At 33.5% G+C, this 72,089-nt stretch overlaps 4 protein-coding genes, 1 long non-coding RNA gene and 2 other non-coding genes across 13 annotated transcripts; 4 read left to right on the top strand and 3 right to left on the bottom strand.

Annotated features, from left to right (window-relative positions):
• Positions 1–1,831: 1,831 nt before the first annotated feature.
• LOC138348968 (protein FAR1-RELATED SEQUENCE 8-like) lies at positions 1,832–3,979 on the top strand. Its single transcript, XM_069298585.1, has 2 exons — positions 1,832–2,147; positions 2,235–3,979. Exons 1-2 carry the CDS (start codon positions 1,877–1,879, stop codon positions 3,977–3,979), a joined length of 2,016 nt encoding a protein of 671 aa, XP_069154686.1. The 5' UTR covers positions 1,832–1,876.
• Positions 3,980–4,454: 475 nt separating this feature from the next.
• On the bottom strand, positions 4,455–7,440 carry LOC138337002 (uncharacterized). Of its 6 annotated transcripts, none has more exons than XM_069298135.1 (6): positions 7,310–7,440; positions 7,085–7,180; positions 6,167–6,289; positions 5,567–5,992; positions 4,958–5,485; positions 4,455–4,855 (listed from the first exon to the last, which is right to left on the bottom strand). In XM_069298135.1, exons 2-6 carry the CDS (start codon positions 7,085–7,087, stop codon positions 4,646–4,648), a joined length of 1,290 nt encoding a protein of 429 aa, XP_069154236.1. In that variant the 5' UTR covers positions 7,088–7,180; positions 7,310–7,440; the 3' UTR covers positions 4,455–4,645. The 6 variants fall into 6 exon arrangements, with proteins under 6 accessions (XP_069154236.1, XP_069154241.1, XP_069154239.1 ...); XM_069298140.1 differs by having other exon boundaries at positions 6,898–7,180; XM_069298138.1 differs by having other exon boundaries at positions 6,387–7,180.
• Positions 7,441–16,980: 9,540 nt separating this feature from the next.
• Positions 16,981–19,806, top strand: ACS4 (1-aminocyclopropane-1-carboxylate synthase). The gene is given in 3 exon segments (NM_001246946.1): positions 16,981–17,346; positions 17,824–17,984; positions 18,718–19,806. Coding segments are annotated over 3 exon segments (1,431 nt in total). The 5' UTR covers positions 16,981–17,028; the 3' UTR covers positions 19,670–19,806.
• A 455-nt stretch (positions 19,807–20,261) lies between these two features.
• Positions 20,262–22,689, bottom strand: LOC104647596 (uncharacterized). Its single transcript, XR_003246990.2, has 3 exons — positions 22,459–22,689; positions 21,772–21,828; positions 20,262–20,962 (listed from the first exon to the last, which is right to left on the bottom strand). It is a non-coding gene; the product is annotated as an uncharacterized lncRNA (long non-coding RNA).
• A 10,764-nt stretch (positions 22,690–33,453) lies between these two features.
• Positions 33,454–39,880, bottom strand: LOC101254901 (uncharacterized). 2 transcript variants are annotated; one of them, XM_004240046.5, is made up of 9 exons: positions 39,573–39,880; positions 38,043–38,310; positions 36,874–36,975; positions 36,667–36,749; positions 36,465–36,581; positions 35,538–35,640; positions 34,806–35,463; positions 34,329–34,537; positions 33,454–33,887 (listed from the first exon to the last, which is right to left on the bottom strand). In XM_004240046.5, the coding sequence occupies exons 1-8, from the start codon at positions 39,689–39,691 to the stop codon at positions 34,458–34,460; spliced, it is 1,530 nt and encodes a 509-aa protein (XP_004240094.2). In that variant the 5' UTR covers positions 39,692–39,880; the 3' UTR covers positions 33,454–33,887; positions 34,329–34,457. The 2 variants fall into 2 exon arrangements, with proteins under 2 accessions (XP_004240094.2, XP_010321525.2); XM_010323223.4 differs by lacking the exon at positions 36,465–36,581.
• A 14,248-nt stretch (positions 39,881–54,128) lies between these two features.
• On the top strand, positions 54,129–54,199 carry TRNAG-GCC (transfer RNA glycine (anticodon GCC)). The gene has a single exon. It is a non-coding gene; the product is annotated as a tRNA-Gly (tRNA).
• Positions 54,200–54,290: 91 nt separating this feature from the next.
• TRNAL-CAA (transfer RNA leucine (anticodon CAA)) lies at positions 54,291–54,374 on the top strand. The gene has a single exon. It is a non-coding gene; the product is annotated as a tRNA-Leu (tRNA).
• Positions 54,375–72,089: the final 17,715 nt, after the last annotated feature.

A 72,089-nucleotide genomic window follows, 5' to 3' on the forward strand; every position in this document is an offset into this window, starting at 1 on the left:
TGATTGTTAATTTAAATTTACCATTTTGTTCCTATTAATTGCTAAGTCTCAAACATATTTATTCATTATATTTTTCAAGATATTAACTCAATATTAATAAATAAAGAGTATAATAGGAAAAAAACTCTCGTTCTTCGATTTTGTCAAAAATGACCAGCAAAAGGAGAAATCAAATTATAAAATATTTGACAAGTAAATAGGGATATAAATAATACTTTAACTTGTCATTGATATGAAAAGTCAAAATTATATTTATTGGCTACTTAATGAAATGTTGAACCAATCCATTTTGAATTAATCAAATTGGTATGGAAATTGTAACACAAGAAAACAACGTTATTAATTTAAAAAAACAAACTCTAAACAATAAGATAAAACAAAAATATACTACGTTATATATGTACAAAATGATATAATATAAATATTTGTAACAAATAAAGCTAAAAGCGAGAGATTACATTAGTCGACATCAAATATCATAATTTGTCTTTGAAAATCAAGTCGAGAATCAAACTACCAATTGATTTCTTCATACACCATAATTGTGGCTAAAGTTTAACCGTAAATTATATTCATTATTAGGTGTTTTTTATAAATATGTTTCTGAAAGATGCATAACTATCGCCTCAATCTATGTTTGAAATTTTTGAAACACACTTATACTATATTAAAGTCCTATTACTGTTAAAACTTATTTCATAATAATTTTCTATCCCTTTTTCAACCTATGTGACACTAGCTTGAATAGAATTTCAACACGCACGGTGCGTAGAAGATAGTGTCACGTCATAAGTTGAAAAAAAATACATATGTACCCCATCAACCTATGCCCGAAATCTTAAAGACAGACTCATACTATACTAAGATATTATTATCCTCCAAATCTCAAGCATAGGTTGAAGGATACTTATGCATTTTTCCAAAAAAAATTTTTTTAATAAAAAAATGAAATCGCTGCTCAAGCAGCGATTTCAAAATGTTTCTTCTTACAAATCGCTGCCAGGGCAGCGATTTAACATTATTTTCTAATTTTCTTTTTTTTTAAAAAAAAGGTATATCGCTGCTCTGGCAGCGATTTATGAAGAAATTTTTTTTAAATATCGCTGCTAGTGCAGCGATTTATAAAAAAAAATATTTTTTAATATAAATCGCTGCCTAGGCAGCGATTTATTTAAAAAAAAAATTTTTTTGTTATTAAATCGCTGAGCAATTTTTTAAATAAAAAAAAAAATTTAAAATGTTAACTTATGTTTATAATTTATAAGAAAATATACATTATTTTTAAAAAATTAAAAATAAGTAAATATATTTTCTTTCTAAAAAAAAGATATTATATTAAATTTAAATTTAAATAATATTTGAATTCAAATAATTAATTTTTTTAAATAAAAAATTAAATGAGAAAAATTATTTAATTTTTTTAAAAACAAAATTATATACTTTTATATTTATATATATATATATATATATATATATATATATATATATATATATAAAGTGAAAAGGATCACATGACAATAGTAAAATTTGTTTTTTTTTATCGTAAATAGTTGAAGAAGTTCACATGTAAATAGTACATGAGACTTTCAATTCTATAAATTGGAACTTATTCTTCATATTCATATTACTTTCAATCTTCCAATCTACCAACAATTTTAGGTAAAAACATTTGAATATTATGGGAGAGTCTAGCCAAAATTTCAGTCATTTGAATTGTTTCTCATCGGATTCAACTAATAGGTAAATAAAGTAATGTTTTCTTATTTCTTAAAAATTATTTTTCTTATATGTAATATATTTATATTATTATTTTTATAGGTATGATCAAATTCAAAATGCAGTGAGTTATTGTACAAAAATTGTAAATAATAATGTTATGGGTGATGAACGAGTTGGTGAGTTGCACAATGATGAACCTTCCGAGCATGAATTAACAGACAATGATGATATGTATGACGGCGATGATGATAATGTGGATAATGCACCTAATGCATCCATTGAAGATCAAAGTGTTAATTATCATTCTACAGCGATTCCATACTTAGATCACACTGACGAAAATGCAGAAGATTTTATGTACACGAGAGATGACGGTTCCATTCGAACGGCACTTTGGAATTCAAACAATCCTAAACATATCCAGTCAGGTTCGATTGTTGAAAACTAAATATTTTATAGTTGTTTATTTATTTATTTATTGCATGTTGATTAATTTAATTTGTATATGCAACTAGGTATGTTATTTATGAATAAGATGCAAATGAAATCTGCAGTAAGAGCATATAGTCTTGCTATTAAAAAAGAATTTCTTTGTGATCAATCCAAAAGTAAAAGTTGGAAAGTTATTTGCAAGCGTCATGAGTTAGGGTGTGATTGGATGATTCGGTTTAGAGAGATTTCAAGTTGTATGTGGAAGACAGGAAAAATGATTGAACCGCATACTTGTCTTACAGATAACTATAAGGAGGATCATTTCAATTTGAATGATAATATGATTGCCACTTCATTAATACCATATGTTATGCAGAATCCGGACATAAATATTAAGATGATCCGTGAAATTATCAAAGGAAAACATCACTATACTCCTAGTTACAGAAAAGCACAAAAAGGTCGAAGAAAAGCATTTCGAATGGTTTATGGTGATTTTGAAAGTTCATTTAAGGCATTACCTCGATACATGGTTGCACTACAATTATTCAATCCAGGCACTATTATTGAGTGGGAGCATCATTCTACAACAATGCAAGGTGAGCAAATTTTTAAATTTCTTTTTTGGGCTTTTAAACAGAGCATTGATGGTTTCAAAAGTTGTAGGCCGGTCATTTCTATCGACGGCACACATCTTTATGGTTTGTATGATATCAAATTGTTAATTGCGGTTGGAATTGATGCGAATGGAAATATTTTTCCACTTGCATATGCTTTAGTTGCACGTGAGAGTTTTGAGTCTTGGTCATCGTTTCTCAAGTTATTATGGACACATGTAGTTTGTGAACGACAAGGAATTAGTCTTATTTCTGACCGTCATCAAGGAATCTTGCAGTGCGTTCAATCTTATGATTGGTTGAGTCCACCCAACACATATCATAGATTTTGTGTTCGACACTTAAAAGCAAATTTTAATAAAAAATTTGTAAATAGTGAACTCGAAAATCTAATGTGGTTGGCTGCTACTGAGCATCAGGAGAAAAAGTTTATGCAACGGATGCAACAAATCAAAACATTGTCTCCTGCAGCATATGAATGGTTAAATGAATTTCCTTTGAAAAAATGGACGATGTATAAGGATGGTGGTCGTAGATGGGGTGCCATGACGACAAATGTGTCTGAGTCATATAATGGTTTATTGAAAAAAGCTCGGGGGCTTCCTGTGACTGCCATGGTTCGAATGACGTTCAAAGCTCTCGTTGATCGTTTTGTCGAAAGAAACAATCTTGCAATTGCATTACTTCAAAGTTATATGCCATGGCCACTTGCGATAGATAAAAAATTTAATGATTATTATCAAAGAGCTCAAGGGCACACAAATATGATGACTTACAACACAGGTGATGGAGTTTTTGAAATTCTTACTTTTGCTCATGATGGTAAAGGTGGAAATGTCCACAAGGTTACTGTAAAAGGTAAGAAATGTTCTTGTGGAAAATGGAGAAACTATCATATGCCTTGTTCGCATGCCATCAAATTTTGTGGACTTCGCGGAATCGAGCCAAAATCTTATGTAAGTAAATTCTACAGTGCAAAATATTACAAACGAACATACAGTGAGACATTTAATCCAGTGGGTGATGAAATATATTGGCCACCAGCTCCTTTTAATTTAATTGCAAATACTGAATATTTGCGGACAAGTGGTACGCAAGGAAGAAGCCGACTTAAGAATGATATGGATATAGCTCCGGCTCGCATGACTAGAAAATGTAGTGTTTGTAAGGAGACAGGTCACATAAAGGCACGATGTCCTACTCGATTTTAAATATTTTGTATATGTTTTTAAGGTTAATGTGTTTTTATTATCTTGTTATTAATATTATGATATATCTTTTATATTTATTTGTTGACATGAATTTAATTTGTCTTGTGCATTTTAAATATTGTACGTAAAAAATAATGATTTTACCTAATATAAAAAGTATTGATTTGACCTAACATAAAAAGTATTGATTTGACTTATGATAAAAAAAAAAGTAAATCCTGCAAACTTGTTCAAACATACAAAAATGTTGACAAAAAGTATTGATTTGAGATAAAAAAAAGTAAATCCTGCAAACTTGTTCAAACATACAAAAATGTTGACAAAAAGTATTGATTTGACATATGATATATCTTTTATATTTATTTGTTAACATGAATTTAATTTGACTTGTGGATTTTAAATATTGTACGTATAATATCTTTACATTATTATTATATTACTGATTTGAACTCTATTAAAAAATAATGATTTGACCTAATATAAAAAGTATTGATTTGACATAACATAAAAAGTATTGATTTGACCTATTACAAAAAGAAAAGTAAATCCTTCAAACTTGTTCAAACATAATCTCATTACTTTGTTCAAACTTGCACGAAACAACAAAATTTACATATTTCAAAATTCGAATCTTTAGCCTTTTAGAATAAAGGTGCATAAAAAAAATTATTCTTCTGAATCCGAATCTTCTACATCTTCATTCTCATCTTCATTTTCATCTTCATTTTCAAAATCTTCCTCATTTTGATAGTGACTGCCTGTTCCACATCTAGTTGATTTGTGTAGCCTAGATGTTCTCCGAGGTGGATTTTGTCTATTAAGAACTAAATTTTGTGAAGCCCCAACATTAAATCTTGAATCATCAAACGCAGTTACCTATAATATCAATATAACATAATATAATCAAATAAACATGCAATAAAAATAAAAAAAAATTATAAAAAGTTAAAAAAATTGTATGAAAATAATTATACTTACATTCGAAAAATTCAATCTTCCACCAAATGGAGAATTATGTATCGGAAATTCACGCATACCATGTTGAAAACCATATTGAGAACCACTAAATTGTGCAAACCCAGATATTGGAACCTGCGGAGTTACAAAACCAACTGTTTGCTGACTAGAAAAATTTGGATTAGTGTTAGAGGGCCCTACAGAAAAATCAAATGTGGGATAATAAGGCTCGGGAGTCGCCACATTAGTGTTAGAGGGCCCTGCAGAAAAATCAGCTGTTTCACTAGTGGTCCTTCTACCTCGACGAGCACCCTCTCTCGGTGTTGTTTGTCGTGATCGGCGAGATACTTGTACTGGTGGTGGTTCATCGTATTGAGTGGGAGGATTGTAATCATGATCAAAGCTCAATCGCGTTCCTTGAAAGGCTGCATTCATTGACTCCATTGAAATACGAGCGACTTCCGCTGCATATTGTCTCATTTCATTAGATTGATTTTCATCATTTTCAATCATCCGAGCTCGACGATACTGCATTTCATGACCCCTAGCCTATAATGAATAAACAAATATTAATAAAAAAAAATTATTAAAGATTGCCATAATAATTTGAAATTTATGTAATATACATACTAATGCCTCATGTCTTCCTGCCATGTGTTGATACCCTTTTTGTACAACATGTTGTGGATTTCCAATGACCATGCGGGTATGCCTCATGTACCAACGGAAGTAATCTGTTTGATCACTTACAAATGGAGGTCGAAATATACGATTTTGACGTTGTTCCCATAAATATTGTGTATAGTTAAATGCATCTATATCTTCTTGTTTTATTTTTGATCGTTTATTACGCTTAAAATGATATTCGGAAAATTGGGTACACGGTCCAGGAATATGTTGTAAATAATCGAACTGTCTCACAACACGATCAACCATGTGCCACTCACGATAAATTCCATAAATCAGTGGCACCTGTGCCATCCAGACACGTTGTCCTGACCGACACCACTCAGGCAATCCATTAATAACATCTTCCGAATAAGGCTGCCGAATAAACTATAAAAAAATAATTAAGTAAGATAATTATAAAAACAACATTGGCAGAAAAAAATATATTCTTATTTAAAATAAAATAAAATATGAAAAGTATAAGATACTAATAATATCAAATACTTGTTCATCAGTTAGATTATCAAGTACATCCCTAATCACACCGATTACAGTTCGTGCCTCATTTTGATGATTTCTACGTCGCGTCCATTTACGTGCAAGTGCAGTTAAAGCCTCAAATTGATTGGTTCTTAGAGGCTTTGGCAATGGTTGCAGGGGAATAATTCTTTCCCATGCCCAAATCTACAATAAATAAATTCACCATTACTTATAATGCACTTAAATTTAAAAGTGCATATTACTAGTATATAAAAAATATTTAATCAAAAAATATGTATACCTACACTAAAGAGAGAAATCCACAAACTTCATTTGATTTTTTCATTGACGCACGACATAAACAATTATACAAATATGATAATGCGGCCGATCCCCATGCTTGAGTTGACATTAAATCTAAATTTCTCATGTCAATCAAAATGTCCAAATTAATCTTATTATTAGATTTATCCGGAAATATTGATCCACCACATAACCATAATAAATATAATCTAAATCTTTGTTGAACTTCATGCTCAGTTGAGTTATCGTTAATAACTTCCAAACCTTCGATATACTCAATCAATTTATATGTTGACAATCTACTAACACCAGAAAAACAACTAGTATCGGGTAACCATCCTGTTAATTGAAAAATCATTTCTTGTCTACCTATAATCCTTAAAGAATCAGCTCCATTTAAAATTATAGGACTACCATCTACTACCATTCCGAATAAAATTTCAATATCTTGTAAAGTTATGGTAGCCTCGTCAGTTCGCATGTGAAAAGTATGAGTTTCCGGACGCCACCTTTCAATTAAAGCAGAAATTAATCCGGAGTCATACGGCACACATCCAACATCAAGAATTCCTTTAAATCTACAATTTTCAAAATATTGAAGGATGCGAGAATGTAATGGATGATATTTTAAATGTTGCCAAAATTCAATATCACCACGACGCGTATATAAGCAACATTTCTCTTCTTTTATGCTACCATTCCAAATTCCTTCGGAACGATGATGAACTTGAATTTTTAATACATCATGCTCTACTGGACCAGGATGTACGTATAAATTTGATGGATCCATATCTATACACAAAAAATAAAAATAAAAATTAACATTAATATAAGTATCAAAAGATTGAATATATCAACAATATCATATAAAAGTATAAAATTAATTAAAATAAATTAAAAATAAAATAAATTTAAACTCACCTTATAAAGAAAATGCTTTTAAAAACTTTAGAAAATTTGAAGAATAACAAAAATTTTAAGATTGTGGAAGATTGAAAGTAGATTGGATTGGAAGATTGAAAGATTGAACTACCAATTTATAGAATTCAAAGTATGAAAAATTGAAGTACCAATTTATAGAATTCAAAGTATGATGTACTATTTACATGTGAATATTTTTTTCAAAACTTACAATAAAAACAAAGGTTTACTATTGTGATGTCATCCACTTTAACTCGTGAAAATTTTCTTCAAATTATACAATAAAAACAAAAAATTTTACTATTGTCATGTGATCCTTTTCACTTTATATATATATATATATATATATATATATATATATATATATATAAAAGTATATAATTTTGTTTTTAAAAAAATTAAATAATTTTTCTCATTTAATTTTTTATTTAAAAAAATTAATTATTTGAATTCAAATATTATTTAAATTTAAATTCAATATAATATCTTTTTTTAGAAAGAAAATATATTTACTTATTTTTAATTTTTTAAAAATAATGTATATTTTCTTATAAATTATATACATAAGTTAACATTTTTAAAAATTTTTTTTATTTAAAAAATTGCTCAGCGATTTAATAACAATTTTTTTTTTTATAAATCGCTGCTAAGGCAGCGATTTATATTGAAAAATATATATATATTTTTTATAAATCGCTGCACTGGCAGCGATATTTAAAAAAAAAAAAAATTCTTCGTAAATCGCTGCCAGAGCAGCGATATACCTTATTTTTTTTAAAAAAAAAAAGAAAATTAAAAAATAATGTTAAATCGCTGCCCTGGCAGCGATTTGTAAGAAGAAACATTTTGAAATCGCTGCTTGAGCAGCGATTTCATTTTTTTATTAAAAAAAAATTTTTTTTGGCAAAATCGCTGCCTCAGCAGCGATTTTACCGTTTTGGTTTATATAAAATTTTATATACCGTTTTGAAATTTTTGTTAATATTTTCTACCCTTTGAGTTTCGGACTCACTATTTAATACTCTTTTCAAAAAGAATAATCTCCTTTCCTTTTTAGTCTATTTAGAAAAGAATGATCTTTTTTTTTTTGTAACATTTTAATTTGAGCTTTTCACGTGACATATTTAAGGCCACAAGATGAGAGGACAATTTTGTCCATTTGACCTAACTTTAATTTATAACCACAAGATTCAAAAATCTTCTTTATATTTTTAAACGTCATGCCAAGTCAAATCAGGTCATTCTCTGTGAAACGGAGAAAGTATGAGGGATGTATCCGAGAAGAGATATATAGGGATGTATTCGAGAGGGAATATGGATGTACCGAAGAGGAGGAGATAGTGATGTATTCTAGACAATACTTTTGTAATTTTTTTTAAATGATAGAAAATTTTAGAGATTAGAATATCTTAAATTGTATATTTATGTAATTTTTTCTTTAAAGTTACCATGAAATCCAAAATCAGATCAATCAATGCCCTTAAACTATGAAATTTCGTATAATATTATGAATGAAGCGTTAGAAATTAAGTTAAAAAGTTGATATCAAGAATATTAATTTAAGATTCGAAAGATGAATGAAGGATAAATTTATACTAATTCAAGTAATCGAGAAACACTTTAGACCCTTCTACGTAGATTATACTCAACACTCTACTAATATTTTCAAAAGTCGTGGAATTGGAGATTGTTTCTTAATGGGGGAATTTTCATCCTTAATATTTAAAAGAGTTTATCCAAAATATAGAATTAGTGGCTTGTTTAGTGTTTAGAATTTTTTTTCAATATTTAGTACTTTCCCTATCCCAACTAATAATTATATATATGGCATTATATTTGAATAAGAAATTATTTAATGTAATTTAAAAACTTGTAATAATAATAGATCGTTATTTTTAAAAATCTTTTAATGAATATAATTAATTTATAAAAAGCTCAATACTATTTTTTTTCTTCTAGAATCTAAAACCCATAAATTTAAAATTTTAACTTTACTTCTATCTATTAAAACAAAGAAAAAACATAAATACCTAATTAAGTACATATTGTAAGAATTATTTCTTAGTTATGACCCAAATTTATTTGTACCTCAAGTAATATCATAAATAATATTTGATGAATAATAAATCTCATTTGTACATTGGTTACTTAATGAATATACCAGATTAAGTCTTAATCTCCAGAATAAGATTATCGTGTTCAAGATCATAATGTATATTAAAGTATTTAATCTTGCACATATTAGCTAAAATGACAGAAGTAACAAAACAAAATTGTATTTCTCTTAGCTAGTAAACGGCGGAAAAGTAGAGGTGGGTCCACTTTTTTATCAATGGGGGAGTGTACGTTCATTCTTTAAGTTTGAAAAAAAATAATATATACATATATGTGTATCTATATTGAGAAAAATTGACAGAAATTTAAATATAATAAATAGTACACCAATGAGGAGTATAAGAGTGTTCTTGTGCCTCTTATACGAGGTAAAGAAATCACCTACAAGAAAAATGTTCAAATTCAAATAAAGCGCTATTTTAATATTTTCATCTTAAATTTAATTTAAAAATCTCATTTATTGCATTCAAAAATTTTAAATCCTGAATTCGAAAAGTCATATGTATATGTATGCAATAAGGATATTTGCCTAACCAAAGACTAGAGCAAGTAGCCCATAATACACATTCATAAAAAGGGAAAGTTTAAGGCACCAATTAGTAGAAATAAAGCAGAAATTAAAATAGTACAAAAAGAGGAAGCCTTTATTTTTCTCTCACACGTATAACTGGCTGCTCCAATTATTACTTCAGAACGCAATAAGTTACGTATCTTCTATCTTTCTTAGATTCTACTTATAATATTATTGTTTATCAAGAAAATAATACAATGAATGTATAGTGAGATTAAGGGTATGTATGTTTCGATTCAAAAATAGTGATGATGACACTCATCTTTCCTCAAGATAAGCCAGTCAAAAATTCAGAATACGATAGAAAGAGCGAATATAAATTTAACATAAGAGCAAAAAATTTAGTCATTCTCAAATACTCTCAAAATATGATTGTCACACGTATAAGCTACTAGTGTAAGAAAAAATAATTTAAAAGATAAATACAAGTCTTAGTGTCTTTGTTTCTCAAATAAAATAAGACATAAATGAGGAACAAGAGGATCCGCCGAAATAACAAGTAGTTACCTCTCAATGTTTCTTCAGTAACCCACGAGACCCCCGTCCTTTCTGTTTGTAGCGGGTCCGATTCAAGGCATTCAACAAATCTCCACCTTGATTTGAGTTCTCCGAACAGATTCTTCAGACGCACTATGATAGTGCCAGGCCTCCCCCTCTTCCTCAGAGTTGCCCCGCAGGGCAATTAACAGCTTCTGATGTTGAGCAAGTCCAAACAGTGTTGAAACTTGCTCTGTGGAACCGGCTTTGTGAACATATCAGCAGGATTATCAGCAGTTCCTACTTTCTTCACCTTGATTCTCTTCTCACTTCTCAGAAAATGATACCTTACGTCAATATGCTTGGTTCTCTCATGATGGACTTGATCCTTGGCTAGACAAATTGCGCTCAAACTGTCACAATACACCGTAGCCTGATCATGATGCAGACCAAGATCACTAACCAACCCTTTCAACCAAATCCCTTCTTTTGCAGCCTCTGTCAAGGCCATGTACTCCGCTTCCGTAGTAGACAAAGTCACTGTAGGTTGCAAAGTTGCCTTCCAACTGACGACAGATCCTCCAAGGGTAAACACATAGCCAGTCATCGATCTTCTTGTGTCAACATCTCCAGCATAGTCTGAATCAGAGTAGCCAGTAACCAAGCACTGAGTATCACCTCCATAAATGAGACCAACGTCAGATGTACCTCTAAGATACCGGAAAATTCTCTTCACAGCCTGCCAATGTTCTCTCCCTGGTTGTCCCATGAATCTGCTCACTACACTGACTGCATGTGCTAAATCTGGCCTTGTACAGACCATAGCATACATCAAACTTCCTACGGCACTGGCATAAGGGACTCGTGACATATACTCCTTCTCTTCTTCTGACTGTGGAGCGAACATGGCAGTGAGATGGATATTGGCAGCACTGGGGGTATCAATGGGCTTAGATGAAGACATGCCAAACCTCGCCAAGACCTTTTGAATGTAGCTTCTCTGTGACAAGAAAAGTTTCCTTCTCTCTCTGTCTCTAATGATCTCCATCCCTAAAATCTTCCGAGCGGCTCCCAGATCCTTCATCTCAAACTCAGCACTAAGTAAACCCTTCAGCTTCTGAATGTCATACTTCTTCTTTGCAGCTATCAACATATCATCTACATAAAGCACCAGATAGATGAATGAATCATCATTGAGCCTATTGTAGTAGACACAACAATCATATGAGCTCCGAGTATAGCCCAACTTCACCATATAGCTGTCAAACCTTTTATACCACTGCCTTGGAGACTGCTTAAGTCCATATAAGGACTTCTTCAACTTGCAGACGTGATTTTCCTTCCCTGGGACTTGGAAACCATCCGGCTGAGTCATGTATATCTCTTCCTCCAACTCTCCATGTAGAAACGCTGTCTTCACATCAAGTTGTTCAAGCTCCAGATTCTGATGTGCAACTATCGCTAGTAACACTCGGATGGAAGTATGTCTGACCACTGGTGAGAAGATCTCATTGTAGTCCACTCCCTCTCTTTGGTTGAAACCTCTGGCAACAACCCTGGCTTTATACTTGACTCCTTCTGCTGGTGATATCCCTTCCTTCTTCTTGAAAACCCATTTGCAAGTAATAATCTTTCTCCCCGAAGGCTGTATGACCAGATCCCATGTCTGATTCTTGTGTAGGGACTCCATCTCATCTCCCATAGCGGCAAACCATTTTTCAGAATCAGAACTTAAAATGGCTTCTTTGTAAGTAGACGGCTCAGATGTATCTACCTCTTCAGCAACCTGCAGTGCATAACCCACCATGTCCTCAAAACCATACCTCGTAGGTGGCCGAACTCCAACCCTCCTTGGCCGATCTTGAGCTATACTCTGATGGATATCTGATGGCATAGATTCTGGAATATCAGTTTCTGTCTGTGGCTCTTGATCCTCCTCTTCAGGTTCCTTTAAATCGCTCTCGTTCTGAATGACTTGAAACTCCACTTGTTTGTCAAGACTCCCAGTTTCTGACGTAGTTGTAGGCTTCACAATGGTTCTAAGCAGAGAACTTTCATCAAAGACAACGTTCCTGCTCATAATAACCCTCTTTTCTGCTGGAGACCAGATTCTGAAACCTTTCACTCCATCTCCGTAGCCCACAAATACTCCCTTTTTAGCTCTTGGTTCTAACTTACCTTCACTGACGTGATAGTAGGCCGTACAACCAAAAGCTTTCAGATTTGAATAATCAGCAGCTTTTCCTGACCACATCTCCTTAGGTGTCTTGCACTGTATGCCTGTATGTGGTCCGCGGTTAATCAAGTAGCAAGCTGTACTAACCGCTTCTGCCCAGAATCTTCTATCTAGCCCAGCATTAGAGAGCATGCACCTTGCTCTCTCCAGAAGTGTTTGATTCATCCGCTCAGCTACACCGTTCTGCTGTGGTGTATTTCTGACTGTACGATGTCGAGCAATCCCTTCATCCTTACAGAATTGATCAAATTCAGACCAACAAATTGGTATCAGAGCCTCTCGGTTAATCGGTGTTCTTGGAGAATTCGAGATGTCTGCTTTGAACGTGAAAATCGACAAATTCACAGGGAGGAACAATTTCAGTTTATGGCAGATCAAGATGCGGGCTTTGTTGAAACAGCAAGGTTTCTGGGCGCCGTTGAATTCCAGCCCATTATCAGTTCGCAACCTCTTGATCTTCTTCCCTGTTTGATTTTCCATCAAAATTTTCCACTCCTTGAACTTCTGGAAAGCTTCACTTTTATGCTTCATCATGTACACCCAAGTCATCCTTGAGTAGTCATCAATAATGGACACAAAAAATCTGCAGCCTCCCAAAGACTCAACACGGCATGGACCCCAGCAATCAAAATGGATATAATTAAGTGTGCCTTTTGTTCTATGAATGGCCTTTGGAAACTTGTTGCGATGTAGTTTTCCAAAAACACAATGTTCACAAAACTCTAGGCTCTTAACCTTATGACCAGCAAGAAAATCCTCCTTTGACAGAATTTGCATCCCTCTTTCACCCATATGACCAAGTCTCATGTGCCATAACTTAGTCATATCCTTCTGGTGAAATTCTGACGATGCAACATGGGCTGAACCTGTAACCGTGGAACCTTGTAGAAAATACAAAGTACCACGCATGACACCTTTCAGAATCAGATTTGAACCCTTCCAGACCCGCAAGACTCCATCTTTTCCCGACCAGCTGAATCCCTTGCTGTCCAAAAGACTGAGAGATATCAGATTTTTCGTCATCAATGGAACGTGCCTGACCTCGTTCAATGTGCAAAAGCTACCGTCATGTGTCCTTATCTTGATCGAGCCTGTCCCAACCACCTTGCAGACAGAACTGTTGGCCATCGAGATGCTGCCTCCGTCTACCTGCTCATAAGTCGTGAACCACTCTCTCCTAGGACAGATGTGATAGGATGCCCCAGAATCGAGAACCCACACATCTGAATGATGAGTGTTCTCATCCGCAACTAGGGCAATATCTTCTTCAGAATTGGTGTCTTCTTCAGCAACAGCAGCAGACACTGATTGTTTTTCCGATTGCTTCTTCTTCTTCTGACAATCAAATTTCCAATGTCCCTTCTCCTTGCAGTAATTACAAACATCATCCGGCTTTGCACCCTTCGACATCGGCTTATTTTTCTTTCCGCCGTTTTTCCTTCCCTTTCCGCTACTGGTGAACAGACCGGAAGGCTGTATGTCCGTACTTGTGCCGTTAGCTTTGTGCCGTAATTCCCTGCTATGAAGGGCCGATCTGACTTCTTCCAGTGACACAGTATCTTTCCCAACAATGAACGATTGAACAAAATTCTCAAACGACATTGGGAGAGATACTAACAGAATCAGGGCAACATCTTCATCCTCGATCTTCACATCGATATTACGCAATTCTAATAACAAAGTATTCAATTGCTCTAAGTGTTCCCTGAGTTGTGTACCTTCAGCCATTCGTAAACCGAATAGACGTTGTTTCAGAAGCAGCTTGTTGGTTAGAGATTTTGTCATGTACAAACTCTCCAGCTTCAACCACAGACCAGCAGCAGTCTCTTCATCCGAGACCTCCGTGATGACGTCATCCGCGAGACACAGCATGATCGTCGAGTGCGCCTTTTCCTCCAGAATCGCCATCTCAGGAGTAACGACGGCGTTCTTGTCTTTCGACAACGGCGCCCAGAAACCTTGCTGTTTCAACAAAGCCCGCATCTTGATCTGCCATAAACTGAAACTGTTCCTCCCTGTGAATTTGTCGATTTTCACGTTCAAAGCAGACATCTCGAATTCTCCAAGAACACCGATTAACCGAGAGGCTCTGATACCAATTTGTTGTGCGGAATTTGAGATAATACGAGAAAATATAAAACGATAAAAACAAGACAACAGATTTACGTGGTTCACCAATAAATTGGCTACGTCCACGGGAAGAGAGGGAGCAGTTTTATTATGGAGAGGCAAAAAACAGAATTACAGAATAGGGTTTGCCATAGCGTCTATATATATATATAGTGCTAAGCTACGCCCTAACAGGCTTGGGCCCGTCCTTTCTGTTTGTAGCGGGTCCGATTCAAGGCATTCAACACAACCCACTAAAACAAGTTAAAACTAGCTAGAAAACGAGAATTCCTATCTTCCAGACCGTCATAACTATAACTTGCATAAAACTAAGTCCAACTTAACAGTTTACAATCACAATTCAATAGTTACAGTTCATCAATCACAAGTATCACGTTGATCAATCACATTATCAATTTCATCAACCACAATATCAAGTTCTTTAATCACAAATATCAAATTCATCAACCACACAATATCGAGTTTATCAAACACAAATATAAGTTTGGAACTCATGAGGAACACTCATAGTCCATGTACTTGTTGATAATGACCTCAACATCAATATTTTTTCATTGGATCCTGGGGCGTTTATTTATAGTAAGACTTGAGAGGTAAGACTTAGTAAAATATCGCAAGTTAGGAGCACAAGAATAGTAATTTATTATGTTATTTTTTCGTATTGTTCAAAATCTAATTACCCCTTACAATTGCGTTATAACAAAGTTAATACATCAGCCAACAATCAAAAGCTTTATTCGAATTTCCAACCATACGTGCTATGCCCAATGATCATATATTCCATTTTTCCCCAATGATAATCATCATATATATTGTGATCTAGGTAATAAGTCGAGGTTATGCTTCATCGAGAAAATCTCTGAATCAACGATTTTATCGAAAAACCTTTATGTATATCCATGATTCATCACACACTACATGTACATCTCTTGTCTGGCACAAGCTATTCTTTTACTCAATACAATTATACTCGATATATTATTATTATTGCTTAAGCAACAATAATTGATTTGAACAAGATAATAGAAGAAAAAAAAACATCAAACTTGGTTAAAGACTAAAGATATAGTCCCTCCATTTTATTTTGCGTCTTAATTTGATTAAACACAATTTTAAGAAACTTTTTGAATGTTGCAATGATTGAAAAAATGTGTATAAAATATGAAATGTCCTTCGTATCCTTTCGTATAAAGGCTTGACTTGAAAAAAATTATATATATATATATATATATAACAGTTAATAATTCAAAATATTTAAAAAATATTCGGAAAAAATCATGAGTCCCTTGACTCTCTAAATTGTAATTAGCTAAGACACAAAAATTAAAACCGAGGTGAGTACTAAATGAAAAAGAAAAATTAAATTATTTTTTATATAATTGAACAAAAAAGGATTTATTTTTTATCTTGAATATTATTGTTTTTGGTACTATAATCATTTGGTATACAAAATTTATTAGATTTTCTTTTGTAGAAAAGAGACAATATATTATTGATTAATATGAATCAATACACGTGGCGATGTGTTGCTAGTACTATTAGGGGATGGGGATGTTAATACAAAGTTCGTACTACAATAATTATATTAGTAGACATATATGGCCTTTTTTGATTGATTTGACTAATTTAAATTAGAATAGCGTAGAATTCATATAAGTAAAAGTAATTCTAATCAATAACTTTTTTATAAAATTAAAATTTGAAATATCTAGTTAAAGATATGTACTGAAATTTGAATATATTTTAACTTTTTAAATATTTTGACGTAAGTTTTTTGTTTTCCCCCGAAAGTTTCACATTAGACTAAATTTAATTTCCTATAACTTAGTTTCTAATATTTTCGACGGGTTGAAAGCGTCATAAATGACTAAATCTTTTTCTTAAAAGAGCGTAAATTCTGCCTTGTTTTAATCTCAGTCTTCCACTTTTTTCATGCCATAAAAGATTAAAATCTTTTTCTTGGAAGAGCGTAGATTTTGACTTTATTTTAATCCCAATTTCTTACTCTTTCGATGAGGCAAGCATAACCTCACCACACTACACTACACTTTGGACACAAAGCATTTCTTCAATTCTCCTTAGCTATAAAAACCCCTCATAGCTTCTTCATTCTCTTCCAAACAAAAACTTTTGTACTTCAAATTTCACTAGGCTATTAAACTAAATTCATAAAAATTAGGAAATAATAAAATGGATTTGGAGACGAGTGAGATTTCAAATTACAAGTCATCAGTAGTTTTGTCTAAGTTGGCTAGTAACGAACAACATGGTGAAAACTCACCATATTTTGATGGGTGGAAAGCATACGATAACGATCCTTTCCACTTGGTGAATAATTTGAATGGGGTTATTCAGATGGGTCTCGCGGAAAATCAGCTTTCAGTTGACTTGATTGAAGAATGGATTAAGAGAAATCCAAAAGCTTCCATTTGTACAAATGATGGAATTGAATCTTTCAGGAGAATTGCCAACTTTCAAGATTATCATGGATTGCCTGAATTCACAAATGTAAGTTTTGTTATTTCTCTCCTTTCAAAAACAAAATGTCACATTAAAAATTAGTATATTTTTTTAGTTATCCTCCGTTCAATTCTTAAGAAATATCTAATAAATAAAAGGATTATTTTTCTTAATAGGCGTGAAATAAATTAAACTTAGACTTCTTTTAAGATGAATATGAAATACTTACTACTATTATATATGAATTGTAGCGGTGAAAGTCATTATAAATTTGTACAAAAAAAAAAAAGAAAGTTAATGATCAATTTTATTACTATAATTTTACATTTACTTGGAATAAAGAACTAAGATTACATTTAGTTGAAATAGATATATTTCTTGACTTCTATCTCATACATATATTTCATTTTATCTGACACTATTTTTACTTGTTTATTGAAAATTTAAAAAATTACATACGTTATTAAAATAAATATATTTTTATCCAATTTTTTCGTATAAAAAAATATTTTTTTTTTTGTGTAGGCGATTGCAAAATTTATGGAGAAAACAAGAGGTGGTAAGGTTAAGTTTGATGCTAAACGTGTAGTAATGGCTGGTGGAGCTACTGGAGCTAATGAGACTCTCATACTTTGTTTGGCTGATCCTGGTGATGCTTTTTTAGTCCCCACACCCTATTACCCAGGGTATGTATACATATTTCTAAATTGAATTCAACTTATATTATATCGATCGTGAAAAAAATAGATGTTTCTTAATTAAATATTAAATTCCTTCTTGCCTATTTAAAATGCGAATTATATTATATCACTCAGTTGACCTTTAAAATCGATATTATATAATATAATTTGTATTTTTCAAATTAAATAAGTGAAAATAGTCATTTAATTTATTTAGTAGATAAGTAAAAATGGACGGACGAAGTATATAAATACCATTTCAGGTAATTGATTGAGGGGAGATTTTTTTTTAATGAAATAACACTTTAGTAATTTAAGAGAGACTATCCGTATTGGTCAAATCTTTAGAACTAATATTAATGGGGGCAACTTTTCCTACTTGTGATTTGTCAAAAAAGTTGAAAACTAACAAACAAATGATATTTTTGGTTCTCTGTCTTTTTATTTTGATTAAAAAAAATGAAATTTTCTCATTTTTTAAAAAAAATAATGGATAGTATAAAAATTATAATTACTTTCTTTATCCTGATTTATGTAACATAGTTTGAATTTCTAGACGTTTCAAGTTTAATTTTGAATTTGTATCATATAAAAAGTATTTATTTATTTTAAAATCGTTATGATTAATAATTCAAATGAAAAAATTGATTGACTCTCGAAATTTGTGATTATACAATGATAAAATTATTTAATGGCTTACATTGGCATGTATTTAAGTCTTCATTTGTATTAAATGCAGATTTAATAGGGACCTAAGGTGGAGAAGTGGTGTACAACTTTTACCAATTTCATGCAAGAGTTGCAATAATTTCAAAATTACAATAGAAGCTATCGAAGAGGCCTATGAAAAAGGTCAACAAGCAAATGTCAAAATCAAAGGCTTGATTTTGACCAACCCTTGTAATCCATTAGGTACCATTTTAGATAGGGACACACTTAAAAAAATCTCCACCTTCACTAACGAACATAATATCCATCTTGTTTGCGACGAAATATATGCTGCTACCGTGTTCAATTCTCCAAAATTCGTTAGCATCGCTGAAATTATCAACGAAGATAATTGTATCAATAAAGATTTAGTACACATTGTGTCTAGTCTTTCCAAGGACTTAGGTTTTCCAGGATTTCGAGTGGGAATTGTGTACTCATTCAACGATGATGTTGTTAACTGTGCTAGAAAAATGTCGAGTTTTGGTCTTGTTTCGACTCAGACACAACATTTGCTAGCTTTCATGTTGTCTGACGATGAATTTGTGGAAGAATTTCTTATTGAAAGCGCGAAAAGGTTGAGAGAAAGGTACGAGAAATTCACTAGAGGACTTGAAGAAATAGGAATCAAGTGCTTAGAAAGCAATGCAGGGGTTTATTGTTGGATGGATTTGCGGTCATTGTTGAAAGAAGCAACACTAGATGCTGAGATGTCACTTTGGAAACTCATCATAAACGAAGTTAAGCTCAACGTCTCCCCTGGATCTTCGTTCAATTGCTCGGAGGTAGGATGGTTTCGAGTTTGTTTTGCAAATATCGATGATCAAACAATGGAGATCGCACTTGCAAGGATTCGGATGTTTATGGATGCTTACAACAATGTTAATAAAAATGGAGTCATGAAGAACAAGCACAATGGAAGAGGAACAACCTACGACTTAACTCCTCAAATGGGGAGTACGATGAAAATGTTATTAGCTTAAATATCATGTCTCCTAATTCTCCAATTCCTCGCTCGTAGTGCGAGCAAACAAAATTATTGTTGTACAATCAAATAAAGTTATAAAGCTTGTAAATAAACTAGATTCGCCCAGGCTCGTGCTAAAGCACGGGCCCAACATAGTTAATTTTAGTGTCCTAACACAACCAAATTAATTTTATGTTGATTTTAGTGTCGCCTATTTCATCGCAACAATATAACCGAATCAATTTAACTATATGGGTAGAATATGACATTGTCATATACCCGTACGAAAACATAAGTTCATATACCTTTAAATAATATTGATCATTTTGTTTAAAATAAGCTACGTATCACAAATACATGATTGGGTAAGTGATAATACACAAATACATGCTTGGATAAGTGATGATAAGTGCAAACAACCACTCCATGTCTATAAACATTATAGACAGAGAGACCAGTAAATGTCTTGTAGGTGATATATTGCTATCTTATTCACATTCTCGAGTCCTATATCATCAATAAACTCACTTCATAAATAATCAATATTAGTGAATTTGAAAGAACACATACAAGTTTCTCAACAAAAGAAGATGTCATACAAGTATCACTAAAATTATCCTTACAACGCTCATTTAATTCTAAGAGGTGCAAACATCAATTAAAAACTAATTCATACATCACCTTTTATTATATAATTATCTGATAATATGAATGTTGGTCTAAATAAGATTTAGGAGAAACACATGATTATTGAAATACATTTTTTATATATAGCTAAACTTATTCAAGCCATGGTACCCCGAAATATAAGGGATGACATTCAAATTTGATACATGTGAGAGTTAACACATGGATGACATAAACATACTTGTTCAGTTTCTACAACTGTGCCTGAATTTCCTTAGTTTTCATCAGCTTCCTATTTGTAGCAGTACTTCATAATGGTCTCTTCCTTGGAGAATGTCATAACAAACCCAACAACACCAACTACTACCATTTGACCATCCATCTCACATGTTTTTCTCTTGTGGAGTTTTACAGTTCAACAAATAAGATGTCAAAATGAATTTTTAGCATCAACATAGTAGTATCTCCCCTTGGAATGAAAGGTAGTTGGAGAACTCTAGCAACCTCGAGTCTAAATAATAAATGTATGTCAAAATTGTGAATACAGACTGAAATGTTATAAATAAAAGGGTGAATTTACTTGATACATGTTTTTCAACTTCTCTCACAATGTGGGTTATTCCAAACTTATAATCCAAGAAGGAAGTCAGCTTGCAAGGTTTGCTTGTATCATCTTTAGGCACTGAAATAAATGAAAAAGGCAAATGAAAAAAAGATAATGTATAAGAGAAAACTTGAAATATTTACTAAAATATAGTAGGTGTTGATATTGCGGAGAAGCTAAATTGCTAGATAAAAAAGGAGGCGGCTGCAAATGGTAAATGTTGTGCGGAATTTGATATAATACGAGAAAATATAAACGCGAAAAACAAGACAACAGATTTACGTGGTTCACCAATAAATTGGCTACGTCCACGGGAAGAGGGGGAGCAGTTTTATTATGGAGAGGCAAAAACAGAATTACAGAATAGGGTTTCCCATAGCGTCTATATATATATATAGTGCTAAGCTACGCCCTAACAGGCTTGGGCCCAACATACAGAATCAACAGAAAATTAAGGGCCCAATACAACAACATTGTATACCGTCGGGCCGGGGGCGTCTCCGCCCCCCCGGACCCCCAGGCCAGGGGGCGCGTCGCCCCCCTGGACCCCCCGACTCGCTGACCGGGCAGCGAGACCCCCGTCCTTTCTGTTTGTAGCGGGTCTGATTCAAGGCATTCAACAGTAAAAATATACGTAGGTTAAAAAGTGATAGATTCAAGAACTGAATCATCTAATATCAATACATTTTTTTCCTTTAAGGTACGCAAGTAGCTATGTAGTCGGGTCTCTATATAGAACCATAACTCTGCGGTACTTCTTGCAAGATTATCCTGTTGCTAATTTTCTTTTCCTTATTGTTATTTATCATATTATAGGGAAAGCAAGAAAAAGAATGAGATCTACAATATTTTTCGAAAAAATACAGATAAAGACAATCTTTATGTACCTGCTACAACTAATGTCCCGCATCCACAACATCATCACGGGGTGAGATCACCACAACCTAAGATTTGGCAGAGTCAATTACAATGTTAAATATTCCGGCTTTCCTCCTCTTGAGCAGAACTATTATAGATTATACAAGAAAACTTGCAAGAATCCATTTTCAAAGAACAGTCTCGATAGTTCCAAAAGTTATTAGAAAATTAGATGAAAGATACTATATGCCTCCATCAGAAGGTTGGCAAATACATAGATTCATACTAACATAGTTCATATATGATGGTAAGTTTCGAAAGGAAGAGTTCAACAAAGTTGTTTCTAATTGACACTGACTATTCTTTCTATTTAAATTTGTGGCTTCTTTTGAACTACTTTTTCTGCTAAATTCATCTCATTAGAGTCAAGTGGTTGAATGTCTCTCTCCTTATGGTAAAGTGGTATCCGACCATAAAACATCATCCAGTTCCTTGCAGAAACAAAGTAAAGAAACTTGCAACTCCTACCCTCAACATAAATCAATTTATTCACACAAATTCATCAAATAAGAAATCGGTAAGTAGTTTATCAACAACTCTACAAAAAAGTAGTACTTTCTACTCCAATATTTCAACAACCGATAAAAAATCCATTAACATCTTACTTTTTACTCCAATATTTCAACAATCGATAAAAAAATCCATTAACATCTTACCGCTTCCTCTGCTTCTTCTTCTAGAGATGCTCGTAGAAATAAAATTAAAAAAATTACACCTTTTAATAGAAGGATTTACCAAATGAAAAATTGACCCTTGCAACTGAAACTTTATCATTCTACTAATAATCTATCTCGATAAGAACACCTTTTTGATTATCAAAATTGTTTATGCTGGGTCAAACTTAACATTCATATTCATAGATGCAAATACATTGAAAGGAAAGATATACTTACCTCTAAAACAGCCTGAGAGAAATGAAATCGTAAGAGGAGCAGTTTGAAGTCAATTTTTGTGTCAACATTGAAAGAATAGTTGTCAAAAAAGGCACTACACGTGTCTATTCTTATAGTTCACACGTTAGAAGGTGAAAGCTTAAAAGAAAGTGAGTGTCACAAATTACAAATTGAATTTTATTTCAATTGCCACCGCAACACCACTTTAATCAGTATCATCCAAGAATTAGTGTCACACCACTGCAATGATATCATCTAAGAACATGATGATATAACTAAACTCTATTGCACCTATGTATCTTCAAGGATGTATGCACAAATCACAACAAAATCATTTGCATGCATATAGGATAATCAGAAATCCACAAGAAACAACTCAAAAGAACAGACAAATTAATTAAAATCCAAAATAGGAACTAACATACACCTTGCAGATAGAGAACTAAGTGAGTATAGTAAACAATGCAAGATTCCTAAAAAATCTCATCAAAACAAAGAGCTGCTTCTCTGACAAACCAAGCACAACATCAAGAGTTCAAGCAAGGAAGTGCACTGTGGTGCTTAGAAAATTAAAAAAAATCATGTCCATTATCTTGTTCCTTCTTGCATAGCTACAAATATTTATATATGATATTATTCACTTACAACCAAAGGTTGCAGCAGTTCAACTCATCTTTATATGAGTCTGAAATGTTGAGTTGATTTTACTATACTTTGTTGGACACAGTTGATTACCTTAATGTTATAAAGTAATAATATTATTGTGATATAAGCTCTTGAAATTAAAATAAGTTCAGCAGCGCCTGCAAAGTTGAACAATGAACATCTCAACCTTTTTCTTAGCCCCCAAATTTTAAAGCCAGAACAGAAAACACAGTAAATCATAAGAGATTAATAAATTATATACATTGTCAATGTAAAATAAATAATTTTTATATGAGATGGTAGGTAGTAATAACAGATAGTATTAAATAAATAGTATTACATAATATTAGTATTTACTGTGTACTAATACAAGTCCTATTAGGATTAGTACTCCTTAATCCTAGTCCTATTAGGATTAGTACTCCTTCCTATATCTCCTATATATATCTCCCATGTATTCCCTTATTAGGTTAACACTTCAATACAATCAATATTCCTTCATGGTATCAAGAGCCAGAAAACCTAGATCTTCTTTTCTCTAGTTTTTTTTTCTCTCTCTTTAGGGCACCGATTGTTCCTTCTCTTCTCTTGGGCGGCGGCAGCCATGACAACCGAGGTGGATCCTCTCGATTCACTTCCTTCTGGCGTTAAACTCCTTCTCAGGCATCTTCATGCCCTGATTCCCGAAAAATTATCAGACATAAATTACCCTACATGGAAAATCACCGTTCTTACAGCCCTTGAGGCCAATTACCTTCTCAAATACGTCGATGGAAGCACAGAACCGCCACCGGCAATCATCACTGCCACAGATAAATCCGAAAAAACCAATCCGGCCCATGCCGCCTGGAAAGCCGTGGATGGCCAGATCCGATCATATTTGATTGCGGTCATCTCTCCCACGATTCAGAAACACGTCTGATCCTATACAACTGCTTCAGCCCTGTGGACGGCCCTCGCAACACGCTATGCATCAATTTTCCACTCTCATATTTTTCAATTGCGTGATCGTCTCCACACAATTACCAAAGGCACGAAAACTATGGCGGAGTATTTAGACGAGGTCTCCACCATCATCACAGCCCTCGACATCGTGAACGAAATCATTTCCGAAAAAGATCTCGTCATGTGCGTCGTTCGGGGGCTCCCATCAGCTTACTCCTCCATTAAACAGGCGGTTCGCATCAGTCCAACGCCCCTTGACCTGGCTACTCTCTCCTCATGGCCAAAAAGTGAAGAAATCAACGTGGATCTGGAGAACAAACTTCTTCTCTGAGAAGCCGCTGTAATGGAGCCGACCACCACCCTCACCGCAAGCCAAAACTATCGCGGGGGGCGTGGTGGCGGCCGGCAGGGGAGCCGCGGCGGCTACGGTAGAAACAGCGGAGGCCGCGGGTGCGGCGGTCGGCAGGGCAGTCGTCCGCCGTACGACGGTCAGCAGCACGGCAGCAACAACAGCCTGCACTCCTTCGGCAGCGGCGGGCAGTCATCTTCCAGCGGCGGGCAGGGCACTTACGAGCGGGATCGTCCAACTTGTCAAATCTGTCAGAAAACAGGACACACCGCTGCTTGTTGCTGGTTTCGGTATGAGGAAAGCCGAAATAGTGATAACCGTGCCAATTATGCATCTCAAGCCGGCCCTTCCTCTGAATGGCTGTTGGATACTGGAGCCAACATGCACGTTACTTCTGATCTATCCAAGCTTAACGCTCCAAATCCATATCATGGCTCCAATGGTATTACTGTTGGCAACGGTGAGTCCCTTAATATTTCTCACACTGGCACGGGTACCATTAAAACCCCAACCGCTATCTTTCACCTAGGTAACCTTACCCACGTCCCTTCTATTAAAACCAATCTTCTTTCAGTTCACCAATTCACAAAAGACAATAATTGCTCACTCTTGTTCACCTCTAATAATTTTCACATCCTAGACAATACTACCAAGAGGGTGATTTTTCAGGGCCCCTGTGAGCATGGTCTGTACGTTCTTCCTGGCACAAGTTCGTCTGCCCACCCAGTTTCAGAAAGCGTTCCTGTGGCTCCGGTGGCTCTTTCGGCTGATGGCCACAGTCTGTTGTGGCACAGTCGTCTGGGTCATCCGTCTACTCAAATAATAAATTCTTTAATATCTCAATTAGGTTTTTCTTCCATTCATGTAAACAATTGTGACTCCTGTTCAATTGCTAAATCTCATAAATTACCTTTTACTTTATCTGAGAAGCGTACAACTGCACCTTTTCAACTTATTCATTCTGACCTATGGGGTCCTACTGCTGTTCCTTCATTTACTGGTTTTCGCTATTATATTTGTTTTGTGGATGATTTTACAAAATACACTTGGTTGTACCCACTAAAACACAAATCACAGGCATACACCACCTTTGTCACCTTGAAAAAATGGTCAAAACACAATTCAATTCTCATGTTAAACTTTTTCGAAGTGACAACGGAAAGGAATATGTAAATAACATCTTTGGCCAGTTTCTGCAATCCCTGGGAATTATACATCAAACCTCCTGTCCATACACTCCCGAACAGAATGGGGTGGCTGAGCGTAAGCATCGCCATCTCATTGAAATGGTGGTTACTCTTATACATCAATCTCATCTCCCTGTCTCCTTTTAGGTAGAAGCTCTAGCCACCGCAAACTACCTCATTAACAGAATGCCCAGTCACACCCTCTCCAACAAATCACCCTATCAACTCCTTTACCAAGAACTTCCCAATTATACCAACCTCCGCGTCTTTGGGTGTCTTGCCTACCCTTGGCTACGCCCTCATATTACTCACAAATTACAACCCCGATCCCGTCCTTTTATTTTTTTGGGCTATCATCCTAACTCCAAGGGTTATCGCTGTCTTGACCCACAAACTCATAAAGTCTACATATCTCGTCATGTCAAATTTGTCGAAAATGAGTTTCCCTACGAGTCTATTTCCTCCTCCACAAATACATCATTCATTGGCGTCCTTCCTCTTTTTCCAACATACTCACAGGGTCTCTCACCACCTTCCCCCACACCTCCACCCACTACCCAACCACCCTTCATCACCCCTTCGACCGTCACCCACAATACACCCGCAACCACCACCCACACTCACAACCAACCCGAACCACCCCATACCCACAACATCTCCAGCCCGATCCGTCTTGGGTCCTTCCCGGCCACTCCCGAATCACCACCACCCGTGCCACTCCCACTACTCATCCCATGTTAACCCGTGGCAAAGCCGGTATCTTTAAACCCAAAACCTTTCAAGCTACCATACTACCAAATACACCCCTTCCCGATAGTGAACCAACAACCTACTCTGTTGCCTCAAAAAATGCTTATTGGCGTCATGCTATGGATGACGAGTTTAAGGCTTTGACTGATCAAAAAACTTGGGTTCTTGTACCTAAGCCCCATGGGCTGCACCCAGTGGGCTGTAAATGGTTGTACAAAATTAAACACAATGCAGATGGCAGAATTTCCAGGTACAAGGCTCGTTTGGTTGCTAAAGGCTACAATCAGGAGTATGGGCTTGATTACTCCGAGACATTCAGTCCTGTTATTCGGTAGTAAACCATTCGCCTGGTACTGTCACTCGCTGTGCGCAACAATTGGCTCATCAATTAGTTGGATGTTTCCAATGCTTTTCTTCATGACATGCTTGATGAAACTATCTACATGACGCAACCACCGGGCTATGTTGATTCCCGCTTCCCTCATCATGTTTACAAACTCCAGAAGTCTCTGTATGGGCTCAAGCAAGCCCCCCGTGCTTGGTACACACGTCTGAAAACGTTTCTCCAGGGACTCGGCTTCACATGTTGCGTACACGACACGAGTCTGTTTACTCGACATTCAGCACACGGTACAGTCATTCTTCTTGTCTATGTAGATGATATCATTATTACAGGCTCTACTGCAGCTCTCATTCAGGATGTCACTTGAGCTATGTATACTACCTTCAAAATGAAGGACCTTGGCCCGTTACATTATTTCCTGGGAATGGAGGTTTCTCGGACTGGCAGCGGCTTGTTTCTTCATCAGTCAAAATATGCTCGAGATCTGTTGCAGAAAGCTGGACTGGAAAAATGCACCAGTCAACCAACACCGATGGCAGTCTCTTCGTCTACGAATGGAGCCGACACCCCCTTTGCCGATATCACCCACTTCCGCAGCCTCATTGGGCTCTACAGTATCTGGCCATTACCCGTCCTGACATCCAGTTTGCTGTCAACCGAGTTGCTCAGCGCATGCATCAACCAAGTGAACATGATTATCATTGTCTAAAACGCATTCTCAGGTACATTTTTGTCACTCTTGGTCGTGGTTTACTCATTCGACCCGGGTACTTGGAGCTTCGGGGTTTCTCAGATTCAGATTGGGCGAATGATAAAAATGACCGAAAATCTACATCGGGGTTTCTCATTTTTTTGGGGCCGAACCTGATCTCCTGGTGTACAAAAAACAACCCAAGGTCTCTCGGTCCTCGACTGAAGCTGAATACCGCGCCCTTGCTCTTCTTGCTGCTGAGACCATGTGGGTCACATATATTCTTCACGAACTCCGCGCCACTCACACTGTTCCTACTCTCTATTGTGACGACAAATCAACCATCTGTGTGGCCAAGAATTCCGTCCTACACACCAGAATGAAACATGTTGATACAGATTGTCTCTATGTTCGCGATGAAGTTCGGGCCGGCACCATGACTGTGCAGTATGTATTCACTGAAGAACAATCGGCTGATATTCTCACCAAGCCTCTCCCGAGCCGACAACACGATTACCTCAGTTCCAAGCTTCCGTTCGCTTCCGGCTTAGCTTGAGGGGGGATAATAACAGATAGTATTAAATAAATAGTATTACATAATATTAGTATTTACTGTGTACTAATACAAGTCCTTTTAGGATTAGTACTCCTTAATCCTAGTCCTATTAGGATTAATACTCCTTCCTATATCTCCTATATATATCTCCCATGTATTCCCTTATTAGGTTAACACTTCAATACAATCAATATTCCTTCAGGTAGCACATTTTATCAAGAAGGTTAATGTAAATCTGCTAACCTATATTGCAAATATACATTTACATTGATCATGTATAAAACTCAAACATACAGGTGCATCATTTGCAATAAATGCATAATTTCATTCAGTGAGCATTCATAAACCAATACCACGGATAATGACCGCTTATAGACAACTTAACTATCATTTTGCACATTAATTAGGTTCAACATCAAAAGTTGTTACCAAATCTAGAGAAATCCTTCAATTATTCTAAATTATTTGATAAAATAAGAAACATTCAAGTATCATCTTGTATTCTTATCCGGGAAGCAAGAAAATGAGTTTGGTGCTTCCAGTTAAGCTGAGATAAAATGAAAAAAAAATGATTTTTCATAACGAGGCACGTAATGTTGCTTCTTTATAGAATTAGAGGGTGTTGAGGGTCAATTCATTTTATGAATAACTTAGACTTCACCTGGAATCAAAATGTTTAAATTCCACCAAATAACAATCATATATTTTTTCCGCTTCCTTTTCTCCTCCACCTAAGAAATGAAAAAAAAAGACATTTTTATTTATTTTGACTTGGTATTTCTGCATCGCAATTCGAACATCTCTTTTCTGCTTCTCTCCCTTCAACAGTACAAAAAAGTTCATTAAGAAGCGAGGAAGGAAAAAATAATTATTAGTTGACAACTTGACCATCTTTAGTGCTCAATTAAAGATCCATCTCGACGTAGGAATATTATCAAACACCCTTGGTGCACTAAGGTAACTTGAGTATTTATTCGTGAAGATGCATGAACAAATCAGAAAATAACATTGACGTTCCTATATTTTTTATAGAGAAAGTACAATAGAGAACAATAATGAAAAAGAATAAATACCAAAATTTGATTTAGATGATGAATGTATGTCGAAATTTGAGCAAGAGTATCTTCATCTTCATCAACTTGTTTGGATGGTTGCTAAGTATTAATTTGTTTATAGTCATTTTCATCTAGTTTTCCTTTCTACAAATGGATCAGGGGAAATAAAAATGGTCATATCTGTTAACTTTCATGTTATTATATTCTCTAAAAAAAATCACTAATTGCACAAGATAAAAATTGAAGCAAAAAAAATAAAAAAAAATCAGGAAGAAAAAAAGTGAGAAACACTTGCCAGAAAATACAATTAAGAAAATTTAATTTGAAAGAGTCAATGAATTAGAAAGTGAACTTCAAACATCCATGTTAGCTGGTGAGTTGTTTTGAGTGCAAATACGCGTGTCAACAGGAAAATAACAAAAAAGTAACCTCCAATAAAATAAAGCCAAGTTTGTAGTACACTTCACGTAGCTAATTGTACAACTTGTTATTGCCATGTTCGTACATACCAAGTCTCGATGTCGACTCATCACATCCTGGGGTTGAAGAAGGTCCCAAGGATTCGGTTGTTCGCCGATTCAAGTGGTACGTGAGTTGGGTTTAGAACGTCGTGAAACAGTTCGGTTCCTATCTCCCGTTGGTGTTAAAGGGAGAACTGCGAGGAGCCAACCCTAGTACGTGGACGAACATTGCAGTAGACCGTTGTACTCAAAGCAAAGTAAATTGTACTGTTAACTTGTCACTGAATAGACACGTGGATTAAAAATAAATATTAGTGAACATGTGTAGCACTCTAAAAATTCACACTATCTTTTATGATACCTGCATTTCACACGTGGATTCATTTTTTTTTTGTGATACACTTCAATTCACAAATTCTTCTTAGTTGCAATTCTCTATATTCATCTCTCTGAAACATAAATTTTTTCCCCTTTTATGGCGTGAAGAAGGTAGATTACGGGTTCTCTCTGCTTGCAGTTTTTTCGATGAAATTTATGCATATGTTCGAGTACATAAAAGATGGAAACTACTCAAAATTAGATAACCACAAAAATTGAACTTCAGTTTTCGGGGAATCTAGATTTTGATTCAAATATGTAAATATATTTTGCTCAATATTGTTCTAGTCCAGTTGAAAGTAATATTCAAATTGAATAAATTTCATAGTATTTTGACATAGAAATTGAAGTCATCGTAAGCTTGTATGGATCATGTCTTTCCTTGTAAAAAAAATTAGAGCATTGTTACAAATAGGAGTAATCCTCTCTTAGCAATTTAGTTCGCCATAAATTTTGAGACTAAAAAAGACGTGAGAAATCTTATGTTTTGCAATTGACTTGGCATTTCAAAATCATGTTAGGCAAATCTTTGTAGTTTAAAGCAATCTTTTTTTAAAAAATAAATAAATAACTTTGTCAATGAATATCAAAATACTACAACAGAAAGGACAATATATCTTTATTAGCTAGTATAATTTAATTAAATCACCTCAATAATAATAAAGCTAAATAATTGTTACAGACTGATTCTTTTAACATCAGCCAATAACAATTAAATACTTGCGTAAAGATAAACTTGTCTTGTTCTATATCAAGCTTGGAACTAAAGCACCAAAAATTAATTCTACTCCAAAAAACATGCTCATACAAGTAAAAAATTCAACATATGCATAAATTTCATCGAAAAAACTGCAAGCAGAGAGAACCCGTAATCTACCTTCTTCACGCCATAAACGGGGAAAAATTATGTTTCAGAGAGATGAATATAGAGAATTGCAACTAAGAAGAATTTGTGAATTGAAGTGTATCACCAAAAAAAAAATGAATCCACGTGTGAAATGCAGGTATCATAAAAGATAGTGTGAATTTTTAGAGTGCTACACATGTTCACTAATATTTATTTTTAATCCACGTGTCTATTCAGTGACAAGTTAACAGTGCAATTTTTTACTTTGCTTTGAGTACAACGGTCTACTGCAATGTTCGTCCACCAAGTCCCATAAGAAAATAAGAGAAGATATTCAAGAAATTCACTGGTTATCTAATTTTGAATAATTTTTAATGATAATAAATATTGACATTAATAAAGAGTAGATAAAAATTTTATCGGCATTAGTTAAAGTGTCATTAATTAAAATCAATATCATTTAAGGTTTTAGGGGCATATATAAAGAGTATTAATTGTCGCTAAAAATACATATCTAGCAGCAATTAATAACAATCAATTGTTGCTAATCATCATGTAAAATATGTAGTGATCTCAAATATGGTTATTTGATTGTTGTCCATTTAGAAGATGCGTTTGATTAGAATACTCAAATATGGTCATTTGATTGCTGTCCATTTAGAAGATGCGTTTGATTAGAAAAGTCCAGAGCTTAAAAGGTATAAAACATTAACAAAAATTTCAAAACAGTATATAAAAATTTTATATTAACCAAAACGGCAAAATCGCTGGAACAACAACGATTTACTCCACCGGAAAAAACAAAATCGCTGCCACTGTAGTGATTTTACAAAATGTGATTTTTTTTAAAAAAAAAATTCAAATCGCTACCTAGGCAGCGATTTTTTTTATAAAAAAATAGAAAATCTAGGCAGCGATTTTCTTAATTTTTTTATTTTGTAAATGGAAATCGGTGCCTAGGCAGCGATTTTCTTAAAATTTTCTTTTTTATTTAATTCTTTTTTTAAAAAAATCGTAGGAAAAATATAAATTTCATTAATTCTCAAATATTTTTTGAAATTGAAATATATAGCTTATAAGAAAATACGCATTATTTAAAAAAAAATTAAGAATAAGTAAGGTAACAAAAATATTTTCTTTCTAAAAAAAAGATATTATATTGAATTTAAATTTAAACGATGTTTGATTTCAAATAGAATTCTAAATTCAAATAATTAATTTTTTTTTAAAAAAGATATATATATATATATATATATATATATATATACACACACAACTTGTTATTGCCATGTTCGTACATACCAAGTCTCACTTCTAAATATGATATATATATATATATATATTTTTAGAAGTGAGACTTGGTATGTGCGAACATGGCAATAACAAGTTGTACAATTAGCTTATAATTTTTGAAGATCCAGTTTAGCTGTGATAAAATGAAAAAAAATGAGTTTTCATAACGAGGCACGTAATGTTGCTTCTTTATAGAATTAGAGGGTGTTGAGGGTCAATTCATTTTATGAATAACTTAGACTTTACCTGGAATCAAAATGTTTAAATTCCACAAATAACAATCATATATTTTTTCCGCTTCCTTTTCTCCTCCACCTAAGAAATGAAAAAAAAAAGACATTTTTATTTATTTGACTTGGTATTTCTGCATCGCAATTCGAGCATCTCTTTTCTATCTCTCTCCCTTCAACAGTACAAAAAAAGTTCATTAAGAGGCGAGGAAGGAAAAAATAATTATTAGTTGACGACTTGACCATTTTTAGTGCTCAATTAAAGATCCATCTCGATGTAGGCATATTATCAAACACCCTTGGTGCACTAAGGTAACTTGAGTATTTATTCGTGAAGATGCATGAACAAATCAGAAAATAACATTGACGTTCCTATATTTTTATAGAGAAAGTACAATAGAAAACAATAATGAAAAAGAATAAATATCAAAATTTGATTTAGATGATGAATGTATGTCGAAATTTGAGCAAGAGTATCTTCATCTTCATCAACTTGTTTGGATGGTTGCTAAGTATTATTTTGTTTATAGTCACTTTCATCTAGTTTTCCTTTCTACAAATGGATCAGGGGAAATAAAAATGGTCACATGTTTGTTAACTTTCATGTTATTATATTCTCTAAAAAAAATCACTAATTGCACAAGATAAAAATTGAAGCAAAAAAAAAAATTCAGGAAGAAAAAAGTGAGAAACACTTAACAGAAAATACAATTAAGAAAATTTAATTTGAAAGAGTCAATGAAGAAGAAAGTAAACTTCAAACATCCATGTTAGCTGGTGAGTTGTTTTGAGTGCAAATACGCGTCTTAACAGGAAAATAACAAAAAAGTGACCTCCAATAAAATAAAGCCAAGTTTGTAGTACACTTCATGTAGCTAATTGTACAACTTGTTATTGCCATGTTCGTACATACCAAGTCTCACTTCTAAATATGATGAGATGATGATATATATTGTACATACTATTTAGTTGATCACAAATCTCTATACGTTCATATTAAATTTTGCAGAAACAAAAAAATCGCATGCTCAATGTGAAGAGATTGTATGTACTAAAACGTCGGCCGCAAATCAGGGCATTAACACAAGCAGATGTATCGTCTTCTTTCCCCTAGTAAGCAACTAGAAAAAATGAAGTGCATGGAACAACTGTATCACTATCTTCAGAACCACAGAGACGCACTTCCAATATGTATTGATCGAGCAACATAACTAATCGAGCAAATGTAAGTACAACTAGGTTGCTAAAATACAAGCCCTAAACAGTGTACAGGGGAATGAATTATCTATGTCTTCGATGGATACTTTACAGGAGGAAATCCACAAGAACTATGAATACAGGTATTCACCGACCTTTCTGAATAAGTTATCTATTTGCAATAATCTTTGGAGACTGGGAACTACTTTGATTTGGTGTGGCCCATGTATCTCTTGAATGCTGGCAAACTCTCAGTATTGTTATGCTGCAAAAGTAAACAAATAAGGTTCCACCTTTAGCACTAGTCTTCCTAAAACAAATTCAGAAAGAAATAGTAAGATTCTTCACTCCTGTTATTTTCTTGAGCCGAGGGTCTATCGAAAAGCTGCATAGGCACTACTCTACCCAGACACCACTTGTGGGACTACACTAGGTATGTTGTTGTAATAGATGTATTAGATACTTTAAACACTTACCGAATAAAAGAGTTACATAAACACTACTAATATCACTTCGAGTTTCTTGCATTTGTTGTCCTCTAATTTGTAGCGTAGCGTAAAACACATAAGCATTCTAGAGTGGCAGGATCACTTTTAAATCACTGCCCAAATCAATTTTTCTTATTTTTGTTTCTTTACCACTTCACCTAAGGAGAAGTAACTGAACATGTAACATTTTAAAAGCAAATAGAGAAATTAAGACCCACCAGTGATGCCGAATTTTTGGATTGCAGAAATTTGATACAACCACCTCTACCATCACCTCTTACAGAAATCAAATCACCAGCACTTGCACCTGATCCTTGCATCAAGACAGCAATCCAGATCCTAGTCGTTTACTTTCTCTTACACCACTTTCCCAAGTGCCGGTAATTCCCATCAGAACCTAACAATCCACCAGAAAAGCAGCGGTCTCCTGGGATATTCACTCAATGTCAGAGGAAATATGTACTTGTTAAGTAATTTCTATTTCCCTAAATGAACTTGAATCTCCCACAAGGAAATTCAAAAGCAGAGAAAAGTAAACACTTGGAAAATGAATCATTATGTAATTCTTTTAATTAAGCGTTAAATCAAGTTTTAAGAACATCTCTGACCAGTGAATAAGATAATTTGGTAGAAATAAATCATCATCACCCATACAACAGACAGAACTTCAACATCAAGATAAGACAGATAGAGACCTGGTTTGGCAAGTACAACTGGTGGAAAAGTCTCTTTCCTGATGTGAAATGTGGGCTGGTGTTGTGTAATATCATGTACAGGCGGAAAATCATCATCATCATCAAGAATAATCACTGGGGGCATGTTTTCTTTACTGTTCTTGCTGCAATTACTTGAGGTTTCCATTCCATCCTTATTTCCTGATCCATGCCCTAGACTTCCACCAGTGGCCCCAAAAACTGCCTCCGTCCTTGACAAAAAACTATCATGGACAGCCTTCTTATGGTCAAATGGTTGGTGCAAGTTTTGATATGATCCTTCATGCACATAACTGGAAGTCTCTGAAGTGCCTCCATCTTTGTTTCTTTTGGAGGATTCTTTCTCATGATTATTTTTGTGAAGACTGCTAGCTATAATATCTTCTGCCATGTTTGGTATGCTCTTATCCTTAGACCTGTACTTTCTTTTTCTCTTTGGTGTATATAAATCATCACATGAGCCAGTGACGATGCATAGATCTACTTCTGTCTCAGCAGGTTCCTTGTTTTGATTCTCATATGAACATCTGTCAACTTTGGGTCCTTTCCTCCCGTGATAGTTTTTCTTGGAGGCTTTCGAAATTCTCAAAATTTCATTATCTTTTCCTTCAAGTGCCATCTCAAGTTCTTGGACCCTGGCCTGTAAATAGCCGCACACTGTTCAAAGCTCAAATTGTAATATATCATATTTCATTTAGGACATCAAACACTTACCTTCAAGTTATTTTTCTTCTCTTTAGTTTTCTGAAGTTTCCTCAGATAACGAACCTCTCGCCTGTCTAGAGTGTTGCACTTGGTCATCAGTTCTTCGTAATTCCTGCCAGATAAATGCAATAAAGTTCTCCGTCAAACTTACAGCTAAACTATCAAGATTGCTTCTGTGCTTGATAAAACTGAATCAAGAAAATAAAGATCACTTTTGAGCTTGAGAAAACGAGATGATCGTAAATGACAAACTATCCAGCTCAAAGATCTGGAAACTACCCTACCAGGTGAAAATACCACAGGAGTAAATTAGGAAAAAGATCTGATAGAAGGAAAATGATTTTTTTTGTAGAACCAAACCTAACGGTTTTACAAGCATAACACTAATATCATTCCATTGACAAGTCAACAGTATTACTCCATCAACATGTAGCTACACAATTTTGCATGAAAACAATAAAACTCATTACTTAACTAATCCGCATAGAAAATATTACCCAGCTATATGTAAGCATAAAGCACAACGTACAAAAACTATTTTGGAATTTCGCTTTTGCATTTAGAAGCTTCAGTATGATAACTTCATTGTCCTTTCCGAAATAACGGTTCCTTTTCATAAAGACTAATTAGGAAGCCAAACTTTTTAGCAGAATTGCTCAGCTTTATCAAGCTTATGCTTTACCGAATGGACTTTCTTACTACATGCCCTATCCCCAATATCAGATCAGAAAGTAGTCATTTGCCTGAGCTTGAGAGGAAACTTAACCTAATATATCAAAGTTTTAAAATTCAGATTTTCCAAAGGAAATGAACCTCCAATGATCATATTCTACAACATAAAAACAAGACCAAAAGAATCTCTAAAGCAGAAGAGCTTAGTATATATCATGTTTCTTGCTGAAAACTGTAACTTCCTAAATGAAAGTAAAAACGTACTTGTTACGGATGACTAGTGATTTTTTCAAGACATCAATTGTCTCTAGTCTATTGACATCATCTCTTAACGAAGCACGTTTCAAGACCTCCTCTTCTTCCAAGTTAAAATCGCAGACTCTGAAGTAATAACCGTGAAGGCAAAGTGAAAACAAGAACTGTTAAGGATGAAAGTACTTGTTGCCCTCAATGTGAAATGACTTACAACTTGAGTGTTGCAAGCTCCTTAGCTAGAGCCATATTTCTATCTTGTAGCTTTATGCACTCCAAAGTCGATTGATCTAACTCCTGCATCATAAATTTTGTCCAGAATATAGTAACTAATAACTTATATATATGACACCAAGAAGAATTACTTACAAGCATGCCTGAATAGATGCACTCGCAAACATCAAGAGGCAAAAATATCTACCTTGGATTTAAGGTGTAGCAACTGTTGAATGGCTGCCTCCTGTTTCACAGCTTCTATCTTTAGAGTCATTTCCATTTTCAGCTCCTCCTTGCACGTGAACAGCTGGAAAAAAAATGCGACGAAATAGTTTAGATGAAAATGTGATGACATGAAGTCTTGCGCAGATCAAGTTTGAAGCAAATATGCTCACATAAATGTCTCTAGTTTTAGTTTATGGTACCAGATACTTCTCAACTTAACGGGAGCCATGCTTATTCCACCTAAGAACATGTATTTTGGTTCTGAGCAAAAGAGTGGCTCTTTTCAATCATTAGCCAAACAATAAAATGAAACTTACATCAACAAAAGATGTTTATTTCATTTGTCACATGTGATTTTTTAGACATTAGAACTCTTCATGGAACTCCCAAATTTTTAAATCTATCAATTGTTTGTCATTTCATTTGGTCAACAATGGGCATAGAGACATGGAAAAAGATTGACTTTTCACATCTAACCGATGGATGATTTCGTGAAACAAGTACTCATCTGTTAGGTGCTTGAAGGAAGAGATCCCCATGCTTAGATTCTAAATTAACTATAAAATATGTTTTTAAATCTTTCTCTATGCAATAGCTTTTGATTGCCCCAGTTCAAGGATTTTTGAGAATAGAGAACTGGAAGCCCAATGATTTTCAAATGTGAAGAGAATCACGGCTACACAGAAGCATGGTGAGTTTTTTTGCACTATTATATTTTCTCTAGTTGTCAAATTTGTACTATATTTACAATGTAGATTGTATCTCTTATATGAAGGAAAGGTTGATGTATCAGACTAGTAGCCTTCATAACCTCTCAATAGATCATCCATATCCTGAAGTGTTTGGCCAAAAACATACTTGGACTATACCCAAAACTTAGGATACATCCGTTAACAACCACACTGAAGAAGAACATCCTTAAGTATCCAAAATTTAGCAAGTTTCATCCTTTGACCAGAATGTTAGAAAGACTAACAGACCTGCTCATGTGCCATTCATGACTCCAGGACTCGCTCATATATATCCTTTTTTATTTCATAAAATTGAGAAAATATTGTGAACAGAATAAACATGATGCAATTGCATAGAATTCAACAGCTTTATATTCTGTGAATTCATAGTCAAAGTGATAGCAAGATGAACAATTACCTCTGCATTGACTTCTTTGAGATCTTTCAGCTGTTTTTCCAGAGTGGAAGTCAGTCCTAAAACTTTCCTCTCCAATCTTTTGACCTCATTTTGCAACTCCCAATGATCCTCTTCATAATCAGGAGGTTTCTGCGTAAGACTTGTAACATTTGGATCACCAATAGATTGGAAATAAAGCCTATTTGCATTTTCTTCCGAACAAGCCTGTTTGCAAACTGGGCAATTCTTCTTTTTTCCTTTTGCGCAGTATTCAAACCATTGCTGAAGACTTGTTTTGCAACCATAACATATCAAAAACAGAAAACAAACAGATACTTGTCAGATAAGGACAATAATTATCTCCATCGGATGTCAAGTACGAATAAAGAATTGTTACAAGTCTAACCAGCAACACCTTAAAGTAGGATCAATGTTTTCCTTTTTCTCATTAGAAGTAAACATAAAGGTGTGTTTGGTTCAAAGAAAAATGTTTTACCATGGGAAACCATTCCCCTTATCATCTTCAGTGTTTACTAGACTTACAAGGTATAGAATAGTGGTGCAGGAGAAAAATATAGTGATATTTTTAGTATTGAAGGTCAACATCAATACATGAATGTTGATTAAAACAAGCTATATAAAGTAAGAAGTGATAAATTTGTTTGTAAAGAAAAGGACTGCAGCTTATAAGTGGCAGAAATAAACACCTTTTGGGCAAAAATGGAGAAAACATTTTTCACAATACAATGTAACTAAACATAGAAACAATTTCTTGAAAAAAAAACATTTCTTTTTTTAAAAACTATGCACCCCGACTAACCCCAGAGGATACCAACACCTCACACCAGCAACATGTATCGAGTAACTATGAAAATGAAAAGAAATCACCTAACGGTCATTTGTTACAGGGATGGGATAGACAAAGTTATCTCATGGATTGAAATATCCCACCATATATATGAGAATAACTTACCACATCATTGTTGTAGAAATAGTGAGACAAATAATCTCACGATTAACTAATACACCTAATCAAACGCAATAATCCTACATTTTTATCTCATGGATTGAAATATCCCACGTGATTAGCTATCCCACCATACATATGAGAATAACTTACCACATCATTGTTTTGTACAAATAGTGAGACAAATAATCTCACGATTAACTAATACACCAAATCATAAGCAATAATCCTACATTGTATCTCGAGATTACTGTCCCTTATCACTTATACCTAACAATCCCCTAGTATTTCTTGTTTCCACACGGATTTAAACTTCAGAACTCATAATTCTAAACCCACTTCATACACCACTAGGTGTTGCAACTTGAAAATAACATTTCTTATCATAGAAAACACCAAAAAAAGAAATTTTTCAGCGATTACGAATCTATATAACACAATGAATGAACTCATGGACACAAGGGTAACAAAATACCAATTCTGGATTATTTTTTTTAAAAAAAACCCCAATAAAATTCTTAAATTAGAATCAAGATTAGCTGAAATAAGAGTACCCAAATAGATTTAGAAAAGGAGAAGCTAACCATAGCTCATGAAAAACATGACCACAAATAGTAACGGCTTGAAGATCTTCGATGATAGGGTTTAGATCTTCATAGCAAATTGAGCAAATGGTTTTCCCAAAACTATTCACTCCAACCATTTTTTAGTTTCTGTGTCTCCTCCTTCTGGTTCATCAATGGAGGATGGAGAAAGGAGGAGGGAAAACGATATCGAAACAGTAGGGTAAGGGGAAGAAGAGGGAAAATTTCAGTAAATGTAGGGGAATTTATACTAAGACCCTATACCACAATTTTATTAATTTCGATTCACAAAAACTATCCAATATATCAAGTTCAAGCTAAGCTGGAACAGCAGTTATAATTTTATTTTTTTTACAAAAAAAACGTAAATTGATTTTTATTTAAGATAGTTATGAAATTCTTATTATTTTTAATAACTCAATAAATAATATCGACTCTTGATTATTTGATTGATTTAACTAGGGGTGTTAAATAAGCGGATTAGGTTGAAATTGAAAATATCAAAATATGTTGAATAGAAATTGGGTTGGGTCTCAAGTTTACTTTGGGCTCAAATGAGCTAAAAACGGGTTAGTCTTGACCCGATTAATCTCAATAATTTAACGTATTAATATTTAATTTTTATAATCACAATTTGAATTTTCGCTCAAAAATCTTTTGTTAAAAAAGTAACAAATAAATAGATAAATTCTAAAAGATGTTAAATAAATAATAATTCATACATTTAATATAGGAACATGTCTTGATAAAAAAAATTTAAAACAAGTTCAAATTGGAGATTGAATTGAGCTCAATTGAGAATTTTCTTCGAATGGTTAAACTTGAATTAGTTGAGATTGAACTCAATTCAAATTATCTTGAATCTAACCCTTAAAGTTCTTGACGGAATTAAACCTATGTTTGGGTTCATTTTTGACAACCCTAAATTTATCACTAGATGACTTTTTGAAGTAAGATATTTTTTGTTATGAGAGTAATGTCTTTTATTATTGGAGTATTAAAGTATTATTAGAATGCAGATCCTTGGAAGGATAACTGGAGTAGATTGGATGCTATTAAAATTACTAATTCAGATCTTATAAGAGCCAATATTACTGAAGACTTGAGTTTTTCATGCAACCAAATGATTAGAACAAAGATAAGCTTTAGGAATATGTACCTGTACAATAGTATCGGAATGTTGAACTATGATGTTAAATAAAATCTTTTAGATAATTTTGGTAGTGGATGAAAATAAATTCTGATAAATTCATTGTTAGTAGTGTTTACGAAGAAATCAGACAAAAATAACAACAAATGGAGAACTATGATTATATTTGGGCTAAAGGAGTTCTATATAAAATTGCTTTCTTGCTGTGGAAGATATGAAAATATAAGATTTCAGTGGATGAGGTGCTGAAAAAGAATCAATATCAATTTAGTTTTCAAGTGTAGATGTTGTGAAAATGCTTAAGAGAAAATGGTTGGTCACTTATTTATTATTGGTAATTTTGCAGCCTCAATCTGAAATTATTATGCTAAAGCAGCGGAATCACTTTGGTCCTTTTATTTAGATTCAACAGGTTACAAAATCGTGAAACCTAAAGAGTTGTGCTAAGATTTATCCTATTTTATAGACAGTGTATGCCTTTGTCGTCTAGCAATTGTGAAAAAGAAGAAATGTTATTCATCACGAAGAGGATATGACTAGTGTACAAGTTATTCAAGAGATCAGCAATAATATGGGGAAGGTAGTCAATTGAAATACCCTTGGATGAAAGAAATATTAAATTATTGGCCTCAACTAATTGATTATCTTGAGCAGTATAGACCTTTAATCAGGTCACAGTTGGTGAGCTGGATAAAACTTGATTTTGGATGACTTAAATATAATATTGATGGGGAAAGTAGAGGTAACTGAGGAGAGACCTCTACAATTTTTTTATTTGAGATATATGTTAATGATGATTTGCTATATGCTGAAGCAAAAATAGTAGGGGTAACTAATAGCTTATGTGCAAAAGCTACAACTATTTAAGATGGTGTTAGACTCTCTATTGAACAACAGAAGGTTTCAATTCTAATAGAGCCAGACTAGCTATCTATTATCAATATGCTTGAAGATAGATGGAAGACTCGTTATTTTTTTTAAAAGAAAAATAATCACAAATAAATAAATAGAATTTTTTGTTATAGTTTATTTATAATAATTGTTAGGATATAATATTAACCATATGGTTGAGTTATAGTATTGATTTTAATCCTTTATAAAGACTTTACGTTTCATGCTAATTATTATAATAAAGTCTTTGCTTGAATAGATTATTGTGTTTATATATATGCGTGTCCATTACTTATATAGAAAACTTTTTTGGTATGGAGTTTCTTAACTCATGATAAATTAATTGTTCACAATGAAAGATGAAGTTGAACAACATCTCGATGATTGTAACACAAGATTAAATATAATTCAATCTTAATTATGGGAATAGTAAAATTCCAATTTCTTGTGTTAATACATTTTGCATATATTAAACGGATCAAATTGAGATATGTATTTAGGTTCTGAATTTCAATAAATAATATTTCTTGTCCATGTTTACATGAGTTTATACTCTTAATCTTTGTAATGACCCGAAAGGTCATTTTTGGAAATTTTGAATATTTGCTTAACTTGAATTAATTAATCGATAGTTTATGGGCTAAAGTGATAATTTATTTAAGACCCTATACTCTTTAGCCTATATTTAATAAAATATGTGGGTAAAACCTATCACTTTTAGTACTTAAATAATTCAGAAACAAAAAAGATAGAGAAACGGAGGAACTGACGGTGGCGGCGACAAGTTACGAACTTCTAGTAAGAACCTCAAAATTGAATTCATTAAACTCTTTAGTCCCATTATGACTTGTATATTCATGAATTTAATGAATGTATTGTAAGTTAGAGGGGAAGGAGTATTAAATTAATATTTATAATTAATTGACTTTCGATTAATGGTGATGCACGTGGGTTTGGGAATTTGGGGTACAAATTTTAGTGGGATATTCACGTGAGGTTGTCAGCAGGTAAGGTTTAAGTTTGCATGAGAAATCACAGTTAGCAAATTAGATGAACTGCATGTTTTCTTAAAATGTTATTAAAAAGTTTGATGAAGTTTAACACGTTGGAAAATTCTTAATGTAATCTTAGTTTTTTTTTGTGTGTGTTTTTTTTTAGTCAAAAAATTTATTGTATAGTATGAATAAAATTTTGGCATATTGAGATACCTAATTAAATATTAGGTATATTTGATTGTATGATATTATTAATTTTATATAATACTTGGAAATATTGAGATTTAACCCTAGGCTTGAAACTTGGGAAATATCATAATTGAAATGTTAATTGACATCAAAATTTAAGAACTTGATTATAAATTAGGTGAATTCTTAGGTCAAGGTTAAACACATAAAAGTGTGAGTGTTGTTAATTCCGAAACCTTATTGTAAATATATACTTGAATAGATTGCATTGGTTCGGAAGCTCAACGGAAAGGGAAGGCTCAAGTCCAAGAATAATTATTCGATTGACTAAGGCAAGTGGATTTCTAAACCCTTGTTAAGCGTATGAAATTCGTGTATTTCCTTGCGTGGTGTTGAGAATGAATTGGAGACTTGTTGCTTAATTGTTGGTGCTGTATTTCTTGTTGCAAATTGTGCTTTGTTATCAAATGGTTATCTCCTCCTTTTCATTTGAGCATGTCATTTGCATTGTATCTGAGACATGGTTGTGGTAAGAGGATGTACTATTTTCGAGGGTCGTATCGCGCGCCGCGATGGATATTATATTTCGAGGGACGTATCGCGCGCCGCGAAGGTTACTATTATCGAGGGTCGTGTCGTGCGCCGCGACAGATGCATGGACAGATATGTCCCCCATGGGTCCCGGACTGAGAGACAGCGGGTGTGTATCGTTAGGGAAGACATGCATCACTATACTTGACATTGCATCTCATGGCATTACACATTTGATTATTGATGAACTTGAACACGTGTTTTGTTGATCTTGTGAGTGTTTCTCTGTGAAGCTTGTGACTGTTGAATATTGAGTTGTTATTGAGAATGTGTAAACTGATAGAGTGTGGTTATTGAGTTGTGTGTTTGGTAAACTGTAAACTATTAGACTGTAGCGCGGAGGTTTAGATATGGTGTAAGAAGTGCCCGTATTTTGTTCACTTAACTTGTGTTTAGAGGTTTGCTTGTTGGGTACCGCGTGGTTTGGTACTCACCCCTTGCTTCTACAAATTTTTGTAGGATACGAGCCTAGATCTTCGTGATACCTGTCATTCTTTTCGTTTCCGAGGCATCTTGTGGAGGATTGTGAGGTAGCTGCTTGTCATCTCAACGAACTTTCCTACTCCAGTTTATGACTTTGGTTTTTACTTGAAAGACAACTTCATGTTAGACTTCTATTTTATTTCAATTCTAATATTTACATTAGAGGCTTGTGCACGTGACAACCTGATTTTGGGGATTGGATTAATATGACTTGTTTTCATAATAGGAATTGTTGTTGGATTGTCATTTACTTCCGCACTTTGTTAGATATTTGGTTTTAGGCTGACTTGTCTTGGTGGGATAAGACGAGTGCCATCACACCCATTTTTGGGTCGTGACAAAATGGTATCAGAGCCCCAGGTTCATAGGTCTCACGTGTATACAAGCCGAGTCTACGTAGAGTCTCAAGGATCAGTACGGAGACGTCTGTACTTATCTCTGAGAGGCTACGAGGATTACTAGGAAACTTCTTTTTGTTCATTCTTTCTCATCGTGCGTAGCCACCTTCTTTAGTACTGAGTTGTTGTATACTCTTTTGACAGATGACGAGGACTAGAACTAATGTTACTGGTGGTAGAGGGGAGGCACTTCCCGAGGCAGTTGTTGAGGCCCCAGCTAGGGGTAGGGGTAGATCTCGAGCTAGAGGCCGTGCTAGTAGTACGACAGTAGCCAGAGGTCGTGGACGTGGAGCAGCACCATTGAGAGGTAGTGCTAGAGAGGTCTCTACCGAACCTCAGATTGATGACAGAGAGGACCAGGTTCCTCCAGATCCCGTAGTCACACCTTTGCTTCAGGATACGCTATTAAGGGTGTTAAGTGTGCTAGAGGGCTTTTCTCAGGGTGGTGGTGCAACTACCACACCACATGACTCTCGTACTAGAGAGGGGGCTCAGACCCAAGAGCAGCAACAAGCTCCGGTTGCTCAGGATGTGGTGGGGCAACTACCAGTAGATCCCGCGGTTCATAATGATATTGCACCAGCAGTTGGGGGTCAAGTTGCATCGATGGCTGTTCTGACAAAGGATGAGCAGCGTAGGTATGAAAGATTTCGAAAGATGGACCCACCTCAGTTTCAGGGTGGGAAGAGCGAGGACGCTCATGAGTTTCTAACTACCTGCCGAGAGTTACTAGAGGTGGTTGGATTAGCTGAGTCACATGGGGTTAGATATGCTACACTCCAGCTTCGTGGACCAGCGAGAGACTGGTGGAGGACTTATTCGGGGGTTTTGCCAGTTGGATCTCCTCTAGTGACTTGGGAGCAGTTTGCTAGTGCATTCCAAGATCGTTTTATCCCATGGAGTGTGAGAGAGGAGAGTCGCTTGAGGTTTGAGAGTCTGAGACAGGATGGTTTATCGGTTACAGAGTATGAGGCGCGTTTTTGCCAGTTGTCTAGGCATGCGTTGGCCATTATTCCAAATGAGACAGAGAGGATCCGCAGATTTGTGAGGGGATTGACTTTCTCTATCAGGTCAGCTGTGTTTCGGACATCTAGGGAGGGGACTTCTTTTCAGTCCATTGTGAGCGCCGCCAAAGAGGCAGAATTGATGGAGAGAGAGGAGTTTGGGGACCCTAAAAAGGCCCGTATATCAGGACAGTTTCATGGTGCCTCATCTGGAGGTATGGGATCACAGAGAGTGAGTGGTTCTTTTCAGCAGCGGGGACCTATTCATGCATCTATGCCGACATTTGAGGGTGGTCAGACATCTAGGGGTTCTTATAGCTCGGGTCAGAGCTCGTACGGTTCACAGCAGCGACCTACAGGGCGAGGAAATTATAGTGGATTTTCAGGGTCCACACAACAGTTCCCAGGTCAGAGATTTTGTTTTACTTGTGGAGATCCCGATCATCTAATGCGGCAGTATACTTTTCAAAGGGGTCGTGGTGATCCTCGACCTAATTCTTCATTCCAGACTAGACCACCAGCTCCACAGGGTAGAGGTCGTGGCAGAGTTCAGTCAGGTAGAGGTGATAGAGTTTCTAGTAGTGGTGTTGCAGCTCAGCAGAGTGGGGGTAGAGGTACCACCCAGGCTGGAGGTGGACGAGGAGCCCACTTCTATGCTTTCCCCGGGAGACCTGAGGCGGAGACCTCTGATGCAGTTATTACAGGTATCATCCCAGTATGTCATCGACCTGCGTCTGTGTTGTTTGATCCAGGTTCTACATTCTCTTATGTGTCTACGTATTTTGCTGCTAAATTTGATATGATATGTGATAGCATGACTGTACCTATTCGTGTTTCTACACCCGTGGGTAAGCCCTTAGTGGTGGATCGAGTGTATCGATCCTGTCTTGTTTGTTTGGCTGGGTATGACACTTGGGTAGACTTAATCATTCTGGGGATGGTGGACTTTGATGTTATCTTGGGTATGGATTGGCTTTCTCCTTATCATGCTGTCCTTGATTGTAATGCTAAGACTGTGACTTTAGCAATGCCTGGTGTTCCGAGGGTTGAGTGGAAGAGTGTTAGTGGTTCTTATCCTAGAAAGGTCATCTCTTTTATCCGTGCTCAGAGATTGGTGGAGAGGGGGTGTTTGTCTTACTTAGCTTTTATTCGGGATACTAGTGTTGAACCACCTTCCATGGACTCTGTTCCCGTGGTTCAGGAGTTTCTCGATGTATTTCCTTCTGATCTTCCAGGTGTTCCTCCCGATAGGGATATCGATTTTGCTATTGATTTGGAGCCAGGCACTAAGCCTATTTCTATACCTCCATATCGTATGGCCCCAGCAGAGTTGAAAGAATTAAAGGATCAGTTGCAAGATTTATTGAGTAAGGGTTTTATTCGCCCTAGTGTATCACCTTGGGGTTCCCCTGTATTATTTGTGAAGAAGAAGGATGGGACTATGAGAATGTGTATTGATTACAGACAGTTGAACAAGGTAACAGTGAAGAATAAGTATCCTCTTCCGCGTGTTGATGACTTATTTGATCAGTTACAGGGAGCATCATTGTTCTCTAAGATGGATTTGAGGTCTGGGTATCATCAGTTGAAGATTAGGGCATTAGATATCCCTAAGACAGCTTTTCGAACTCGGTATGGGCATTATGAGTTTCTAGTGATGTCCTTCGGATTGACTAATGCCCCTGCAGCATTCATGGAGTTGATGAATGAGGTGTTTCGACCATACCTTGATTCTTTTGTGATTGTTTTCATCGATGACATCTTGGTTTACTCTAAGACTGAGGAGGACCATGTCCGACACCTGAGGATTGTACTTCAGAGGTTGAGAGAAGAGAAGTTGTATGCCAAGTTCTCAAAGTGTGAGTTCTGGCTTACTTCTGTGACATTATTGGGACACGTGGTGTCCAAGGAGGGTATTAGAGTAGATCCGGCCAAGATTGAGGCAGTTAGAGGCTGGACGCGACCTACTTCACCTATTGAGATTAGGAGTTTTGTGGGATTGGCAGGCTATTATCGACGATTTGTTCAGAGTTTCTCTACTATTGCAGCTCCATTGACTAGATTGACTCGACATGATGTGGGTTTTCAGTGGTCTGATGAGTGTGAGGAGAGCTTTCAAAAGCTCAAGAATTTGTTGACTTCTGCTCCTGTGTTGACTCTACTTGAGGAGGGTGTAGACTTTACTGTGTATTGTGATGCTTCAGGAGTTGGTTTGGGTGGTGTGTTGATGCAGAAGGGGAAAGTGATTGCTTATGCTTCTAGGCAGTTGAAATCCCATGAGAAGAACTACCCTACTCATGATTTGGAGTTGGCGGCTGTGGTATTTGTACTTAAGTTATGGCGTCATTATTTGTATGGGGTGCATTGTGAGATCTTCACTGATCATCGGAGTCTTCGGTATATCTTTAGCCAGAGGGATTTGAACTTGAGGCAACGAAGATGGCTTGAGTTGCTGAAAGACTATGATGTGACCATTCTGTATCATCCAGGAAAGGCCAATGTTGTGGCCGATGCTCTGAGTAGGAAGACTCCTAGCATTGGGAGTCTTGCAGCGCTTAGTATTATGGAGAGACCATTGGCTAGAGATGTGCAGATATTAGCTAACAGTCTTGTCCGCTTGAAGATTTCAGAAGAGAGTGATGGGATAATTGCTTTTATTGAGGCTCGGTCTTCTTTAGTCGAGCAAATCCGTGCACACCAGTTTGATGATGAAAAATTATGTCTCATTCGAGACAAAGTATTGAGAGGGGAAGCTAAGGAGGCTGTCCTTGATTCTGATGGTGTATTGCGGATCGGAGGCAGAATTTGTGTGCCTAGGACAGGCGATTTGATTAGATTGATTCTTGAAGAGGCCCATTGTTCTCGGTATTCCATCCATCCGGGAGCGGCGAAGATGTATCATGATCTGAGTCAACATTATTGGTGGTGTGGGATGAAGAGAGATATTTCAGACTTTATTTCGAGGTGTTTGACTTGCCAGCAGGTCAAGTGTGAGCACCAGCGGCCCGGGGGTGTATCTTAGAGGATGCCTATTCCTACTTGGAAGTAGGAGCGGATTACTATGGACTTTGTTGTGGGTTTGCCTACCACAGTGGGTGGTTATGACTCTATTTGGGTTGTTGTTGATAGGCTGACCAAGTCTGCCCACTTTATCCCGGTTCGGGTGAAGTATACAGCAGAAAAGTTAGCTGAGCTATATATCAGTCAGATTGTGCGACTACATGGAGTTCCTATTTCTATCATATCAGATCGAGGTTCACTATTTACTTCTCACTTCTGGAAGGCATTACAACATGGTCTAGGTACTCAGTTAGATATGAGTACGGCATTTCACCCTCAGACAGATGGTCAATCTGAGCGGACCATTCAGGTATTGGAAGATATGCTTCGAGCGTGTGTGATCGATTTTGGTGCAAGATGGGATCGACATTTACCCTTAGTGGAGTTTGCCTATAATAACAGTTATCACTCTAGTATTCAAATGGCCCCATTTGAGGCATTGTATGGTAGACGGTGTAGATCTCCGATTGGTTGATTTGATTCGGCGGAGATGGACTCTTTGGATACAGACTTGCTTAGAGATGCTATGGAACAAGTCGTGTGATTCAGTATAGACTGTTGACAGCCCAGAGTCGACAGAAGAGTTATGCAGACCGGAGAGTTAGAGCCTTAGTGTTTATGGAGGGTGATCATGTTTGGCTCCGAGTATCACCCATGAAGGGAGTGATGAGGTTTGGAAAGAAGGGCAAGCTTAGCCCTAGGTTCATTGGACCTTTTGAGATTTTGAGCCGAGTGGGAGAAGTGGCTTACAAGTTGGCGTTGCCACCTAGTTTGTCAGCAGTTCATCCTGTTTTCCATGTCTATATGCTTTGGAAGTATATTCCGGATGAATCTCATGTGATTTCACTCGATTCTGTGGAGCTGGGTCCAGACTTGACATTTGAGGAGGAGCCTATAGCTATTTTGGATAGGCAAATTCGAAAGCTTAGGACCAAAGAGATTGCTTCAGTGAAGGTGCAATGGAAGCACCGATCAGTGGGAGAGGCAACTTGGGAGACTGAGTCTGACATGCGTGCCAGATATCCTCAACTTTTTGAAGCTTCATGTAATTACTTTTACTCTATGTTCGAGGACGAACATGATTTTTAGTGGTGGATAATGTAATGACCCGAAAGGTCATTTTTAGAAATTTTGAATATTTGCTTAACTTGAATTAATTAATCGATAGTTTATGGGCTAAAGTGATAATTTATTTAAGACCCTATACTCTTTAGCCTATATTTAATAAAATATGTGGGTAAAACCTATCACTTTTAGTACTTAAATAATTCAGAAAAAAAAAGATAGAGAAACGGAGGAACTGACGGTGGCGGCGACAAGTTACGAACTTCAGGTAAGAACCTCAAAATTGAATTCATTAAACTCTTTAGTCCCATTATGACTTGTATATTCATGAATTTAATGATTGTATTGTAAGTTAGAGGGGAAGGAGTATTAAATTAATATTTATAATTAATTGACTTTTGATTAATGGTGATGCACGTGGGTTTGGGAATTTGGGGTACAAATTTTAGTGGGATATTCACGTGAGGTTGTCAGCAGGTAAGGTTTAAGTTTGCATGAGAAATCACAATTAGCAAATTAGATGAACTGCATGTTTTCTTAAAATGTTATTAAAAAGTTTGATGAAGTTTAACACGTTGGAAAATTCTTAATGTAACCTTAGTTTTTTTTTTTGTGTGTGTTTTTTTTAGTCAAAAAATTTATTGTATAGTATGAATAAAATTTTGGCATATTGAGATACCTAATTAAATATTAGGTATATTTGTTTGTATGATATTATTAATTTTATATAATACTTGGAAATATTGAGATTTAACCCTAGGCTTGAAACTTGGGAAATATCATAATTGAAATGTTAATTGACATCAAAATTTAAGAACTTGATTATAAATTAGGTGAATTCTTAGGTCAAGGTTAAACACATAAAAGTGTGAGTGTTGTTAATTCCGAAACCTTATTGTAAATATATACTTGAATAGATTGCATTGGTTCGGAAGCTCAACGGAAAGGGAAGGCTCAAGTCCAAGAATAATTATTCGATTGACTAAGGCAAGTGGATTTCTAAACCCTTGTTAAGCGTATGAAATTCGTGTATTTCCTTGCGTGGTGTTGAGAATGAATTGGAGACTTGTTGCTTAATTGTTGGTGTTGTATTTCTTGTTGCAAATTGTGCTTTGTTATCAAATGGTTATCTCCTCCTTTTCATTTGAGCATGTCATTTGCATTGTATCTGAGACATGGTTGTGGTAAGAGGATGTACTATTTTCGAGGGTCGTATCGCGCGCCGCGATGGATATTATATTTCGAGGGACGTATCGCGCGCCGCGAAGGTTACTATTATCGAGGGTCGTGTCGTGCGCCGCGACAGATGCATGGATAGATATGTCCTCCATGGGTCCCGGACTGAGAGACAGCGGGTGTGTATCGTTAGGGAAGACATGCATCACTATACTTGACATTGCATCTCATGGCATTACACATTTGATTATTGATGAACTTGAACATGTGTTTTGTTGATCTTGTGAGTGTTTCTCTGTGAAGCTTGTGACTGTTGAATATTGAGTTGTTATTGAGAATGTGTAAACTGATAGAGTGTGGTTATTGAGTTGTGTGTTTGGTAAACTGTAAACTATTAGACTGTAGCGCAGAGGTTTAGATATGGTGTAAGAAGTGCCCGTATTTTGTTCACTTAACTTGTGTTTAGAGGTTTGCTTGTTGGGTACCGCGTGGTTTGGTACTCACCCCTTGCTTCTACAAATTTTTGTAGGATACGAGCCTAGATCTTCGTGATACCTGTCATTCTTTTCGTTTCCGAGGCATCTTGTGGAGGATTGTGAGGTAGCTGCTTGTCATCTCAGCGAACTTTCCTACTCCAGTTTATGACTTTGGTTTTTACTTGAAAGACAACTTCATGTTAGACTTCTATTTTATTTCGATTCTAATATTTACATTAGAGGCTTGTGCACGTGACAACCTGATTTTGGGGATTGGATTAATATGACTTGTTTTCATAATAGGAATTGTTGTTGGATTGTCATTTACTTCCGCACTTTGTTAGATATTTGGTTTTAGGATGACTTGTCTTGGTGGGATAAGACGAGTGCCATCACACCCATTTTTGGGTCGTGACAATCTTGATGTAGTTATATGATTCGAGTAATTAATTTTATTATTTAAATCTAGTGAAAGGTGTGACTCGATGATGAGTCAACAAATTCCTAATGAATTGAATAATAACAAATTACATTCATAAAAGGGCAAAGGGTCAAATATACCCCTGTTATAGGAAATAATTTAAATATAGCCCTAGTTCTACGTTCGGGCTAAATATATCCCTCCCGTTATACTTTCGGGCTATATATACCCTTATGACTAACAAAGGACACGTGGACAACTAAAATTAAATGACATGTTCAATTTAAAATAAATCAAATTCAAATATAACCTGCCCACTATAATAATTTAACCCGACCTAATTATAACATTGATCCACCCACGTCCTCTTATCAATGAACTCCATGTTTGGATGATACAGATGCAAATTAGTTTTTCGAAGAATGTAAATCTCTATATTTGAATGAAAAAGTGATGTTAACTGAATTGTTCTTCTCCATATATATTTGAATTTTATTCGAGTTCTATTTAAGCATGTAAATTCACGCACAAATTCACATATAGGAGTAACATAGTATTCCCTCCGTTTCAAAAAAGGATAACTCAGTTTGATTTGGAACGAAATTTAAAAAAAAAAAGAAGATTTTTTAATCTTGTGGTTCTAAATTAAAGTTATGTCAAATGTGCCAAAATGCCCTTTAATTTTGTGGTCTTAAACATGCCACGTGGAAAGTTAAAGTTAAATTGTTGACAAAAAAAAGAAAGGGGTCAATCTTTTTGAAACAAACTAAAAAGGAAATAGGAATATCCTTTTTGAAACGGAAGGAGTAATATTTTGAGATCCAAAGGAAAAACAGGATATAAAAGGGAAAGTGACAAGTGCTGTAATTATTTGAGGGAATTTGGTTTTAACCTAAGAGATTACTGGTTGATTTATCATTTTATTTCTTCTTGCTCCTCGCCAAGAGCCTCAAATATCATCATCAGTAATAGTTGTGAGGAGATAAAATATAAATTTGGTATGTCAATGTTCTAATTAAGCCGGTTAAATTTTTGGGGCGAGATGAGTTATATTCGAATTTGATTTATTTTAATTTGTACATCTCATTTAATCTTAGTTGTCTACGTGTCCTCTGTTAGTCATAAAGATATATTTATCCCGAAAGTATAATATGAGGGGTATATTAAGCCCAAAAGTATAATCAGGGTATATTTAAACTATTTTCTATAGTACAAGGGTATATTTGACCCTTTTCTAATTAGTTGATGAAACCATATCTCAGATATGAGAAAGAAGACAACTCTTTATGGTTGCTTATACGTAGTCACCTGAAAACCCTGCAGGTAAATTATATATGTATATTCGTCACGTGAATTGATTTAAGCATGAATATAAATGATTAAGTTAATCAATGGATTCTTTTTTTCATAAGTTTGATTTAATTGATTGGTGTCGGTAATTCTAACATAGGAGTTAAATAAGTTGTAATGATAAAAAAATTAAAATTAAATCGAGAAGTGCAGTTACGGATTTTTAGTAGTAAAATCTTTGATTAATTATGATATGGTTAATTCATTCTTTTACGAATTAAATATTGTAATTGAAAGCCTCTGCTAATAAATTTGCGGCCTACTATGCCTGACTAATTGATCGAGTTCAAAAAAGAAAAGAATTGTTGTTATTTTTTTTTTCAATTTAGCAATAAACCTTTTTTAAGTTTTATTAGTTTAAAAGAGATTTTTTTTATTTCTTAAAAAGAAGAAAGAAGAAAATTGGCAATTCATTATTTTCTTAGAAGATGAAAGAAGTAAATAATAGTGTTCAATGGTTATTAATGACTATTGATGATGTTTAATGGTTGTTAATTACTCTTGGTGCTTAATGACTTCCTAAATACACTTAATGATATTTAGTGGTTGTTGATGACTATTGATCATGAATTCATGGTTGTTAGATACTCTTAACATGTCAAAATACACATAATGATATTTAATAATTGTTGATGACTATTAATCAAGGTTGTGGATACACTTAGCAGTGTTCAATACACTTAAAATATTTAATGACTATTACTTATGACTAAAAACATTTCATTGTTCAAACCTTTCCCTTATACTGAAAAGTATAAATAGAGGTGGTGGTTCTTAAGAAAAGATTATACTTTTTTTAAAAAAAATTTTACTGTCCACACAAGACTTGATTGAGAGAGTTAGTCAGGAAATAGTGGAAGGCTTCAATCCTGGAGTGTCAGTCCCTAAACGAGTTATGTGAAAACTACAAAAAATTAGAGTTTTACAATTTATTTAGTTTACATTATTATGCTATTATGTAAGTTTGTGATCTTGAAGAATGCTTCCGTTGTGCATGTTCTAACAATAATTATGCATGTAAATTTATATGAATGACTATCAAAGATTTATTTTGATATTGAGCCTTCTATGTAAGTGATTATTTATATTGATATGAGTCTACAATTTGTATAGCCATGAGGGTCAAAATTGAGATTTGCTTTGCACATGAAAGTGACAACTCCACCCCAAATGGGATCCTACCCAACACGAATCTGATATCGAAAAGTGGCTAGGAAACTAAAATTAAAAAAAGAGCAACACTTCCAATTATAATGTGTACTTTTTCCAATAGTATTTTTATATTAATAATGAAAAATATATTATAAGCACCAGTGGTCTAGTGGTAGAATAGTACCCTGCCACGGTACAGACCCGGGTTCGATTCCCGGCTGGTGCATTTCTTTTTTTTTTCTCTTTCCAAAAACAGCAATATTTAGTTTTTAAAAAGATTAGTATCAAATATTTCATAAATAATAATTAAATGTCAAGTCAGGATGGCCGAGTGGTCTAAGGCGCTAGACTCAAGTTCTAGTCTTCGTAAGAGGGCGTGGGTTCAAATCCCACTTCTGACATTCTTTTATAATACATTTTTTTCGTCATGCTAAAAATATAAATCACCTAAAATAATACTATTGTTTGGTTAAAAATAATCAGCGAGACTTTTTTATACATGCATCTTAATTACGTTTTTTTTAATGTCGACATTTATTGTATATACATCGAATACAAGTCAAGTTTGTTTCATTGGACAATGAGCCACCAAACTTTTATTGTCTACGATAGACGGGTGTTCAAAATTTGAATAAAAAATTAAATCAAATCGATTAAATAAGTCAATTTTATTTGGATTTGGTTTCATTTTAGATTCTTTTAAAACTATAATATTTGATCTGTTCTATGAACACCCCACCACTGAATGATTCACTTTCAAGTTCTCGTCTCCGACCCTTTCATTATGATTTTTTTTCAAAAAAAATTGAAGAAATAACCAAATCGATAAATTCCATACTTATATTTTATTATTATACATGCATAATATATTATATAGTTTTAAAATACTATATGTTTTCATCAAAATTTGTTTATAATTTATTTATAAAAGTAAAAATGTCCAAGACGAAAACATTTATCTTATCGGTTTCATGTATATGTTTATCTATGATAAGCTTTTGTGGGGCTAAAACTGTCACTGTCTCTTCCTTTTAGGCCAAAATGGTGAATTTTGAATCTCTATTCACATTAAATTCAGTGATCGAAAGTTATGTGATGATAGTTGTTTTAACTATTTTTTTCATTCCGAATGAGTTGTTGTCTTTTCCCCCTCTATTGAATGATCTTAAATTCTTTTATATAAGGTTAATAACCGGATAACCAGACTAAACTGAATTTGGTAACGCCCAAACTGATAAATGCATATTATATTTAGTTTGGCTTGATTCGATTTTGATAGTTTAAAAATCAAATAAATTAGTTTAATTTTGATTTTAACCAATAACCAACTTATGAAAATCACCTTTTCGCCGCTTACCACAATCGTGCAACATGTTCTTACACTAGACCAAAGTGTCATGGTTGTATTCCTCAGTATAGATTTGGTTCTAAATTATCATAAAAGTTTGGTTTGCATTCACTTATTATTGAACAAGTTTCTATGGCATGCCGAAGGCGTCCTTTGGATGATATATCTCATTAGTCATTATTCCTATGAGGTTGAGATGATGTGGTCGGTTCATAGTTTTTCTTTCTCTTTTTTTTGCCGCATTTTTCAATCAAGGGGCAAGAATCATTGGGATACTTGATTTTTAAAAAATTCAAAACTTAAAGTCAAACCTCAAAGAGGGGTCCTAATATTTATTTTTTAAAAAAACTAATAATCATGTATTTATTTATTTGAAATCTATTCTTCTATCTTTTCTAGATGTGACGTCATTAATTATTGTTTTCTAATTGAATTTATTTTAGTAACTTTCGATTGATAATATAGCTAATGCATTCAATCTCACAATTTTGATTTTAAATAAGATTTTATCAATTTTAGTTTCAAAAAATTTCTTTTGGCCGAGGCAATAGTTACAATTTTTTTTAACATTATTTTATAAGCAATATATGCTTTGAAAAAGAATCAAGTCTTTCTATTCGAATGAGTATTTTTATTAAATCATTATCTTCTACTAGTATTATTCTCTTAATAGTAACTAAAACGAGAATATATATACTTACTAACTTAGAATATTAACAATAACAAAAGTTCAAGAAAAATTATATAATAAAGTTACGATAATAAAACCATGACTCACGAATTTGATAAATTAAAATAGTGTTGTGTTCCTTCAATATAATGATTGCTTGTTGCACTTCTTTAAATTTTGGAGAAGACACTCAGAAGCAAATAATTTTTTTTCTTTTGACTTGTAAGTAATAATAAAAAAATTTTCTAGGAGAGAGTTCAATATTCAGAATAAAAATAATAAAATAGAGAATAAAAAAGATAAGTTTAAAGTAAATAATAACATAAGGTCAATTTTTTAGGAGATAAATATGGAAATACAATTTTCCACTTAAGATAATTATTTTCAAAAATTGTTTCATTCCCTTAGAGAAGTGGGGAAAATTCAGGGTTATCTTTTTTTTATATATACTTCTTATATGTGTGGGCCCAAGCAATGACTTTAGTGGTCTAGTGATTAAGAAAATGGGCCGATAAAATTGATATCTCTTGAATGTAGGATACTCAATGATGCACATCTTAGTTCAAGATTCTTTAACTCCATACTCTTTCATAACCCAAATATCTACGCCAATTATCAAAAGATGAGAAAACGCACAAAGATTACGTCCCAACACTCCCAACTCCGAAATACTTTTTCATCAGCTAAACCAAAAGAAATAATCTCCCCTAACTCACACTCATTATAATCATGAATTATTAGCAGTTCAATGAAATTTCCCCTTCACAAACACTCTAACTATGAAAATGCATCTAATCCATTTAACAATGTATCGTTCTCCACAAATCACTCTTTAAACTATAAATTTTGATATCAACATGAGGCCCAACTTCCATACATACAAAAAAATAACTAGTACCTTATAATCATCGTGAAACTCATCATATCCAAAACCATATGTACATTAAGCATACGCCAATGTAAGTCTATAGAATTAGGCAATTCCTTGTACTTTCTAATTGATGGATTCCATAAAAACAAATCATTTGACAAGAGAAACTCATGAACAAGACAAATCAATCCATTGACAAAACCCACAATCCAAAAATATTTCTTCACATTGGTCTTTCATGGGATTATTCAAGTCAGATAGCTATTTAAGTTTTTTTTTTAAAATGTTGATTATTTTAAAATAATAATATTCATGTTTTAAAAATAATTTTTGTGCAGTTTTATACGAAAAATAACTGACGAAAGTATATTAATTTTTTTTTCTAAAAAGTATTACAGTAATAAGCTCATGAGTTGGGGTATTCATTATGAGCCTGATTATATATTGAATTTGAGCAACCTAAATCTGATTTTCTTGAATAATCTTAACTATTCCAAGATTAGAAATATGTGTAATATTAGACCCATAACATTACCATATTTTTAAATTGCATTAAATAAAACATCAAAATTGTTGTTAAAACTATTGAACACAATGTCCTACCTATTTTCACTTACCTAAAAAAATATTATATCCTGATTTGTTTTGCGAGTCTGTTTGAATTGACTTAAAAAAGTTATTTTTAAAACAAACAAAAGGTCAAACTTAAATGACTTTAAAGTCAATAAATAAAAAATAATGGAAACTTGCTTTTGATTTTTAACTTTGTAAAACATTTACTAACTTATTTTAAGTCCTTTTTTAAAACTTATTTTAAGTTATTTTTATATTTTTCAAACATTTTCGAAATCAAAAAATTCTCAAATGTGTTCTTGTCATTGCTAGAATTTTCAGGTCGTAAAACAATAAGTTCTCACCTTGCTTCGAAACTAAAAGTATTTTGGGTCCACCAAGAATCTGTAGCCCCTTTTCACTTGATCCACGAGTAACATTATCACCTAGTTGATGCGTCAAAATTTTGTTAGTGAGAGTTCGATTCCAGCGTCATCTTTTTGTCTTTTAAAAATTTTACTATTAAAATTTATAATTTATATTCTTAAAATATCAATTGTATAAATATATATTTTTTGTCCATCCCAAATTTGTTGTCAACTTTTCCTTTTACACCCCCTAAGAAATTTTAAATAAAAAGGACAATTTAATTCATTTACCTCTTAAGAAACATCTCTTACATTCTACAAACTTGTTTACTGTCACGATTCACATCGTCGTAATTGACACCCACACTAACCCTCTGGTGGAAGAACTACTATTACAACCCCAAACTAAGCAACTAAATCAAAATTAAGACAATTAAGTTACGAAAGCAAGTTAATTAACTAAACAAATGTGGAATTTAAGTACCTAGAATCTGAAAGTCAATATACCAAAATATCTAAGAAAAACCATAAATTAAAACAAGGAGTGATACACCCCCAAACTAAAGAACTATTCTACTATCTAGAACAAATGTCTGAATCCGAAAATGATGGACATAGACGAAAGAGAATTACATAGCAGCATGGAAGAATTGGCTCACCCTTGCATTCGAGCAACGATCTCTGATCTTCTGAATAAGGTCTGTCAATAGTCGCGTGAAGATGCCTTGTACTCAATAAAAATAAGAGCAAGTGCAGTATCAGTACACAACCAAAGCGTACTGGTAGGATCACGTGGCTATCCGACCACTAGTGTAACATAAACAAGTCAAACAACATTATAATCACATGCATAGATATATCAACATTTACAATATTATCAACATGAAGAATCAACAATATATTTCACATTTATCATCACATCATTGTTCCTCTCACGGAACAATCTGATCCCATATTTGTGTCAGAACGTGGCAATCCGATCCCAGTTAGCTTACCATAATCTGAAAATACGGTTCCATAGTTATGCCAAAATATAGTAACCCGATCCTAATTAGCTTGTGGAACGTGGCAACCTGATCTCCAATAACACACCAAAATCACAATCACAAGTATATCATCTAGATCATACATTTATATCATGATTTCATGACTACATCATTCATCTATCTCATTTACAACAAGTATGATCAATATTTCAACATTCACACATACAAGTATCACAATGAAGCAAGAACATGCATATATCGCACAAACATAGAATCACAACCATCACCTACCCCCAAACAAGCTTGAAACCCTGAGAAACTTGATCCTTCCCTTTTCGGATTCGTAATGCTTATTTTGGTCTACACACAATCACGATAATACGAGAATCAACAAACAATCGCTAATTACTTGAAGCTATAACAACTTTACGAATCCTAGATCAAACTCATGATCCAACTAACCAATTTAGGGTTGTTTCCACCATAGATTCATAATAAAACACTTCTCCATCATTATTAACTCATTCTATTACGTTCTACGGATAGAAAAACTGATTCGGACAATGAAAAACTTACCTTTAACTTTAAGAATTGTGAAAACGAGTACAAATCGCCTGGGAGTCGTTCCTTAGCTCTAAAAAGTCGAAAAGTGTCAAATAAGGTCGCTCAGGGGTTTATTATCGACATTATGTCGCGTTTGGCCGCTATAGTGGCCCTCACCTCGCTGTTGTGAACCTCGTTGTAGCGGCAGCCCTATCGACATAATTACCCGCCAAAGCGACACCTTTGAGTCACTGAACTCTTATATTTTATCCTCGATTTCAACCCCCATCACACCCCGCACAACACCCCCTCTCCCATTGTAGAGGCCCATCCAGAGCGACAAAACCTACGCCAAAGACGCATTTCCAAACCATTGAGCAAATTAAAGAATTTTCAATTCCCCACTCCACAACACACTTCTAACCCTGGACATTCAGAAAATACCTTTTACGCTAAGTTCAATTCGTGGATTGAAAAGCTTATCTTTAACCTCAACAATGGTGAAAAACGAGTAGAAATCGTCTGGGAGTCGTTTCTTAGCTCTAAAAGTCGAAAAGTGTCAAAGGTCATTCTGGGGTTTATTAACGACATTATGTTGCGTCTGGCCCGCCACAGCGGCCCTCACCTCTCTGTAGCAGCGTTGCCAAGCGGCACCTTTGAACAATGAACTCTCATCTTTAATCATCGATTTCAATTCCCGTCGCACCCGCCAAAGCGCCCCCTTTCCCGTTGTAGCGGCCCCGCCAGAGCGGAAACACCCACGCCAAAGATCATTTCTGAATAAGTGAGCAAATTAAAGAATCTCCAATTTGTCATTCCACAACACACCTCTAACCCACGACATTCAGAAAATACCTTTTCCGCTAAGTTTAATTCTGGGAGTTCTACTCAGCCAAATTTAATTCCGTAAAGTCGTACGAATTTTTTAACGAGTTATCAAGTACTCATGTAATCAAAGTAATAAATGGTTCACCCGATTGTTACTAGATTTCTCTACAGTTTGATGACTCCAATTTCCTTCGAATATGGACAAGGTTGGGAAAAATCCAAATACTATTAAAAAGTTTTTCAGGCCTCAATTTTACCATGTTGGCATTTTTATAACGACAGAAATAGGTCGTTACATTTGCACTTTCAAAAAAAGAATAACTATAATTGTAAAATAAAAAAATGATTAATTATATCTTGATTTTGTAAATTGATTAGCAATTTGTGACAACTAATATGAAATATTTTATAATATCTAGTTGAAGTTAACATGCTTATTTTAGAAGGATCCATATATGTACTTAATTAAAATAATATAGTCATAATTAGAATCCCAAAACAGATTAAATTGTTCTATTTCAATAATTAATGAAACTAACATTATTAATGATATTTATGCACTTAGAATTTAAATTCGTTAGTCTAGCATATGTTAAATACATGACCAACAGAGGCGGTGTTAGGTGAGGTTCTTGGGTTGAGACTATACCCTATACTTGCACCAAAAAATTAATTAAATATATATGTTTTGTGAGCTTCTAAAATAATTGATTGACGATTATTAACTAAATTTAGAATCCCCAAATTTTTAATCCTGACTCTGATGACCAAACAACAAGTTCTGTAGTTGTTAAATATAGTGTTTTTTTAATTCATAGAAAAAGTTACCCTACCCAAACAACCCCAGGTGTAAGTCAAATCATTCAAACAACTACAAAAACATCATAACCTTAAATCAGTTTGATTTGATTTATTTTTTACCAAACTCGTAAACATTCCTAATCACATCAATTAGTAAAATAATGTGTATTGCATCATTTTAAAGTATCATTTTAAATCGACTTAGCATAGTTTCATATATTAGATCATGTAACCTAGATATCTAAGCACCCTCATAGTCATTTTGAATTTTGCGTGTTTTCAATATTTCTCCCCTTCTTGTATATTATATCATTTATGGGGATAGATAATATTGCTTTTCTTATTTCTCCTCTTCTCATATATTCTGAATATTTTTTTTTATGATTTATGGAGATAGGTGATCGAATTGATAATGGGTTAATTTTTCAGTTTTGAAAGTTGAAAAGATCTATTGGTATAAAATTTCTAACAATATCAAAATCTTGAGTATTTGAGCTTGAGTAATTATAGTATGTTTAACCTAAATTCACGTTTTTTCTTATTATCTTGTATTTATCTACTTTTAATTCTACAAAAAATATAATTTTTTTAACAATATAGAATAGTCGACGTTTATTTATTGTTTAGTTTATTTACCACTTTATCAAAATTTGGTAGCACATTGAAAGGGGTATGAGTTTATTCATCTCTTAAGAATTTTAATGTTGTAATTATTATGATGACGAGGAATATTCACACTAAGTCTGAGGCCAAGAAAGAAAGCACACAACAAATTTCAAACTTAAGATCTCTCATTTGAGACATTTCCTACTCACCAACTCTCTGATCTTGTCGTAAATGTCACCATTGTATTTGAGTGCAATAATTATGTTCATGTAATTGTGTGTTTTTTTTATATACTTATGTCTATGTCATCTAAAGGTCTAAAAATTCAATGTGTTTGTAGAATGTAAACTTTCTAAAGACTGCTCCGTTTGTTGTTATTGACATTATATCTACTTCTCTAACTCAAAGTTGTCTGCTCTTATAAAAATTATATGTCAAATTGTTATCATTAACGGGCATATGTGAAACAAAAGAAAAAAAAAATCTTTATGGATATTATATTATAGGGCAAACTACTCTATCATAACACTATCGCGTTTTGTGGATATTAATCTAGTATTCTTGTACATCGAGTTTTATGTATATTTGCTCAATGATATTGTCATATATTTATAATACTATGGACTGCATTGAGTAACACTTTTCAACTTTATTTTGTGTCAGATTAATAAATGATTTAATAGTGATTAAATTCGTCCAGAAATTATTATTTAAAAAATAAGATGAGAGTTTAAATAAATCACATGTAAGAACATTAAAATAGTTTCACATCATTACATCTTAAATTTTAACTACATTCACTATAATATATGAATCATTTATTGATTAACTACAACTCATATATATATTAGCATCATCCAAATCTATGATTTACGATACAACAACACAAACAACACATTCCCAATTCATATGCATATATTAGTTTCATCAGTATCTTAAGACACTAAACTATAACAACCCTTTGGATAATTATGGATAAATCCATGATGACAAAATTTGGGTAAAAAGCTTTTGGAGTAGTGAGTTGAAAATTTTAGACTAGGTCAATCTTAGACAAAATCGAAGCAAGGTAAGGTCTAGGGAAATATGGGATTGGATTTGAATAATTTTCTTCTTAGATTGAAAATAAACACTCTTCTCGTTTTCTTATCTTTAAAATAATTAATTTTAACATGTATGATACGGGTACCATCTATAAATTTTTGCATACTTGATATTTGTGAAATTTAGTACAAATGATCTCTAACAGTTATTTTATAGTGTATGCTTTATCTCTTGAAATAATATTTTTAGTATTTTAATATTTTAAATAACTAGTTTTTATGCATATGTATCACCTATACTATCAATTATTACAAAAATATATATCTAAGAAATAATGAACTTTCGATGAAAGTATATAAAAGAAATGACACTTGAACTTTTTGAAAAATAATATTATATTAGAATATACATATTTCTAATGTAGTATAATTTGTATTGTGTGGTACCGAATTGGAACAATATAATAATAGTCAAAAAGTAAAAAAGAAATTAATTTATTATAATATTGATGTAAGAAATAAATGATGTTAAGAGGAAAAAATCAAACTAAGCTCCCAATTTTAATTATTAGCAAAGATTTGTCAGATATTGCAAATATAATAGTCAAAAGTAAAAAAAATCATATGTTGTAATATACGAATGTAATAAAAATCATAAGTGTATTTACTTTGAATATAAATGAAGAATTAAGAGGAAAATAATAACTAAGCTTCTAATTTAAATTGTAAACAAGATTTTGTTACCATAGCAAAAATGGAAGGCAGAGAAATGAAGGGGGGGGGGGGGGGGGAGGGGGGGTGAGGTATGGGGGTATATTGAATAGCCTATAAATATTCTTCACGTTCATGAAATTATATTGCATAGTTGGTACTTCTCTCTATCATTTCTTTCTTTAGAGAAAATATTTCATTCATACTTCAAATATGAATTATGCTAACGTTCTCTATTTCTAAGACCTTTACATGTCCTACTTTATTGCCCTGTATGTCATGAAATGTTTCATACTCATTTTCGATTCATGTATCATGTACAAAATATTCATCTATTGGTGTCTGAGCAAAATTTCATCTTACAGTCTTTTGTTTATGGATCTGATACTTTTGTACCAGGAAACCCTCCATCAACTCAACATCTGGCTCCACAACAAGCTAGCTTACTAAGAAATAATGTTGTTATTAGGCAACAACATCTTAGAACCATGATCCACCCTATAAGAACAGATAGAGCACTTTCAATTGATGGACAACAAATGATAAACAATAACATAATTGTACCGATGATAAGATGCAAAACATCAATAATGGATAGACAACAAATGAAAAGAAGAAACATAATTGAAAGTTCAAATGAGAGTATTGTTGATTCTAGAAGATCATTGACCAATCGATTGGGTGTTCCTAATTCATCAAATGTAGATGAATTAGTTAACATAGTTGAAGAACCAACTGATTTGGGCTTGAACTTGAGGCTTTAATAAGAGAAAAAAAATTATATGGATCTTCTTTGTAAGGTGGTCGATGAGTATCTAAAAATGAATTAAGTTTAAGATGTTTCCTAAAATTTTATTTTATTTATGTTGTTTGATAGATGAGTGTTTAAGAGTTCAAGTTTGTTATTTTATTTTATTTTATTCTGTTTTTGATCAGATAGGATGGGTGTCTAAAATTATGTTATGGTTAGAGTCTATTGTTCTATTTATTGAATATTTATCTTGATTTTCGTCATCCAAGTCCAGTTATTTATGTGCAAATATTACTCTAGTTCATTATCAAAGATATTAAAAAATAATACTATAATTATAATAATAATATAATTATTTTGAAAATGATTAAATTTATGTTATTATTACTTACAAAAATGTCAATCTTGGCACATCACCACTATCCAACTTATAACTTTCATATCATAATTTTTCATACAAATAAATTCATTGGGTAAAATATAACCAATCATTGTTTTCCTAGTTTACTCTATTTTCTTACATTGATTAGTTGTCAATTTTTTTCTTTTACAAAATCCTTAAAGAATAATAAATAAGAACAATTTAATTAATTTACCACTTTCTGAACTCCAGAAACTTGTTTATACTTTCAATTAATAAATTAAAATGGTAAAATTAAAAAAATAATTTATTTTAATTTTAATTTTTTATATTGACAAATAATTTTGGCCAACTAATATGAAACAGAGGGATTATTTTCTAAAATCTTATTGAAGTGAAAGATAGTTAATTTAGTATGATCCAACTTTGTGCTAAATTATAACAATATAATCAAAATCAGAATTTCAAAATTGACTAGATTGTTGTAGTTCATCAATGAAACTAAGAGTGTGACATTTTTGTTGGAAGAGATTTTTTTCCGGAAAAACATTTTTTTTAAAAGCAAGACATTTGACAAATCAATTAAATTATTTTCAAAAGGAAGCATAAGTATTTTTCTGTTGTTAAGAAGAAGATAAATATTTTCCGCTTCTATAAAAAGTAGAAGCAAAAAAAATTATTCAAGATTGAAATATCTCTTCCATATTTACATATTCACCAATTCATTCTATTTGAATTAATTAATTTATAAGTTTGGTTAAGTTTCATTTAAGAAATTTATTTATATATAATAATTATTTTATTTTATTTTATGTTTATTAGCGTTAGTTTATATTTGATATTTTTAATTATATTTAAGTTGTCATGTTAATCTTACATCAATATTTAATTTATGTTTATTTAGACATGCAAAATATTGATTGAAAATCCAAATATATACTTTCAAATTTAACAAAATAAAAATGTAACACCCCAAAATTTTTTACATGTATACTGGATTTATATATATATATATATATTTATTTATATATAACACAACATTTCTCAAACAAAACAAGACACATAAATAGTAATATATCATGCCCTAATTTTTAGACATAATACTTCAATTTGAAATTATACTAAATGTATATGATACATAGCAATTATCGCATAGACACGTATCCGTCAAATATATGTATCCCTTCAACCTTTTTGTATGTTGTATCAATGCATGCCATATATATTGAAAATTAGGCTCTTGTTTCTTCACGATAACTTATCAATATGTAATTCAGTTGCAATGACTGATCTGAGATTCACAAAATCAATATTTTGACCAACAACAATTCCATCACTTCGTATCTTTCATACCTCACCTCACTATCCTAGATTTTTGAATCTCTCGACAAGATCGACAAGTTCATGTAGTATTAATAAAATTTCTCGACAAGTTCAATTAAAAAATTGAGAGTTTTATGGAAGAAAGAGAAGAAAAATTTTCAATTTTCAATTAGCGTATTATAATTTGTTAATTATATTTCTAGTGTTTTGATGTAAAGAGTCCTCTACTGACGTATTTAACTCAATTTGTTGAAATAACTTTCACTGAGTCTGTGCACCTATCCTTTTAATCCGAACCTCTATTTATGAGTTTAAGGGAATAAGACCCTAACTAAGTTAAGTTGTGCACTTATGCCTAAACCCTTAAATTCAATTTAAAGATGTTGCTTTATGATGCATATTTCGTCTGTTAAAAATAAATACTATTCTCATCTTTTTATGTTTAAAATAAATTAATAGTAACACATCTTGCAAATGTGACACCTCTAAAATTTTGTATACTTAATTAAGTGAGATATTGTTCAATATATAAATACGTTTTTAACGGTGTATACTTTTCCTCTTGAAAAGCAAATATATATTTTTTGTATTAAGAAACAATTTTTCTTGCACGTGTATGACTATATACTTATAATTTATTACAAAATATATATAGATAATGAACTTTCGACAATATAAAAATCATTTATTCATTAACTACTATCCATATATATTAGCATCATCGAAATCTATGATTTACGATACAACAACACAAAACAATACATTCCCAATTCATATGCATATATTAGTTTCATCAACATCTTAAAGACACTAAACTATAACAACCCTTTGGGGGTATTGTTGATTCTAGAAGATCATTGACCTATCGATTGGGTGTTTCTAATTCATCAAATGTAGATGAATTAGTTAACATAGTTGAAGAACCAACTGATTTGGACTCGAACTTGAGGCTTTAATAAGATAAAAAAATTATGTGGATCTTCTTTGTAAGGTGGTCGATGGGTATCTAAAAATGGATTAAGTTTAAGATGTTTCCTAACATTTTATTTTATGTATGTTGTTTGATAGATGAGTTTTTAAGAGTACAAGTTTGTTATTTATTTTATTTTATTCTATTTTAAGTCAGATAGGATGAGTGTCTAAAGTTATGTTATGATTAGAGTCTATTATTCTATTAATTAAATATTTGTCTTGATTTTCATCATCCAAATCCATTTCTTTGTGTGCAAATATTACTCTAGTTCATTGTCAAAGATATTAAAAAATAATATTATAATTATTTTGAAAATGATTAAATTTATGTTATTACTTAAGAAAAATGTCAATCTTGACACATTATTGCTATCCAACTTGTAACTTTCATATCATAATTTTTCGTACAAATAAATTCATTGGATAAAATATAACCAATCTTTGTTTTCCTAGTTTACTTTATTTTCGTGCATTGATTAGTTGTCAAATATTTTTTTCTTTTACAAGATCCTTAAGGAATCATAAATAAGAACAATTTAATTAACTTACCTCTTTCTGAACTCTAGAAACTTGTTTATACTATCAATTAATAAATTGTAACGGTAAAATAGAGATAATTAATTAATTTTTATTATAATTTTGTAAATTAATAAATAATTTTGGTCAACTAATATGGAACAAAGGGAGTATTTTCTAAAATCTTATTGAAGTAAAGATAGTTAATTTAGTATGATCCATCTTTGTATGGATTATAACAATATAATCAGAATCAAGATTTTAAAATTAACTAGATTGTTGTAGTTCAACAATGAAACTAAGAGTGTGTTTCACATTTTTGTAGGGGATTTTTTTTTTTGGAAAATCTTTTTTTTTTTTAAAAAAAGCAAGACATTTGGCAAATCAATGAAATTGTTTTCAAAAGGAAGTATAAGTAGTTTTTCTGTTGTTAAGAAGAAGCTAAATATTTTTCGCTTCTTAAAAAAGTAGAAACAAAAAAATTATTTTTTTCAATGCTAAAATATCTCTTTCATATTTACATATTTACCAATTCATTCTATTTGAACTGATTAATTTATAAGTTTGGTTTAGTTTCATTTAAGAAACTTATTTATATATAAGAATTAATTTGTTTTATTTTATGTTTATTGGCATTAATTTATATTTTATACTTTTAATTATATTTAAGTCGTCATGTTAATATTATATCTATATTTAATTTATGTTTTATTTAGGAGAAAATGCACAAGTACACCCTCAACCTATGCTCGGAATTCCAGAGACACACTTATACTATACTAAGGTCCTATTATCTCCCTGAACTTATTTTATAAGTAATTTTCTATCCTTTTTCGGCCTATGTGACACTAGCTTAAAAAAAATCAACCAGTATTGGGCCCACAAGATAGTTCCACGTAGGCCGAAATGCAGTAGAAAATTATTAATTAAATAAGTTCAAGGGGGTTAAATAAGTACCAAACTCGTAAACATTCCTAATCACATCAATCAGTAAAATATGTGTGTATTGCATCATTTTAAATTATCATTTACAAATTGATTTAGCATTGTTTCATCTAGTAGATCATGTAACCTAGATATGTAACCACCCTCACAGTCATTTTGAATTTTGCGTGTTTTCCATATTTCTCCCCTTCTTGTATATAATATCATATATGGGGATAGATAACATTGCTTTTCTTATTTCCCCTCTTCTCATATATTCTGAATAATTTTTTTTTATGATTTATGGAGATAGGTGATCGAATTGATATTGGGTTAATTTTTCAGTTTTGGAAGTTGAAAAGATCTAATGGTGTGAAATTTCTTACAATATCAAAATCTTGAGCATTTGAGCTTGAGTAATTATAGTATGTTTAACCTAAATTCACATTTTTTTTATTATCTTGTATTTATATACTTTTAATTCTAAGAAAATATAATATTTTTTTATAACAATATAGAATGGTCGACGTTTATCATTGTTTAGTTTAGTTATCACTTTTATCAAAATTTGGTAGCACTCTGAAAAGCGTATGTATTTATTCATCTCTTAAGAATTTTAACGTTGTAATTATTATGATGACAAGGAATATTCACACTAAGTCCGAGGCCAAGAAAGAAAGAATGCAACAAATTTCAAACTTAAGATCTCTCATTTGAGACATTCCCTACTCACCAACTCTCCGAGCTTGTCGGAAATGTCACCATTGTATTTGAATGCAATAACTATGTACTTGTAATTGTTTTTTTTTAAAATATTTATGTCGATGTCATCTAAAGGTCTAAAAATTCAATGTGTTTGTGAAATGTAAACTTTCTAAAGACTGCTCCGTTTGTTGTTATTGACATTATATTTGCTTCTCTAACTCAAAGATGTCTACTCTTATAAAAATTAAATGTTAAATTTTTATCATTATTGGGCATCAGTGAAATAAAAGAAATAAATCTTTATGGATATTATATTATAGGGCAAACTACTCTATCATAACACTATCGCGTTTTGTGGATATTAATCTAGTATGCTTGTGTTGGGTATGTAGCAAGAATTGATGGGAAATAGAGGGAAGGAAAGGAATTTGAAAAGTTTAGAACTTGAAAGGTTGGGAACTTGAAAAGTCCTCTAATGCTTTAACAAAAAAAAGGCAATAGTCCCTCATCGGTAATGAAAATGAAAATAGGAGAGTTTAAATAAGTAAACACTCCTATTAATTATTAAAAGGGTTGGAAAGAGGGACCCCCTCGCGCCGTCGTCGTTGTCGCTCGCTCGCTTCGGCTTCGGCTTCGGCAAATGATCGATCGAGAGATAATTTTTTGAACAAATTTATTTTAATTATTTATTTAATTAATTAAATGGCCAAAAATTATTTTCAAAATGTTTTCAACTTCGTTTTAAATTCCGTTATATTTAAAAATTCCCGCCACTGTTCTGAAAGGTTGCAACTTTCAGGAACAGTCAATACCATTTGAAAGTTTGCAACCTTTCATTAATGGTTGTGTCAATTCTGAAAGGGTTGCAACCTTTCAGAATATGTTATTCTTGCCTATAAATACCATTCAGTCTTCAGAATATTTACTAACAAATTTTCTGATCTTTCTTCTTCTTAGAAAAACACATTTTTCTTCGTGTACTTTCCTGCTGTGGATTGATTCGCTGACAGTAGAGTTTTTGGTATCTATACTCTACTGATTAAGATCATTTTACCCTGGGAGGTTATATTCCAAGTCAAACCTCGGATACTAGAGGAGAATAATTTCCTTAAGGGGACACTGTGAATTCAGTGGACTTGATTTTCTTCCTAAATTATCAAAAAGAGTATTCAAGATTCTGGTAAGTTTTACAAATAAAATTCTGTTCATCTTATTTACTGGTTCTAAAAATCTCAGTTACTTCGTGTTTGTGAATGATTTATTACAACCAGTAATTTCTGATTTTCTTAACACAGATTAGCAACAATCTTAAGGAAATTATTTAAATCTGTGTTTCTGGTGGAGACAAAAATCTTTGTGATTTTATACTCCTTTAAGTCTGCAATTATAATTTATTGCATACTTATATTGTATCAATTTTGTTTATCAGAAATGGAAAACACTGGTGTTACAGTGGCTGTTGCTGCACCAACCCGAACTCTTGTATCACAAGCAGAGAAACCGGGTAAATTCACAGGTGTGAATTTCAAAGGATGGCACCAATGAGTATTTTTCTGGCTTACCACTCTTGGTCTGCAGAAATTTACAAGTGAAGATACTCCAGTACCTGCTGATGATATGCCAGACAGGGAGAAATTTATGATTGTTGAAGCATGGAAACAATTAGACTTCCTATGTAAAGGTTACATTTTGAGTGCTTTAGAGGATGACTTATATAATGTCTATAGTGCAATAACAACTTCAAAAGAGTTGTGGAATGCACTCGAGAAGAAATATAAGACAGAAGATGCATGCTTGAAAAAATTTGTGGTCGCAAAGTTTTTAGACTATAAAATGGTAGATAGTAAAACTGTTGGATCACAAGTGCAGGAACTTCAACTTATTCTCCATGATCTGATTGCTGAAGATATGGTAGTAAATGAAGCTTTTCAAGTGGCTGCAATGATCGAGCAGTTGCCTCCTTCGTGGAATGATTTCAAGAATTATCTAAAGCACAAGCGTAAAGAAATGAAGCTTGAAGATCTTGTGATTCGTCTCAAGATTGAGGAAGATAACAGAAATGCCGAAAAAAAGTCGCGTAAGAGTTCAACAATCATTGGAGTTAATATTGTTGAAGAAGCTCCTACCAAAGACAAAAAGAGAAAGAAGTCCAACGGGCAGAAGTCAGAACAGGCCAAGAAGAAATTCAAAGGCAACTGTTATAATTGTGGCAAGGCTAGTCATAGATCTTCTGATTGTCATGCTCCAAGAAAGGACAAAAACAAAGGCAAAGGCAAAAGTCAAGCAAACATCGTGGAAAAGATGGAAGATGCAGATGACTTGTGTGCAATAATATCAGAGTGTAACTTAGTTGGAAATCCCAAGGAGTGGTTTCTCGACTCAGGTGCTACTAGACATATTTGCTCTGCAAAAGAAGCCTTTGCAACGTACACTCCTGCTGAGTACGATGAAGATTTATTCATGGGAAACATAGCCAACAACAAGGATTGCAGGAACTAGGAAAGTAATGCTGAAAATGACATCCGGCAAAGTGTTGACTTTAAACAATGTTCTGCATGTCCCTACTATTAGGAAGAATTTAGTGTCTGCTGCACTACTCGTTAAGAACGGGTTTAAGTGTGTCCTAGTTAGTGATAAAGCTTTAATAAGTAAGAATGAAATGTTTATAGGAAAGGGATACCTCAATGAGGGTCTTTTCAAACTAAATGTAATGGTTATTGACAGTATTAATAAAAATTCTGCTTCTGTTTACTTATTGGAGTTAAGTGATTTATGGCATGCCCGTTTGGGACATGTAAATTACAAAGCCTTGCGAAAATTGGTTAATCTAGAAGTATTTCCTGATTTTAAATGCGATAAGTCGAAATGTGAAATTTGTGTGGAAAGTAAGTTTGTTAAACATCCTTACAAGTCTGTTGAAAGAAATTCTAAAACTTTAGACTTAATTCACACAGATATATGCGATATAAAGTCAACACCATCTCGTGGTGGGAAAAAGTATTTTATAACTTTTATTGATGACTGCACTCGATTTTGTTATGTATATTTGCTTAATAGTAACGATAAAGCAATTGATGCATTTAAGCAATACAAAAATGAAGTAGAAAACCAATTGAATCTAAAGATAAAAATGATTCGGAGTGATAGGGGTGGAGAATATGAATCTCCTTTTGCAGAGATATGTTTGGAATATGGTATTATTCATCAAACTACTGCACCTTATACACCACAGTCAAA

This window comes from Solanum lycopersicum, chromosome 5 (assembly GCF_036512215.1).
Source record: "Solanum lycopersicum chromosome 5, SLM_r2.1".
NCBI classification, from domain to species: domain Eukaryota; kingdom Viridiplantae; phylum Streptophyta; class Magnoliopsida; order Solanales; family Solanaceae; genus Solanum; species Solanum lycopersicum.

Excerpts from the sequence above, each read along its gene's own strand:
- LOC138348968 (XM_069298585.1), top strand. The coding sequence starts at position 1,877 with ATGGGTGATGAACGAGTTGGTGAGTTGCACAATGATGAACCTTCCGAG. Across the intron at positions 2,148-2,234 it reads TCCTAAACATATCCAGTCAG|GTATGTTATTTATGAATAAG; the intron begins GTTCGATTGTTG and ends ATATGCAACTAG.
- LOC138337002 (XM_069298135.1), bottom strand. Across the intron at positions 5,486-5,566 it reads CAGGAAGACATGAGGCATTA|GCTAGGGGTCATGAAATGCA; the intron begins GTATGTATATTA and ends TATTCATTATAG. Across the intron at positions 4,856-4,957 it reads GAAGATTGAATTTTTCGAAT|GTAACTGCGTTTGATGATTC; the intron begins GTAAGTATAATT and ends TTGATATTATAG.
- LOC101254901 (XM_004240046.5), bottom strand. The coding sequence starts at position 39,691 with ATGGTTGGAGTGAATAGTTTTGGGAAAACCATTTGCTCAATTTGCTAT. Across the intron at positions 36,976-38,042 it reads TCAAAGAAGTCAATGCAGAG|CTGTTCACGTGCAAGGAGGA; the intron begins GTAATTGTTCAT and ends TTTTTTTTCCAG. Across the intron at positions 36,750-36,873 it reads TGCTACACCTTAAATCCAAG|GAGTTAGATCAATCGACTTT; the intron begins GTAGATATTTTT and ends TTTATGATGCAG.